The sequence below is a fragment of the Nicotiana tabacum genome, chromosome 11, assembly GCF_000715075.1.
Source record: "Nicotiana tabacum cultivar K326 chromosome 11, ASM71507v2, whole genome shotgun sequence".
Classification (NCBI taxonomy): domain Eukaryota; kingdom Viridiplantae; phylum Streptophyta; class Magnoliopsida; order Solanales; family Solanaceae; genus Nicotiana; species Nicotiana tabacum.
The window spans coordinates 39,191,013-39,263,101 of NC_134090.1; the positions used below are offsets into that span (position 1 = coordinate 39,191,013).

Sequence of the window (72,089 nt, forward strand, 5' to 3'; positions counted from 1 at the left end):
GCTTGATATTGCGCTTGGGCCATAGGGGGCCCCTCCCGGAGTCTATACACCCCCAGTGAGTGTGAGTACCCATTGTGATGTGAGATATAGCCCGAGGGGTTGATATTGTTCTATGTGATTGCCCGAGGGGCTGGTATTGTTCTATGTGATTTGCCCGAGAGGCTGGTACCGTTCTATGTGATTGCCCGAGGGGCTGTTATTATTCTGAGATATTGCCCGAGGGGCGGAGTTGTTGACATTGTGCCCGAGGGGCGAACCTTTATATGTTTACCTTTCATATTTACTTGTCATTTTACTATGGTATTTGTGCCCGAGAGGAGGATTTCTGTGCTTATCTGCACTAACTGTTTTTGGTATTCATTGGCGTAACTGTTGGAAAAGCCATTTTCAAAAGAAGTAAACTGAGCCAAAATATTCGAAAGAGATTTTACAGTTTCACTGCTTTCTTATCGGTTTTGAACTGCTTCTATACATCATCTTGGTATGTTTTACGTGATTTCTTGCCTTCAGTCTTTATTTATTATTATTACCCTCTGAGTTGGAGTACTCACTTTACTCCCTGCACCTTGTGTGCAGATTCAGGTATTTATGCACCCGGTAGCGGGTTTTTGGCTGATCGGAGGCAGAGTCATCGGAGTTTAGCAAGGTAGTTGTGGGCTTTCGCAGCACTACTTCTCTCTCTCTCTCTCTCTCTCTCCATTTCATTGGTCTGTATTTTCACACGCCAGGCTTTTAGTTGTATTTATACACTAGTAGATGCTCGTGACTTGTGACACCCCGGTTAGGGCTGTGTTGGGTTGTATATCCGCTACTCATTATCATTAATTCATGATTAGACTGACTTTATATTTGTTTAACTATTTTAAAAAGTGAATTGGGTTTAATTGTCTAGCCTTGTCTTCATGAGAGGCGCCATCACGATCGAGTTCGGGGTTTGGGGTCGTGACAAGTTGGTATCAGAGCCTAGGTTACATAGGTCTCACGAGTTATGAGCAGGTTTAGTAGAGTCTTGCGGATCGGTACGGAGACGTCTGTATTTATCCTCGAGAAGATGCAGAACCTTTAGGAAAACTTCACATTCTTGAATTCTTATTGTGCGTCCTTGATTCAGCTTGAAAAGTAACTTTTGAAATTCCTTCCACGCGTTCGTATGCGCGCATGAGCGCTCAGTATCAGATATGCATCGATGGCTTGTAATTCCCCGATCAAAGGGAGAGATACGATCTCTGTGTGTTGATGTGGGCCAGTCTAGAGGACTTGAGGCCGTATTTTTTGCCTATAGCTTGAGCACCGAGGTGCTGATTGTGTGAGCAAGTGCTTTTGAATTTATGTGTTCGGTAATTTTTCCCTATTAGTGGAAGTGACAGCTGGATGGCTATGTAATGAGAATGTTAGTGCTGCGAGATGTATTCATATGATTTGGAAGTGACGAGAAAGGTCTGCTGGAGGATAGAAGAACTATTAGGTGCTTGATTTCCGTCTTGATTCGAGTAATAGCCCGAGTTATGGGCGTGTGAAGAATCTTTTCATGTCTCCTAGTTGGGAGTGGAGTATATTTCATGTTGCTGTATGAGTTTAGACTCAGGAAAACTAAGTGACTGCATAATGGTTATTGCGGTGGAAGGTATACATAAAAGTTAGTTTAAGGCGAAGCAGGTGGGTTATCTCCTGCGAAGTGTTCTGGAGTTGTGTGATCTTTATGTTGTCTGTTAGAAGATCCCATTTACAAGTGAAACATATGTGTGAATTTAATTTGGGTCACTTAAGAGAGTGGGTTTAATTGTTATGAGAGTAAATGCAAGATTTGTAGAAGATATGAAGTACTAGATGGTCTGTGTTCCACGAGCTTATGAAGGATTGAGTTAATCTAACTATGATATTATGGCAGCAATAGAGTATATGCATTATGAATTATTGATTGTGCTTTGATCTATGGCTTCGGGCCAAGTGGGGGAGTCTGCTATTGATTAGTTAATTGCACATTTATGTGCTATGTTGGTCCCAATTCAAGGCGTTTAGGCAAATCAATTATGGCCTACGAGGATTGAGACCGAGGATGGCTCGAGTAAAGGGAAAATACTTAACAAGGTATATAGTATGCTTCATAAGTGTGTAAGAATCACGGAATGTCTTGAGTTGTTATTACTAAAGGATGCTCGGTGCATAGAGCAGGAAGTTGCTTGGTTGTAATGGAATGATGTCACACTCTGCAGTGTCGGAGTGCTAATGAGGCACAGGTTGATCGGTTCGTTTGATCAAACTAATTACAGTTTGAGTAGAGTGAATAACTCGTGGGAGTGGTTCTAATGTGTTCAAAATTCTACATGTAACAATAAGGTAAGTTAAAGTTGTATATGTGGTTAGAGACTGAGTTTTCATTGGAAGATGTCAAGACTTGTGGTGTTTTCTATATTAATTGTGGAATTCTATGTATCAGTTTCAGGAGGTAACGGATTTAGATTCGCAGGAAGTTCTTCATAGCAAAGTATTTCGAATGTGGTGCTTTTGGGAATATTTAAGAGAGTATTCAGCGGTTTATGAGTCTTAGACAGTGTGGTTTTATGCTTGGGTCTCGTGTGGTAATTCTGGGTTGAGGAATTTTGGTGCTACAGCAAGAGAGAATATCAAGTTGAAGATGAATCAGAAGGAAATTTAGATAGACGGAGTAGCTTGGTAGTAGACCGAATCGGTATTGTAAGGATATGATTAATTCCTTGTGTGTGTTCGAGGTAATAAGTTCTTTCAGGTATTTTGCGGCGATGCTCTTAGGTTTTGATGGCTTGCTTAGCTTGATCGAGTTAGAAGGATTCAGTCCTGACAGGTCTAATTTGTGCAAAGGGAACTCGGAGAGTTCTTGATGGTTTTTACCGAGGTTTGGAGATGTATATCTTCTATGGACATGCGATGTATAGTGATTTTTCTTCTAGATGGGGCCAATGGAAAGTTTTGACTAGTGGAGTGCGTAGTTGTCTGTGGCTCGGAAGGGAGATGAAGTTATCATGTTATCCTAGGACGGTATGGTATATGCGGTATATTGTGAGGATCGAGATTTGCATGTGTAAAGTTACAGTCAGTTCTGAAAGGAAGTTCATGAAACCCTTAAGCAGCGGGTAGCCTCAGATGATTAAGGAAATGGTACTGCTAATTGGAAGTGATTTGACGAGAGTATATGTTTCAGTAGAAGGGCAATATGATTAAGCTAATGGCACTTCGATAGTATTGCGGCACTTTCTTGTTAGATCGACTGGTGATATTCGGGATTGCTTGGTGGCGCAAGAAAATTTTAGAGTATCTATCGTGGGATGATTGGGTATTAAAGGTGTGGCATGTGTTCGGATGGCAAAATTGGGATCAGATATGGTGATTCATGTGCCGTGTGGATGCGGAGATGGAAGTTCTCGTATTTAGGCTATGATGTGGATGTAGATTGTGTGTATCGGCACTGTTTAGAACCTACCGGGATTTGGAGGCCCGAGTGGATTTTTCTTTGCTTGGTATATTAGATTTTGGATGTGATGTTGGTTTTAGACTAGTTGTCTTCGTGTTGGGTTATTTCAGACTATTGCGCTTTGGGCTATGTCGGAAATGCCACGGGTTGAGTGGCGAGGTGCGTCGGATTATGTTCTAGTAGAGTGGTTTATATTTCAAGGACCCAGCAGACGGCTGGGAAGGATTGCCTTTCTTAATTGGGCCTTCTTTATGAATGTCAGAGTAGAGGTTTCTACCATTGATTCTGTTCCGGTGATGAGGAACGTTTTGGATGTGTTTCTTGTGGTCGGGCATGTCGCCGGGCGAGGTTGCGGATTTTGGTATTGATTTGGTGCCGGGCACTGTATCGTATGGCTTTGGTAGGAGTTATAGTAGTGGAAGGAGCAACTTCAGGCTTCCTTGGTAAGGAGTTCGTTGGCAGGCCAATGTGGATGCGTGTTCTAGCTTGAGTCCGCTTGGTTGGCCCCGAATGGTATAGTTGAGGGATAGGTTGATTCGACCGTTATTGAGTTTATTAGTGATCTGGAGAGATCTATGAGTTGCCTTTCTGTGTTGGGAGACATTATGATTTGTTGGTTATGGGCACACATGGTGCGGTTCTATTGGGATTCATAGTGGAAGTCGAGCGGGAAGAGTAATTGGGTGTTGCTAAGTGAACGGCGTATTGGTTATGTCCTATCGGGGTTTGTGATATGTTACTTGTTTCACCATGGGTGTAATGATCTGCTTTGGTTCCAGACATCAAATTGTGCATGGTTGTCAATTTCGAGCATAGTGACTTGAGATGTCTCATGTGGAGCAGTGTTTGGATAAGATCGCACATTGCAGTGAAGCTATGTGGGATATGACCTTGCGGGTTAGATTCGTGTGTTCTATTCTATGATGTGAGACGCGTTCTCAGCCTTGTGTTATGGTGGCACTGTTGAGCTTGAGTTATGGCTTAGGCCTCTATTGATGTGTCATGTCACCAGAGTGGTGTGTTGGATTAGAGGAGATCGTTGGGATCATTAATGAATACGAACGGATTCGATTTTAGCATGTTGGAAGGTTAATATCAAGGTTCGGCTCGGAAATTTCCTATGGTATTTGTCAGAGGAGAAGTGGCTTCATGAATGGGTGATCTGAGAAAATGGTTATGGTTTATTGCGTATTTCATTTATCGTTGGAAGTATATGACAGTGTTGGAATGAGACTTTGGTTGATAAGAGGTTTTCTACCAGTATTCGGTTGTTGTGGACAGCTGATGTGAATAGAAGTTATCGCTACGAGTGTTTGAGTTATGTGGTATATCATGGGATTGCTCCCGAGGTTGCAGGCATGGGTTATTACAACTAGTTCGGGTCTATTCAGAGTATAGGTGTGAGGTTTTGATCGTATTGATGGTTTTAGAAGTGGAAATGTGGTTCTATGGCTTAGGGGCCAGACTGGATTGTGTAATTTCAGTTGCAATATGTTATCGGACCTATATGAGATAGGGTGATGTGGGATAACCCCTGGTATATGCATGGTAAAGTTATTCAGTTATTGGTTGGCTTCTAGAACAACCCTGGGTACGTTCGAGGACGAACGTGTGTTTAAGTGGGGGAAGATGACCGGTTGTTTTGAGCTTTTGCACTTGATCGCCAGTTCTCGGGCATGACTTACCCCGTGTAATGTATTAAGACTGATGTAGATCGTTGGTTTTGGTTTTCAGGAAAATCGGAATGAATTTGAAAGAGTAGTCTCAGATAAAAGCTTTAAATTTGAAAGGTTTGACCAAGAGTTGACTTATTTGTATATGAGCTCGGAATGGAATTTTTATGATTTGGTTAGCTTTGTTGGGTGCTTTATGACTTCGGAGCGTGATCGTAATTGGTTTTGGAGGTCCGGAGTAGAACTAGGCTTGAATTGGCGAAGTTGAGATTTTGACGATTTCCGGTTGGTAAGTGAGATTTCGATCCGGGAGTCGTAATAGAATTTCGAGACTTGCAGTAGCTTCGTTATGTCATTTGGGATGTGTGTGCAAAATTTCAGGTCATTTGGACGTGGTTTGGTTGGGTGTTTGATCGAAAACGTATTTCGGAAGTTTTTAGCAAACTTAGGCTTGAATTCGATGAGTTTCGGGTAATTTGATGTTGTTTGAGATGTTTTGAGGATTGGAACAAGTTTGAATGATGTTATGGGTTATGTTGGTAGGTTTGGTTGAGGTCCCGAGGGCCTCGGGTGTGTTTCAGGAGGATAAACGGATCAATTTCATGTTTTGAGAACTTCAGCAATTGCAGGTTTCAGTTGCAGGCATGTTGGCCTTCGCGTTCGCGAATGGGATCTCGCGTTCGCGAAGGGCTGGGGTTCGTAAGCATCACATTCGCGAAGGTTTGTGAGAGGACTGCATCGCATTCGCGAGGGTGTATACGCGATCGCGTAGGAGGAATTGAATCTGATGGTCAGTTAGTCATCGCGTTCGCGATAGAGCAAACACGTTCGCGAAGGTCAAGGCTATGGAAGCACTGCGTTCGTGACTGGCATGTCGCGTTCGCGTAGGGTAAAGTTGGTCAACGCAATTTTTGTGCTATGCACTTGCGGGTGGTTGACCGCGTTCGCGAAGAAGGTAAGTCAGGCCTGGGCTGAATGTTTTTAAGTCGTCTTGTCCGCGATTTTGGGTCTATTTTTACCAATGGCTGCTCGTTTTTGGAGATTTTTGAAGGAAATTAAAGAGGGATTCAAGAGGAATCGACTTGAGGTAAGAATCTTGGTCTTAAAACTCGATTATATTGTGAAATCCACCTAGAAGTTCATGGAAAACTAAGCCTAAAATTGAAGAACTAGGGCTTGAGAAATTAGACTTTTGATTTTGGATTTGAAGGACCATTTGGGGTTGGATTTGAGATCCTTTGATATGTATGAACTCGTGAGGAGATAAGGAATCTAATGATGTAAAAATTTCTGAGTTTCGAGAAGTGGGCTCGGGGCTCGGGTTTTGGTAATTTCGAGATTTGTGCCCGATATTGATTGTTTTCGCTTGGGCTTTATTCCCCTAGCATATTGTGAAGCATATTGTGATGTATTCATTCTGATTTTGGATAGATTCGACGTGCGTGGAGGCCGATTTGAGGGGCAAAGGCGTTGCGAGCTAGGGATTTCTTCGGTTCGAGATGAGTAATGATTGTAAATGATGCTCTGAGGGTTTGAAACCCCGGATTGCACATCGTAGTGCTATATTGAGGTGAGACACGCGCTTGATGATGAGCGTGGGGTCGTTTACTATTGGGGATTGTGACTTGGTCCATCCCGATTGATGATTTTACCGCGTATTTGACTGAAACTTGTTTGTTATCATCACGGTTTGGGCTGATTGCCATATTTGGGCTTCGTGCCAACTATTTGAACCCTCCGGGGATTTTTATCACTATTTCCTCACTGTATTGATTTATTACTTGAACTCAGTCCTGTTGTTTTCCACTTTTTTACAACTCAACCACTTTTACTCAGTTTTGAGACTTAAATGATATTTCTAAACAACGTTTTGGGCTGAGCACTACTGTTTTACAAATGCCCGAGGGGCTTGTGATGATTTCTGACTAAGTGCGGCCGAGGGCCTGAGATACATTTATATGCCACGAGGTGGCTTGGCTAATATGAGGTCGAGGGCCTAGATTTTATGCCATAAGGTGGCTTGATATTGCGCTTGGGCCGTAAGGGACCCCTCCCGGAGTCTGTACACCCCTAGTGAGCGTGGGTACCCATTGTGATGTGAGATATAGGGGCTGATATTGTTCTATGTGATAGCCCGATGGGCTGGTATTGTTCTATGTGATTTGCCCAAGGGGCTGGTACCGTTCTATGTGATTGTCCGAGGTGCTGTTATTGTTCTAAGATATTGCCCGAGGAGCAGAGTTGTTGACATTGTGCCCGAGGGGCGAACCTTTATATGTTTACCTTTCATATTTACTTGTCATTTTACTATGGTATTTATGCCCGGGAGGTGGATTTCTGTGCTTATCTGCACTAACAATTTTTGGCATTTATTTGCGTAACTGTTGGAAAAGCCATTTTCAAAAGAAGTAAACTGAGCCAAATTCTTCTAAAGAGATTTTACTGCTTCACTGCTTTCTTATTGGTTTTGAACTGCTTCTATACAGCATCTTAGTATGCTTTACTTGATTTCTTGCCTTCAGTCTTTATTTATTATTATTACTCACTGAGTTGGAGTACTCACTTTACTCCCTGCTTGTGTGCAGATTCAGGTATAAATGCACCCGGTAGCGGGTTTTTGGCTGATCGGAGGCAGAGTCATCGGAGTTTAGCAAGGTAGCTGCTGGCGTTCGCAGCACTGCTTCTCTCTCTCTCTCTCTCCATTTCATTGGTCTCTATTTGGACACTCTAGGCTTTCATTTGTATTTATACCCTAGTAGATGCTCATGACTTGTGACACCCTGGTTAGGGCTGTGTTGGGTTGTATATCCGCTACTCATTATCATTAATTCATGATTAGACTGACTTTATATTTGTTTAACTATTTTAAAAAGTGAATTGGGTTTAATTGTCTAGCCTTGTCTTCATGAGAGGCGCCATCACGACCGGGTTCGGGGTTTGGGGTCGTGACAAGTTGGTATCAGAGCCTAGGTTACATAGGTCTCACGAGTCATGAGCAGATTTAGTAGAGTCTCTCGGATCGGTACGGAGACGTCTGTATTTATCCTCGATAGGCTATATAACCATTAGGAAAACTTCACATTCTTGAATTTTTATCGTGCGTCCTTGATTCAGCTTGAAAAGTAACTTTTGAAATTTCTTCCACGCGTTCGTATGTGCGCATGAGCGCTCAGTATCAGATATGCATCGATGGCTTGTAATTCCTCGATCAAGGGGCGAGATACGATCTCTGTATGTTGATGTTGGGCTAGTCTGGAGGACTTGAGGCCGGATTTTTTGCCTATAGCTTGAGCACCGAGGTGCTGATTGTGTGAGAAAGTGCTTTTGAATTTATATGTTCGGTAATTTTTCCCTTTTAGTGGAAGTAACGGCTGGATGGCTATGTAATGAGAATGTTAGTGTTGCGAGATGTATTCGTACGATTTAGAAGTGACGAGAAAGGTCTGCTGGAGGATAGAAGAACTATTAGGTGCTTGATTTCCGTCTTGATTTGAGTTATAGCCCGAGTTATGGGCCTGTGAAGAATCTTTTCATGTCTCTTAGTTGGGAGTGGAGTAGATTTCATGTTGTGGTATGAGTTCAGACTCAGGAAAATTAAGTGACTGCAAAATGGTTATGACGGTGGAAGGTATACATAAAAGTTAGTTTAAGGCGAAGCAGGTGGGTTATCTCCTGCGAAGTGTTCTGGAGTTGTGTGATCTTTATGTTGTCTATTAGAAGATCCCATTTACAAGTGAAACATATGTGTGAATTTAATTTGGGTCACTTAAGAGAGTGGGTTTAATTGTTACGAGAGTAAATGCAAGATTTGTAGAAGATATGAAGTACCAGATGGTCTGTGTTCCACGAGCTTATGAAGGATTGAGTTAATCTCACTATGGTATTATGGCAGCAATAGAGTATATGCGTTATGAATTATTAATTGTGCTTTGATCTATGGCTTCGGGCGAAGTGGGGGAGTCTGTTATTGATTAGTTGATTGCACATTTATGTGCTATGTTGGTCCCAGTTCGAGGCGTTCAGGCGAATCAATTATGGCCTACGGGGATTGAGACCGAGGATGGCTCGAGTAAAGGAAAAATTCTTAACAAGGTATATAGTATGCTTCATAAGTGTGTAAGAATCACGGAATGTCTTGAGTTGTTATTAATAAAGGATGCTCGGTGCATAGAGCAGGAAGTTGCTTGGTTGTAATCGAATGATGTCACATTCTGCGGTGTCGGAGTGCTAATGAGGTACAGGTTGATTGGTTCGTTTGATCAGACTAATTGCAGTTTGAGTAGAGTGAATAACTCGTGAGAAAGGTTCTAATGTTTTCAAGATTCTACATGTAACAATAGGATAAGTTAAAGTTGTATATGTGGTTAGAGACTGAGTTTTTATTGGAAAATGTCAAGACTTGTGGTGTTTTCTATATTAATTGTGGGATTCTATGTATCAGTATCAGGAGGTAACAGATTTTGATTCGCAAGATGTTTTTCAGAGCAAAGTATTTCAAATGTGGTGCTTTTGGAAATATTTAAGAGAGTATTCAACGGCTTATGAATCTTAGACAGTGTGGTTTTATGCTTGGGTCTCGTATGGTAATCCTGGGTTGAGGAATTTTGGTGCTATAGCAAGAGAGAATATCAAGTTAAAGATGAATCAGAAGGTAATTTAGATAGATGGAGTAGCTTGATAGTAGACCGAATCGATATGGTAAGGATATGATTAATTCTTTGTGTGTGTTCGAGGTAATAAGTTCTTTCAGGTATTTTGCGGCGATGCTCTTAGGTTTTGATGGCTTGCTTAGCTTGAGCGAGTTAGAAGGATTCAGTCCTGACAGGTCTGATTTGTGCAAAGGGAACTCGGAGAGTTCTTGATGGGTTTTACCGAGGTTTGGAGATGTATATCTTCTATGGACATGCGATGTATAGTGATTTTTCTTCTTGACGGGGGCAATGGAAAGTTTTGACTAGAGGAGTGCGTAGTTGTCTGTGGTTCGGAAGGGAGTTGAAGTTATCATGTTATCCTAGGATGGTATGGTATATGCAGTATGTTGTGAGGATCGAGATTTGCATGTGTAAAGTTACGATCAGTTCTGAAAGGAAGTTCATGAAACCCTTAAGAAGCGGGTAGCCTCAGATGATTAAGGAAATGGTACTGCTAATTGGAGTGATTTGACGAGAGTATATGTTTCAGTAGAAGGGCAATGTGATTAAGCTAATGGCATTTCGGTAGTATTGTGGCACTTTCTTGCTAGATCGACTGGTGATATTCGGGATTGCTTGGTGGCACAAGAAAATTTTAGAGTATCTATCGTGGGATGATTGGGTATTAAAGGTGTGGCATGTGTTCGGACGACAAAATTGGGATCGGATATGGTGATCCATGTGCTGTGTGGATGTGGAGACGAAAGTTCTCATATTCAGGCTATGATGTGGTTGTAGATCGCGTGTATCGGCACTGTTTAGCAACTATCGGGATTTGGAGGCCCGAGTAGATCTTTCTTTGCTTGGTATATTAGATTTTGGATGTGATATTGGGGTTTAGACTGGTTGTCTCCGTGTTGGGTTATTCCGGTCTATTGCGTTTTGGGCTATGTCGGAAATGCCACGGGTTGAGTGGCGAGGTGCGTCGGATTATGTTCTAGTAGAGTGGTTTATATTTCAAGGACCCACTGGACGGTTGGGAAGGATTACCTTTCTTAATTGGGCCTTCGTGATGAATGTCAGAGCAGAGGTTTCTACCATTGATTCAGTTTCGGTGTTGAGGAACTTTTCAGATGTGTTACTTGTAGCCGGGCATGTTGCCAGGCGAGGTTGCGGATTTCAGTATTGATTTGGTGCCGGGCACCATATCGTATGGCTTCGGCAGGAGTTATAGTAGTGGAAGGAGCAGCTTCAGGCTTCCTTGGTAAGGAGTTCATTGGCAGGCCAATGTGAATGCGTGTTCTAGCTTGAGTCGGCTTGGTTGGCCCCGAATTGTATTGTTGAGGGATAGGTTGATTCGACCATTATTAAGTTTATTAGTGATCTGGGGAGATCTATGAGTTGTCTTTCTGTGTTGCGAGACATTATGATTTGTTGGTTATGGGCACACATGGTGCGGTTCTATTGGGGTTCATAGTGGAAGTCGAGCGGGAAGAGTAATTGGGTGTTGCTCGGTGAACGACGTATTGGTTATGTCCTATCGGGTTTGCGTGGTATATGTTACTTGTTTCACCGTGGGTGTAATGATCTGCTTTGGTTCTAGACATCAAATTGTACGTGGTTGTCAATTTCGAGCATAGTGACTTGAGGTGTCTCATGTGGAGCAGTGTTTGGATAGGATCACACATTGCAGTGAAGTTATGTGGGATATGACATTGCGGGTTAGATTCATGTGTTCTATTCTATGATGTGAGACGGGTTCTCAGCCTTGTGTGGTGGTGGCACTAGTGAGCTTGAGTTGTGGCTTAGGCCTCTATTGATGTGTCATGTCACCAGAGTGGTGTGTTGGATTAGAGGAGATCGTAAGGATCATTAATGAATACGAATGGATTCGATTTCAGCATGTTGGAAGGTTAATATCGAGGTTCGGCTTGGAAATTTGCTATGGTATTTATCAGAGGAGAAATGGCTTCATGAATGGGTGATCTGAGAAAATGGTTATGGATTATTGCTTATTTCATTTATCGTTGGCAGTATATGATAGTGTTGGAATGAGACTTTGGCTGATAAGAGGTTTTGTACCATTATTCAGTTGTTGTGGACAACTATTGTGAATAGAAGTTATCTCTACGAGTGTTTGAGTTATGTGGTATATCATGGGATTGCTCCCGGGGTTGCATGCATGGGTTATTACAGTTGGTTCGGGTATATTCAGAGTATATGTGTGAGGTTTTGATCGTATTGATGGTTTTAGAAGTGGAAATGTGGTTCTATGGCTTAGGGGCCAGACTGGATTATGTAACTTCTGATGCAATGTGTTATCGGACCTACATGAGATAGGATAACGTGGAATCACCCCCGGGTATATGCATGGTAAAGTTATTCAGTTATTGGTTGGCTTCTAGAACAACTCTGGGTACGTTCGAGGACGAACGTGTGTTTAAATGGGAGAGGATATAACGACCCGACCGGTCGTTTTGAGCTTTTGCACTTGATCGCCAGTTCTTAGGCATGACTTACCCCGTGTAATATATTATGATTGATGTAGATCGTTGGTTTTGGTTTTCAGGAAAATCGGAATGAATTTGAAACAACAGTCTCAGATGAAAGCTTTGAATTTGAAAGGTTTGACCAAGAGTTGACTTATTTTTATATGAGCTCGGAATGGAATTTTTATGAATTGGTTAGCTTTGTTGGGTGATTTATGACTTAAGAGCTTGATCGAAATTGATTTAGGAGGTCCGGAGTAGAATTAGGCTTGAATTGGCGAAGTTGAGATTTTGGCGATTTCCGTTTGGTAGGTAGATTTTGATCCGGGAGTCGGAATGGAAATTCTGAGAGTTGCAATAGCTTTGTTATGTCATTTGGGATGTGTGTGCAAAATTTCAGGTCATTCGGACGTGGTTTGGTTGGGTTTTTGATCGAAAACGTATTTCGGAAGTTTTTAGAAAACTTAGGCTTGAATTCGATGAGTTTCGGGTAATTTGATGTTGTTTGAGGTGTTTTGAGGATTGGAACAAGTTCGAATGATGTTATGGGTTATTTTGGTAGGTTTGGTTGAGGTCCTGAGGGCCTCGGGTGTGTTTCGGGAGGTTAAATGGATCAATTTCATGTTTTGAGAACTTCAGAAATTGCAGGTTTCAGTTGCAGGCATGCTGGCCTTCGCGTTCGCGAAGGGTCGGGGTTCGTAAGCATTGCATTCGCGAGGGTCCATGCCGTATTCGAGAAGGTTTGTGAGAGGACTTCATCGTGTTTGCGAGGGTGTATACGCGATCCCGAAGGTCAAGGCTATGGAAACACTGCGTTCGTGACTGGCATGTCGCGTTCGCGTAGGGTAAAGTTGGTCAAGGCAATTTTTGTGCTACGCGTTTGCGGGTGGTTGACCGCGTTCGCGAAGAAGGTAAGTCAGGCCTGGGCAGAATGTTTTTAAGTCGTCATGTCCGCGATTTTGGGTCTATTTTCACCCATAGATGCTCGTTTTTGGAGATTTTTGAAGGGAATTAAAGAGGGATTCAAGAGGAATCGACTTGAGGTAAGAATCTTGGTCTTTAAACTCGATTATATTGTGAAATCCACCTAGAAATTCATGGAAAACTAAGCCTAAAATTGAAGAACTAGAGCTTGAGAAATTAAACTTTTGATTTGGGATTTGAAGGACCATTTGGGGTCGGATTTGAGAACCTTTGATATGTATGAACTCATGAGGAGATAAGGAATCTAATGATATAAAAATTTCTGAGTTTCGAGAAGTGGCCCGGGGCTCGGGTTTTGGTAATTTCGAGATTTGTGCCCGATATTGATTGTTTTCGCTTGGGCTTTATTCCCCTAGCATATTGTGACGTATTCGTTCTGATTTTGGAAAGATTCGACACGCGTGGAGGTCGATTTGAGGGGAAAAGGCATCGCGAGCTAGGGATTTCACCGGTTCGAGGTGAGTAATGATTGTAAATGATACTCTGAGGGTTTGAAACCTCGAATTGCACATCGTAGTGCTATATTGAGGTGAGACACGCGCTTGATGATGAGTGTGGGGTTGTTTACTATTCGGGATTGTGACTTGGTTTGTCACGATTGATGATTTTAATGCGTATTTGACTGAAACTTGTTTGTTATCATCACGGTTTGGACTGATTGCCATATTTGGGCTTCGTGCCAACTATTTGAACCCTCTGGGGATTTTTATCACTATTTCCTCACTGTATTGATTTATTACTTGAACTCAGTCCTGTTGTTTTCCACTGTTTTACAACTCAGCCACTTTTACTCAGTTTTGAGACTTAAATGATATTTCTAAACGACGTTTTGGGTTGAGCACTACTGGTTTACAAATGTCCGAAGGGCTTGTGATAATTTTCTGACTGAGTGCGGCCGAGATCCATATGTGAGGATACACTGAGTGATATGAGGCCGAGGGCCTGAGATACATTTATACGCCACGAGGTGGCTTGACTGATATGAGGCCGAGAGCCTAGATTTTATGCCACGAGATGACTTGATATTGCGCTTGGGTCATAAAGGGCCCCTCCCAGAGTCTGTACACCCCCAGTGAGCGCGGGTACCCATTGTGATGTGAGATATAGCCCGAGGGGCTGATATTGTTCTATGTGATAGCCCGAGGGGCTGGTATTGTTCTATGTGATTTGCCCGAGGGCTGGTACCGTTCTATGTGATTGCCCGAGGGGCTGTTATTATTCTGAGATATTTCCGTAGGGGCGGAGTTGTTGAATTATGCCCGAGGGGCGAACCTTTATATGTTTAGCTTTCATATTTACTTGTTAAACTATGGTATTTGTGCCCGCGAGGCGGATTTCTGTGCTTATCTGCACTAACTGTTTTTGGAATTCATTTGTGTAACTGTTGAAAAAGCCATTTTCAAAGAAGTAAACTGAGCCAAAATATTCTAAAGATTTTACAGCTTCACTACTTTCTTATTGGTTTTGAACTGCTTCTATACAACATCTTGGTATGCTTTACGTGATTTATTGCCTTCAGTCTTTATTTATTATTATTACTCACTGAGTTGGAGTACTCACTTTACTCCCTGCACCTTGTGTGCAGATTTAGGTATTTATGCACCCAGCAGCGGGTTTTTGGCTGATCGAAGGCAGAGTCATCGGAGTTGAGCAAGGTAGTTGCGGGCTTTCGCAGCACTGCTTCTCTCTCTCTCTCTCTCTCCATTTCATTGATCTATATTTGCACGCTCCAGGCTTTCAGTTATATCTATACCCTAGTAGATGCTCGTGACTTGTGACACCCCGGTTAGGGTTGTGTTGGGTTGTATATCTGCTACTCATTATCATTAATTCATGATTAGACAGGCTTTATATTTGTTTAACTGTTTAAAAAGTGAATTGGATTTAATTAGCTGGCCTTGTCTTCATGATAGGCGTCATCACGATCGGGTTCGGGGTTTGGGGTCGTGACAATTACGGTCACTATGCACTGAGCATGTCTGGAATCCTATTTACTATATTAACGATATATACCGATCTATACTTCCATCTCTTAGGAAGGGACGATAGCCTATTGCGTGATTCTTTAAAATAACCAGCTTGTCCTGACTTATTTTTATACCCGTATGAATGGAGTGTAATTTATGTATGGAGTATAACTTGTGTTTCCTTTATTTTGTGCGCATCGGACGGGATCGAACCGAGACTCGAGCTCGAACAAGCCGGCATTATTAAGAAAATCTCCACGACCTGTGACTAAGCGGTGAGCCAACTCCTTCTTCTTTTAGTTCTCAATCATCTAAAAGAACTGCATAAGTAAGAGCACTTACTACTTGGACCGAGTTCAGGGATTCTCAAGGTTGTCCCACTAGTGATTGTTCACAACTAAATAAACTTGAAGTTTATTTGTCACATGGACTTGAGGAAGTGAATCCCGACGGCTCATTTAATCTTTTGGAATGGTGAAAGGACAAAGAAAAACACTTTCGGATCATTACAAGGATGGCTCGAGACATTTTAACCACTCAAGCTTCAACAGTGGCATCGGAGAGTGCTTTCAGTCAAGCAAGACTTCAACTCGGTGATTATAGAGCGTCTATGAGGAAGAGCTTGGAAAAATCAGTACTTTTCAGAGAATGGATACGTTCGGAACAAAGAAATTTTGGACTTGCTGAATCACAACCAAAGGTAGACGAAGCTTAGGAAGAAATGCTATCTGAACTTGCGGAGGATGCAGTTTCGCTCGGAAGCGATGATGAATAAGCTTCTTTTCCGCCACCACCAACGAAAATTCCTCCGAACCTTGATAGATTTATGAAATTTGTAAGAGATACCATGTAAAATCAATATGTAACTTGTATTTTGGCACATCTTGATTAGTTTCTTTTTCTTCTCAATGGTGGTATTAGCACCTTGGTTGTGCTCATTCCATTTGGGGGGGGGGGGGACTAAGAAAGATTGGGCCATGTTTTGTTAATGTCATAATAATAATAATAATTATAACGCATTCCTTTGAATATCTTTTTACAATATTTTGTATTTTAAATTTGAATTAAAATATTTTAAAGTCACAACTATATAATATAATTTACAAGAAATTGCCTTAGATAAAAAAAAATTAAAAAAAAATAGTCAAAAGCCCACATAGGCCCGTTTAGGACATACAAGAAATTGCCTTAGATAAACAAAATTTTAAAAAATAGGCCAGGCCCACTTAGGCCCGTTTAAGCCCGGGACCATTAGTTTGTGGTCCTGGTCCGGTTAACTCCAAAATTCCACGAAGCCGGGGACCGTTTAAGCCCGGCCCACGAAGCCCGAGCCCACATAGAACCGTCCCACTTAGGATCGGCCCACGAGGTCCATTTAGGCCTTGACCCGGACCGTTTTCCACCCTTACTTCTACCTTATGAAGGTAAAAAAGTTATTTCTGTAAACCCTCAACCAAAAAATGTATAATTAAAGTATTTTTTAATTTCTTTTTGAAGAAATACAGAAGTGTAGCCATAAAAAATGACGCATTAACAACAACAATATAATAAACTAACTGAAGCAAAAGCTACAACAATTAGTAATAAAAATTTACGAATAAAAAAATATGAGAATAATATTAATGTTACTAGTCTCGAAAGAGAGAAATGATGTTTTTATTTTAAAAGATAAAAGCATTAAGAATTTAATGGTTGGATTCTGTTGAAGTTTTGATGGCTATAAATGACGTGGGGATGTCATCCAAGTGGACAAAATGATCAATTTGTTTGAAGGGCAAAGTCATCAATTTTTGCTAGGAGCAAATGAACTTGGAAAGGAAAATTCCAATAAACTTTAATGTTAAAAATAAATTATACTAAAATATTATGAGGTAAATTGTGATGCACATATGTTAAATTTGTAAAAGATCATAAAATAAACATATTCTTTGAGTCAAACCATCAATTAATATTTAATTTAAGTAATAGTCTAATAAAATAATTAAATCAAATTTATGAGTTGGGTCAAACCAATAAAGTGCTGAAACTTTTTTTTTCCTATTATTCTTTACATGATAGTTTCATCATTCTGGAATGAACTCAAAGATGGTACATATGTGAAGAACAATTTCCTATTTGTATAAAATCTTAAGAGGTTACAATAATTGCTATATTGGACTCGATCAATCATTATTCACCACAATATTAATTGATCTTGGGAGGGTTTATTTATTAGTATTATACTATTAATCATCAAAAGACAATATTTCAATGCATGAACTATGAATCATAGAAGCAGGACTGTAACAACCCGATCGGTCATTTTGAGCTCTAGTGCGTCGTTCAGCAGTTTGAGGCCATGAGCAGCTTCACTTCAGGTATTATGACTTGTGCGCACGGTCGGAATTGAATTCCGAAAAGTTCGGAGTTGGTTTGGAAAGAGAATTCTCATTTCGGAAGCTTTAAGTTGAAAGAATTTACTAAGGTTGGATTTTTGACTAAACAACCTCGGAATCGGGATTCGAAGGTTCCAACCGGTTCGTATAATGATTTCGGACCTGGGTGTATGTCCGGATTGGGTTTTGGAAGACCCGGGAATGTTTCGGCGCCTATTGTGGAAGTTAGCATTTTTGGAAGAATCTCATAAGTTTGGATTTAAGTGCATTTCAGGGTTATCAATGTCCATTTGAGATTCCAAGTCTGGGAATAGCTCCGTATGGTGATTCTGGTATTAAGAGCGCGATCGGAAGTGAATTCGGAGGTCCGTGGGTCATTTTGGAGTCATTTGGCTAAAGATAGAAATTTGAAGGTTTTTGAGAAGTTTGACCGGAAGTGGACTTTTTAATATCGCGGCCGGAATCCAATTCCAGAAGTTGGAGTAGGTCCGTAATGTCAAATATGACTTGTGTGCAAAATTTGAGGTCAATCGGACGTGATTTGATAGGTTTCGTCATCGAATGTAGAAGTTTGAAATTCTAAAGTTCCTTAAGCTTGGATTGGGGGTCGATTCATGATTTTAGCGTTGTTTGATATGATTTGAAGCCTTGAGCATGTCCGTAATGTGTTTTGGGACTGGTTGGTATGATTGGTTGGGGTCTCGGGGGCCTCGGGTGATTTCCGGATGGTTAACGAATCAATTTTTGAAATTTGAAGAAGAAGAGATCAGCTGCCTTTTGGTGTAACCGCACCTACGAGGTTTGGGCCGCAGGTGCGGAGCCGCAGAAGCGCCCTTGGGTTGCATAAGCAGAAATGGGCCGGCCATGCTGGGACCACAAATGCTGTCGATTTGTCGCAGACACGTGACTGCACCTGCGGAAGGAGCAGCGCAGATGCGGAAGCTGAGTCTAGGAGGAGGACCGCAGAAGCGGAGGGTAGGCCGCACCTGCCGTAGAAGTGATCTGGCGACCGTAGGTGCGAAAATACTGGAGGCAGTGTGTTCTTTTAAAATCGGGGGTTGGTCATTTTTCTCCCATTTTTCATTTGGTGTGGACGATTTTGGAGAGCTTCAAGTGGGGTTTTTCATCATCAACGACAAGGTAAGCTAACCCCACCTATCTTGAGTTAAATATATTGATTATGTATGGATTTTAGATTGTAAATTGGTAGAAATTTAGGGGTTTGAGGAAAACCGAGAAAATTCGTATTATTGGATTTTGACCACGATTTTGGGTAAGGAATTAAGAGAAAATCATGTATTTGAGTTCGTGAGTTCATGGGTAAACTTTATCTTCGAGAAATTTCGGAATCCGGGCATGTGGGCCCGAGGGCAATTTTGCCAACTTTTCGATTGGGGTTAGGAACTGTTATAAATTGGATTGTAATGAGTAATTGAGCATATATTAATAGATTTGCATAATTATTGGCTAGTTGTGGAGCATTGTGCATCGATTCGAGTCTTCGGAAGGGCGTGGAATGCCGTTTATGGATCTTCGGAGCAAGGTGAGTCTTCTTTCTAACCTTGCAAGATGGAATTGTCCCCATAGGTGAAATAATTGATTATGTGTTCCTATTTGTGGGGGCTACGTACGCATGAGGTGATGAGAGTCCGTGCGTAGCTACTATTATGTGTAAGTTCGGGTAGTTTAGGACCCAAAAGCATGCTATAATTGAAATATTTGTAATCTTATTGACAGTTTGAATTGCTTATATCACGTCTACTTAGTAAATGAATTTCTAAAAAGATTAAACTTCATTTTCTTAAATTGTTAAAAGAGAATTAGCTTTCTTTGGATAATTGATTCATGTTGACTCCTTCGTTGACTGTCTGTGTGTGTTTAATTTCGGAATGGGCCGAATGCCTCGGTAGATTAAATAGATGCATCTATAGTTCGCGTCATTTGACCCTCTGCCAATGCACAGTTTAAATATTATTGGATCGGGTCGTACACCCTCGGCATGATTTGTGCATGCTTGTATTGCTTGCCTTGAGATTTATTGATATTGATATTTGCTCTCCCTGACTTGAGATAATTGAAAATTAATAAATTATGAAACCGGAGACTTTTAATGTAAAAAGGAACTTTTACTTGTTCGTGACTTATTTGAAATTACTGTGGTCCTTAATAAATCCATGATTATTCACATTAATAATATATTATCATTGGACCACTAGTAAGTGTCGAAGTCGACCTCTCTCGTCTTTATTTCTTCGAGATTAGACGGGATACTCGCTGGGTACACGTTGTTTTCTTACTCATACTACACTTGTTGTGCATTTTTGTTGCACAGGTTTATGTGTGGCTAGTGGTTCAGAGGCATAGCGGCATGGTTGGTACGGAGACTTAGATGAGCTGCATTTTCGAGGTGCCCCGCAGTCGGCAGAGTCTCCTTCAGAGTATTGTATGGTATTTTCGTTTCTGTCCATTTGTATTCCGGACAGTCACTGTATTTTATTTCATTCACTAGTAGATGCTCATGCACTTGTGACACCGGATTCTGGGATGGTCACGAGATTTTTCAGTAGTTAAACTTTGTAAAGACATCCTCAATTATTCAGTGGAGTTTATTATTTATTATATAATTATTTAAAGGAAATGATTTCAGAATAAATAAAATGAGAAATTATTAGTAAATTGTTGTTGGCTTGCCTGACAGTGGTGTCTGGCGCCATCACGACCCTTAGTAGATTTTTGGGTCGTAACAAGGACGTGGGCTCCTTTTTCTACTGGTCAAACTTTGACAACCAATTTACTACAATATTTTTAGAATAATAGTATCTCACTCGCAAGAATTAATAAGTCACATCCTGTATTTCGGTTAGCAGGACAATTTTTTTAATAGAAAGATCAAATCACCTAACAACTAGTGTAATCCCACGTAGCTAGATTTGAGGAGATCGAATAGTATGTACGCCGAAATTACTCCTATTTTGTAGAGGTTGGGCGACTCTTTCCAATAGACCCTCGAGCCTCGACTTAAGAAAAGCATATGCACAATAGTACTAAAAAAATACGGTAATGCAGAAGCCGTATGGGTCAAAATCTGACCATACGAGGATCGGCGCAAAAAGGAATGATGAGGGGTCGATTAAGTCGTGGTTGTTTCCATAAGGCACCATAACGACGAGTATCTCGGCCATGGCCAAAGTCGAACTATCAGAAGGCTCGTATGGCAAGTACATGTCGTGGCATTTAGGGGGGACGACCTAAAATACAATCGGCATGTTAGCGTACTCTGACTAAGGACCGTTGGATAAAGGGGAATACTTACTATATATATACTAGGTAAGAGAACAAAGAACGTGAGCTTTTTACTTCTTCTAAAAGAGAGAGTAGAACGTGAGAATGTTTCTCAGTGAAAACAAGAGAAGGTTTAGAACTTGGCTTCTAACCTTTGTAATCATCATTATGGAATGAATAAAGATAGATCCTGTAGCTATTAATGGTATTCCTTCTCTTTCTTCTTTGTTCTTACATTACAGAACAATAACGTCGGAACATTTGATGCCTTTTTTAATCTTAAAGAGTTTGTGAGCTTAATTATATCCTATTTTATTGCTCAATATTCTTTGATCTAGAATTAATTATCTTTGGCTAGGATTATCCTCTATTTTCTTATTTAATTAGTTTACAAAAAGGTTTAGTACTTTTTTGGTAAAACAATTCGGCGCCGCCTATGGGGATTTTCTTGCCAAGATCTTAGTTCCCTCTAGATCTAAAGTCAGTCAGAGTTTCACTTCCCGATTGTCGTAGCCTCACCCGCTCAATGTAAACACCAACTTGAGAAAGTTGTAAGCAAGCTTTTGAAGTAGCCAAACCAACCAGGGTCAGATCTTTGCATGAAATCGAAACCATGTTTGATATTTATACAAAATCCGCGTCTTGCTGTAGCAATGGGTTTGGTACGTTGTACGAGTTCTCAAAGTGGGATTACGGTCACTACGCACTGAGCACGTCCTCAATCCTATTTACTATATTAACGATATATACCGATCTATATTTCCATCACTAAGGAAGGGTTGATAGCCTACTGCATGATTCTTTGAAATAACCAGCTTGTCCTGCCTTATTTTTGTACCCGTATGAATGGAGTGTAATTTATGTATGGAGTATAACTTGTGTTTCCTTTATTTTGTGCGCATTAGATGGGATCGAACCGAGACTCGAGCTCGAACAAGCCGGCATTATTAAGAAAATCTCCACGACCTAGGACTAAGCGGTGAGCCAACTTCTTCTTCTTCTAGTCCTCAATCATCTAAAAGAACTGCATGAGTAAGAGCACTTACTACTTGGACCGAGTTCAGGGGTTCTCAAGGTTGTCCCACTAGTGATTGTTCACAACTAAATGAGCTTGAAGTTTATTTGTCACAGGGACTTGAGGAAATGAATCCCAACGGCTCATTTAATCTTTTGGAATGGTGGAAGGACAAAGAAAAACACTTTCGGATCGTTTCAAGGATGGCTCGAGACATTTTAAGCACTCAAGTTTCAACAGTGGCATCAGAGAGCACTTTCAGTCAATCAAAACTTCAACTTGGTGATTATAGAGCGTCTATGAGGGAGAGCTTGAAAAAATCAGTACTTTTCAGAGAATGGTTCCATTCGGAACGAAGAAATTTTGGACTTGCTGAATCACAACCAGAGGTAGACGAAGCTTAGGAAGAAATGCTAGCTGAACTTGCGGAGGATGCAGCTTCGCCATGGCTGAGGTCGAACCATCAGAAGGCTCGTATTGCGAAGTACATGTCATGGCATTTAGGGGGGACGACCTAAAATACAATCGACAGGTTAGGGTACACTGGCTAAGGACCACTGGATAATAGGGAATACTTACTATATATATACTAGGTAAGAGAACAAAAAACGGGGGCTTTTTGCTTCTTATAAAAGAGAGAGTAGAACGAGAGAATGTTTCTCAGTGAAAACAAGAAAAGGTTTAGAACTTGGCTTCTAACCTTTGTAATCATCATTATGGAATGAATAAAGATAGATCTCGTAGCTGTTAATGGTATTCCATCTCTTTCTTCTTTGTTCTTACATTACGGAATAGTAACGTCGAGAATGTAAGCCTGTCATTTACATTTGATGCCTTTTTTAATCTTAAAGAGTTTGTGAGCTTAATTATATCCTATTTTATTGCTCAATATTCTTTGATCTAGAGTTAATTATCTTTGGCTAGGATTATCCTCTATTTTCTTATTTAATTAGTTTACAAAAAGGTTTAGCACTTTTTTGGTAAAACAATTTAGCGCCGCCTGTGGGGATTTTCTAGCCAAGATCTTAGTTCCCTCTAGATCTAAAATCAACCAGAGTTTCACTTCCCGGTTGTCGTAGCCTCACCATCACCATAGAACGTACAGTCTCTCCGATACAGGCAGAACATGACCTCGAAAATCTTGCACGTATATTCATCATGACAATCCTACGCCAATTTAGCCGACTAAATATTACGAATCACGTCCGAACTTCGTTTGAATTAATTAAGTCCCAGGGTACCCTGAAGCCCAAGCAATAAGTTTATCGCTCATCCTGTCAACGGCCTCTCCAGGTCGAGCAATGAAGGGATTAGACAAACTGGGACTCCACCGACGCTTACACATTATGCAACAATGCATAATATTCTCCAACGAAAGCAAGAGTAAGTAAACTGGGACTCATCCCGACGCATGCATAAACATTACAACAACGAGTAACGTTCTTCAATAAAAGCCATGTCGCATGCGACATTCTTACCACTCTACCAAGCCATCACATCGCTAAGCGAAAGTTAAATTCGATTTAGTTCGAAGTAACAAGTCAAGGTTCGACCTCGTCAAACTCATAACGGGTCATAATTCGACCTTGCTCGAATTCACACCCTTACGGCCCCCGGCCATCGCCAAGCAAAAGTTAAATTCAATTTCGTTTGAATTAACAAGTCAAGGCTTAACCTCATGAACTCATAATGGGTCATAATTGACCTCGCTCGAATTCACACCCTTACGGTCCCCGGCCATCGCCAAGAAAGAGTTAAATTTGATTTCGTTCAAATTAACAATTCAAGGTTCGACCTCGTCGAACTCATAACGGGTCATAATTCGACCTCGCTCGAATTCACACACTTATGGCCCCCGGCTATCGCCAAGCAAAATTTAAATTCAATTTTGTTTGAATTAATAAGACAAGGTTCGACCTCGTCGAACTCCTAACGGGTCATAATTCGACTTCACTCGAATTCACACCCTTACGTCCCCCGGCCATCGCCAAATGGAAATATAATTCGACCTCGCTCGAATTTACAAGTCAAAACTGATTCCACCCAAGTCGGCGAGTTTGATTTAGACCTCGCTCGAATTTATAGGTCAAAACTGATTTCGCCCAAGTTGGCAAGTCTGAATTCGACCTTGCTCGAATTTACAAGTCAAAACTGATTTCGCCTAAGTTGGCAAGTTTGATTTCAACTTTGCTTGAATTTACGAGTCAAAAATGACTTCGCCCAAGCTGGCAAATCAGAAGTCAATCTCGCTCGAATTTACAGATCAAAAGTGACTTCATTCGAACTAACAAAAGGAGATATGATCTCGCTCGAATCAAGCGAACTAAATTAGACCTCATTCGAATTCCCAATTAAAAATCAGGGACTCATCACGGGGAAATCCAAAGATCTTTTTCAAAAAAAAGGAGAAGAGAAAGAAAGTTAAAGGATGTGTAACCAAAGGCAAACTACTATTTTATTCAAAAGATGTACATGCGCAATAGCTGCGCCTTACAAAAGGCCAAAAGCGGGACCCCAAGAAAAAGATGAAAACAAACAACAACACAGGAACAAAAAAAAACTAAGTACAAAAGCTGCAAAAAAATTTCACTCGGCGTCATCTCCACTGTCGTTCTCCCCAGCATCTTCATCATCAGAAGGAAGCCCATCTTCAATCTCAGCACCCTCACCGGCCTCCGATGTCGTAGGGTCATAACCACAGGCAAGACGAGCCTTGCGTGCCTTCGCCCGAGCATCTTCAAAAGCGACCTCAGGAATGCTCCCCGCCTCCCACAAGCCCTTATATATATCTTGTTGGGCCTCGGCATGAACCCATATCTCGTACAAGTGGCAGGGGACAGCAGCATAGGTAGATTCTTGAGGGTGGGCCTGAGCCAACAGTTGCGCCTTCTCAATCTCGAGAGCAGTAACTCGATCTCCCTGGCTCGAAGCATCCCGATCAAGTTCACCGATCCGCTCCTCGAGTCGTGCCTCCCTTAGTGTGGTCGTCGCCCTCTCGGCTTCCCGCTCAGACCTGAGGATGCGGATAGTGTCTTCTAGCACCGCCGCCCTCGCCAAAGCCGCCACTCGAGCCCCTCAGCTCTTTCCAACTCGGTCACCCTCTTTTCTAGCTCGGCCAATTTCTCCGTCCATTCTGCACTTAGATTGGTGACTCTGGTAGCATTTTGCTCAAGCTTAGCTCGCAAAGACAACACCTTCGCCTGAAGATCCTCGCACTCCGCTACGACCCCTTTGCCCACCTCGAGTTCCTCGTCTTTGGCACTGAGTAACTCCTCAAGCTCGCTGCATATGCAGATAGACCACATCCATTCCTTGTCTATTTTCTCCAACTCCTCCCTAACGGATTGAGTATTACCGCCCGCCCTAAGTTGCGCATGCATCTCATGACACCTATTGCGATACCGGCGATACTTCGCGCCCATTTTCAGACAGACTTCAGCCCTTGTCTCAGCCCTACGAGCACTCTCGATCTCCAGCATGTAAGTCTAAAAAAAGAGGGGGAGGAATCAGCGAAAGCAAAATGGCACAAAATAAAGAAACTGGTAAAAGGAAACTCACCCTCAAGGCCATCCCGGCCACACCACGTGACAAAGCAGAATCATTGATATCCCGAAGAGACTCACTTTCGGCGACGGAGCACAAAAGGTCAAATTGAGGTACCAACTCCACCATATTCTCCGATAGGTTAGTCTATGGATTCTCAAGCACATGAGAAGGACCTTCTGCCCTCATATCGACCCTGGTAAAGCCTTCCTCGAATATCCTCATATAGGGGTGGGCATAATACCGAGCGAAAAGAAAAAATCGACCGAACCAAAAATTTCGGTTTATTCGGTTTTGGTTTTTTGGTTTATTCGGTCGGTTTGCAGTTTATAATTTTTAAAAGTTCGGTTCGATGATTGGTTTTAATGGTTCAATTTTCGGTTAAACCGAAAAACCTAAGTTTTTTTACCAACTTTTGGATTCTTAGTCCCTTACCATGTTACTCTTTCTTAGTCTTAAAGCCCAAAACTAATTCTCAACCTAAAGAAGCCCAATCTATTGGGTGTTTCAGACCTATAACCTGTCAGCTTATTCTAATTAATCTTGGCCAAGTTCGGCTATAAGGAAGTTAGCTTCAATGCTTTGATAAAAAAAATTAGAAGATGCCAAATTAGTGCACTCTGTATGCACTTTTTCACCTTATCTTTTATACATTTATGATTTATGTACCCATCGATAAGTTTAAAGGAAAATTTAGGAAGTAAGACGAAGAAAGACAAAATGTTGTTGAGTTGTTGTATTACAGTATGTACCCATATTGTTATTTTTTATCATCAGTGCCCACAGAAGTTAGTAGCTAGACTAACCTAAAAGTCATCAGTGACAGATTAAGAAAACTAGGTCAAAACCAGATATGATATACTTCGTAGAATTCCCAAATACAATGTAAATATTACAGTAGCACCTTTTAGGATTTTAGGAAAATCATACATAGATTTACTGATAGTGTTAACAGTATTGATTATACAACTTCTATATTCAGTAATTAATGATAGGAAGATTTTGACTTTTTATAGTTTAGCTTTATATATATTTCACCAATGCAAGCTTAACGCAAGATACTGCTATTTTCTTTTTTGTTTTTATAATGTAGAATGATTTTTCTTGCATAAAGATTCTTATCTTTTTGGTGTATTTGACGGGATTTCTTATTTCTTTTATTTTTTACTGTCAACAAGAAATCTATTTTCGTTGTTTTGTAACATTTTTGCCATGATTTGAAACCGAAAAAATCGAACCGAACATGAATACACCGAATTGAACTGAAGTTATTATGGTTCGGTTTTGGTTATTAAAATCACAAACCGAATATCGAATAAACCAACCGAACTTCTACAAAACCGAACCGAACCGACCGACGCCCACCCCTATTCTCATGTCCTCAGAATCGATGTCGGAATCAGATTCAAAATCATCCACCACCATGCCTTTCAACCTCTCATTAGCCGAAGATGGGCGTGGCCCTACCAAGACGATGATGGACCACACAGAACAATCACGGCGGCCCCCGAACTCTGTCCCCCTACCAAGGTGGTCTCCTCTACAACCAAAATAGGCGTCGCCTCCGCACCCCAGCCAGTATCACCGCCAGCTTCAAATACCGCCAAAGTAGGGTTGCTCCTCGAGGACGTCTCAACCAAAGATGCCCTCTATGACAACCTCTGCCTCTTTGACGGTGCCTCTTCGCCACTGTAGTGGGAAGGATCATCTGTTGAACGGACTGTGGGAACCGGAATGTCTGATCAAGGAGCAACCTCCAAACGAACGGGTTCAGTCACGGGCGCAGTCTACCGAATAACCAAACTCTGGATGCCCTCATCCATAGTTGCCCTTGGAGCGGGCCGGGCAGAGGAAGTCGGCTGGCGGAAAGCGAGCGCAGGAGCCCTCGCCCTTCTCACTCCTTTCCAACCTGCCAATGAGAAGAGAATCAACCAAATAAAGATAAGATAAAAGAAATTACGGAGCAAAGAACAAAGCCACAAAGACCGCAACGAGCCAACTCACCAGTAGGAGGCTTGCGCCCAAACCTCTCATGGAAAGGTTCCCATTCGTGAATCCCCATCGTATGGGGGAGAATCGCGCTCACCCACTCACGAATATCAGCAACTAGCAGAGGAGGTACTCTCTCGACTGCAAAAACAAAGCAAACGCTCGACGAGGTCATTAAAGGGAGACGACCAACAACCATCTTAAGAAAAAATGTATAAAGTAAAAAGAAAGAAAGACCTACGGGCGAAATTCCACGTCTCAGGAAACCCCACCAGATTCGACACCATGTGCACTATTCGGACGTTAAAGAAGTTCTCCCAAAAGCGATGATTTTCCTTGTCGTCCATCTTCACCACCAAACCCTTGGTTCTCCGGTGACGCGTATGAATCATCGAGCCCCTAAGAAAATTGGGGGGGGGACAAAAAGGTGAAGCATGTGTTGTACAGAAATTCCCCGATTGGCCAGCTCCGCGTACTTGATAAGCATAAGGAAGAGCTTGTATACGTATGGAGAGAGTTGAGCCGAACACACCTCGTAGAAGCAGTAGAAGTCCACCGCCAAGGAGGGAAGGGGAAGCATGTATCCGATGACAAATGGATACGCATAAAACGCGCAGTAGCCCGGACGGTGTATATGCACTATGTCCTGATCTTCCGGAACCTGTTCAATATGATCAGGGATCCCCCATTTGGATTTGAACGCCGTGAGCGTCGTAGCATCCATTGTAGAAAAAATAGGTTCCGGCTCATCCCTAGCAAGGCTGTTAAAGTCAGTCCTTGCTTTCCCTGGGCGAGGAACCACCTCATCCACCGTCGGAAGACCCTCGTCCTCCACCATCTCCACTCCTTCTTCGAGTAGGGTATATCATTTTCTGGCACCATAGCATCAACGGCTCTATCAGGGTTGGAGGATGCACTAGCCATCTCTTTTTTGATTGCGAGAATTAGGAATAGTAAAGGAAAAAAGTAAAGGCTATAAGATTTACAAGAAGGAAATGTGAGAAACTGAAGGAGAAGAAGAAAAACTGCGGAAATCTTTCTTGAGCGATTGGGAAGCACAACATTCAAATGAAAGGTTTTCCCTTATTTATAGGGGTATAAGTACCCTGAGCGGGAAAGCCAACGCCGCCATTTTGAAAATGCAAAGGGCATGGGAAATGACGCGATACATAAAAAAACATGTGCCATAATGACACATGATGAGCTTTAATGACATTCTAAACTTACGTGGCGGTCTGGTGCAACTCCCAAAACGTCACATTGCTACCTCTCCATGAAGTACTCACCCATTGCCCAAGGTGCTCAGATTTCTCACAAGTATTCCTATCGGCGAAGTCTGCCCATCAAATTCGCCCAAAGACAACCTCAATAGGAGAAGGGACTAACTGTATGGGTCGAAATCTAACCATACAAGGATCGGCATAAAAAGGAATGGCGAGGGGAGCTGTGGTTGTATCCATAAGGCACCATAACGATGGGTATCTCGGCCATGGCCGAGGTCGAACCATCAGAAGGCCCGTATGGCGAAGTACATGTCATGGCATTTAGGGGGGCGACCTAAAGTACAATCGGCAGGTTAGGATACTCTGGCTAAGGACCGTTGGATAAAGGGGAATACTTACTATATATACTATGTAAGAGAACAAAGAAAAGAAGCTTTTTGCTTCTTGGAAAAGAGAGAGAAGAACGGGAGAATATTTCTCAGTGAAAACAAGAGAAGGTTTAGAACTTGACTTCTAACCTTTGTAATCATCATTATGGAATGAATAAAGATAGATCTCGTAGCTGTTAATGGCATTCCTTCTCTTTCTTCTTTGTTCTTACATTACGAAACAGTAACATCGAGAATGTAAGCCCGTGTTTACACTTGATGCCTTTTTTAATCTTAAAGAGTTTGTGAGCTTAATTATATCCTATTTTATTGCTCAATTTTCTTTGTCTAGAGTTAATTATCTTTAGGTGGGATTATCCTCTATTTTCTTATTTAATTAGTTTACAAAAAGGTTTAGTATTCTTTTGGTAAAACAGAATCCACGAAAAGAGATAGCAATTAACAACAACAAAATAATAGGATAACAAAGCGATAGAAATAACATTTAGTAAAAACCATCAAATCTACTCTGCTATAAACAAAAATGTCTACGTTCATTTAACTTTTTTTAACGAGGTACTTTAATATTATTTTGATTTGGTTTTAAGTGTTTAATATATGATTTTTTTTATAATATAATAAGATTTTTGAAATCAACTAGGTTTGGATTTGATTTGGTTTACTCTAGTTTTTGGACATTTACTGTAATAAATATATGTGCATTTCATTGGTGTTTGACCAAAAAAATGTTAAACCTTTTAGTTAAACCAATCAATGATGAGTTAAAGGGCGAGTTTTAGTCGAACTTAATAAATTCTAGACCGAATGCAACAGAATACTTGCGAGACGAGTAGTGCTCAAGAGCATTAAATAACAGATTTAATACTCAATGATTGGCAGTGAATATGGTAGCATGAATATGTAATAAATGTAGATAATGACAATAAGTGTAATAAGAAAGGATCTACCACCCAATTATTATATGATTGAAATGTTTCTTTCTTCTGTCGCTACGTGGAAAAGAGAGAAATAAAGATGGATAGGGAATCTTAGGGACTTGTGAACAAAAATGGAATAACGTGTGCTTGAATAATATATTTAGTGAATAAGACAATTTTTGTATATTTCCTTTTGTCAACCTTTACAAAGTGTTCTTATCAGAAAGTGAAGATCCTTTTTTGTTCTCTATCTCTTCATATTTATTAGGAATATTTCCCAAAAACCCTAAAAATTACAGCATAAAGAATATCCAAATAAATATTCTCTATGTTTATCTCTGAACCTATTTTATTGTTATTTCTTCATCTCGGCTACCCGTTTTTGGCACCAGCCTTTTTAAGAGCAACCTTTAGTCGTCACACCATAGTCGACCCCGTCTTTTGTCTTATTTAGCCGTTACTGCCAAGTCGCCAAATTTGGACCCATACAGTTAGTCCCTCCGCTTGTTGAGGTCGTGGTCTTGCACGCCCTCGATAAGCGAACATGATTTGCCTTTGTTTTAGAGGAATTTGGCTGCTGAATAAACCGGGTCGACCAATATCGAGAGAACAACCCAACCCGAGGACTCATGATCGGTGTGGTTGCTAGGGAGTGACGTCATAGCCACGCGCGTCATCATTATACATCTCCCGAGACAGCGTCTGCGTGCCTGTCACTTTGATTTTGGTGCCACTGACAATCCTTTGACTTGATTCTCGTGCCATCCAACCTTTATAAATAGATAAGGGTTTTGTTTTTCAGAAGTTTCTACCATCCCTTTCCTTGTATGGACATTGCTCTCCTTCGATCTTCTTTGCCAGTTTGTTATCGACTTTGCTTTCATGATTCTGTTTCTCTTCTTCTTACCTAGTCGTTACCTCTTTCTTCAGGTTTAGTAGCATACCTTTTATCATTGAGATGTCACAAACCCTGCATATTCACGATGAAATTTCTGACGCCACTCCATTATTGGTGGTTCCTCCTCCCGGCGGTGAGGATCTCGTGGCTGAAGAGGGTGAGAGCTTTCCTACCGTGGAGGAGATAGTTCCCAGAAACCCCTTGTCCTGAAGTAATTTTCATAAGGAACAAGCTCCCGCTCCTGTTCAAGTGATCTCCAAGATCGGGCCATCTCATATAGCTGAGCTCCGATCTACATATTGTATCCCGTCTTACGTCGAGATAGTGCCGGCTGGTGATGACATCATGGAGGTACATCAACCTGGGTACTGTGCCTTTTATGTCTACCCTTTCTTAATTGGTTACACTCTCCCTCTTCTCCCGCTGGCAGAGGAATTTTGCCGATTTTATAACCCGACACAGTTATCCCCATATTTGTATAAAGCTTTCTTGATGCTGACAAAGTATGCGGAATTGGTCGGTTGCGAGGTCAGTATCCGCTACCTATTACACTTATTTTCACCAAGTTTTTACAGAGGCACTATGATACACTTGTGACATCATGGGACCAGAGGGCTGATAGTTGGAATGGACGATAGGACGAATCAGAGGTTTTGGCACAAGTACTTCTTTATCAAAACCGAACACTTGGTATCGGAACCTGTTGGGTTTTCCGAGCAGTGGAACCATAATTGTAGGTGTTATTGGTATACGATTGTTGTCTCTTTTTTGTCTTTTCGTTTTTCATTCATTTGTGGTTTCTCTATTGTTTTTTTAACCGAGAGGCATGCACCCTCCCCTGTCATCGGTATTGGAGACTATGTGGCTTGCGTGTTACCTTACATGGCGGGTATTCAAGATTAGGCGGTTTTCTACAAGCATTTTGGACAGAAGGTCTCGTCTAGTGAGTGTTACTTTTTTCAGCCTTCTGTTGTTTACCATTGTTTGTTGATACGACCTCCTTATGGTGGTAGGTCGACGAGCTTCCAAAAAGAAAGCTCAATGCCAGCATTTTGCCAGGCTATTGCATCAGCGGGGATGCAATTTACTTTGGCTGAGTCCGTTCGCGGAGGTCGTACTCAAGCTCTGTTAGCTAGGGACTCTCCTCCTTAGAATGCTGCTGTACGAGATGAGATCTCTTCCCAACCTATCTACCACCTTGTAGATGAGTCTTCTAATGGAGAGGAGTCACCATCAAGAAAGAGGCGAAGAATGGAACTTGGAAAGACCATCGACGCTAGTGTTGAAACGAGGAAAATCACTGCCCCAGGAGCGGCACCCGTATTTGTGCCAGACTCAGGAGCCATTTTTATGGCAAACACTATTGTGGCGGGGAGATCCTCTAGGGCTGAGGGGGTACATGAAGGCAGGGAGCCTGTGTGGACTGTAGAGGGTGGTGCGTTGTCGGCGACCAGAGGAGATGGAGCGGTGCTCGCTGAGGATGATGGTTCAGGCTCGGACATCGACCTGTGTGGAAGTGAGGACGTAAGGTCCTAACCGACACGTAATCATTCTCGTGGGTTACGACCTTTTAGCTAACTCTGAACATGTGATGTCTTCCTTTGCCCCCTTGTGCGCTGTTTCTGAGAACACGGCGCTATACTTAATGAGTGATACAAAGTTATCGCTAAGTATTTCTGGCATGGCTTTGCGAGTAAGTGTTTTTTACAGTAAGAATTTGTTTTGCATGTGTAATCTGCTTATGCTGACTTTATTTCATTTGCATGTCAGACACTCAACAAAGGGATTGAGCGCGACCGGCGGGATGAGCGGAGGACGGCCGTTTTTAAGAAGGTGACCTCTAAGTACAAAGAGTACCGTACCAAACATCGAACGCTGGCCGATGTCTTTAACTAAGATAGCGAGTTTCAGCTATTTCGTGACGGGCTCAAACAGAAAGATAAGGAGTTGGCAAGGAAAGTTGAGGAGCTGAAGGAGCGTGATGATGAGCTAATGAAGGTCATAGGTCGATTCAGCAAGCTTGAGGCGGCTCTTAAGGCCAAGAGGATGAGCTCGAAGTGAGCAAGGGGGGTGATGGACGAGAACGTCGATCTTCAAGCGTGGGTGGATTCCTTAACTGTTGAGCTTGGGAAGAGGGAAACGGAGGCTACCGATATGAGGGGCGAGTTGAACATTAAGGTCGAGGAATTGACTCGTGCCAAAAAAGGTAAGGTGGCCGCCATATCCGAAGTAGCGATATTATATGATGCCATCCATGTTTGTAGGTCTGAACGGGATAATGAGGTGGAGACGTCAGCGCTCAAGATGGCGAGGTTAGAATAGCAGATCCAGGATATGGAGGCGGAGTTATCCGGATTAAATGACCAAGTTGTTGACATGAAGGCTGAGGAAGTGCGACGGCAGTTGCAGCCGTCTACGTCTCATACTTATGTCGATCCCGTTCGTGTCGCAGGAGTTGTATGAGATGTGAGTTCATGTCGAGGCTCAGCTTGATGTGTACAAGTCCCTGAAGGCCGATAGGAAGGTTTCCGAGGCAGAACTCGAGGGTGTCCGTGTTAAAGCACGTGCGGCCCATGAAGCCTGTGGTTATGATCTTGGTACGCCTGGCGGGGACGATGTTGATGATGATGCGGACAGGCTCGCCTCTGATATTTGGTATAATGATGAGTACGCCGAAGGGGATGACGCGACATAGGGTCGTATTAATTATTTTTGTTGTCCTGCTATTTTTGTGAGGGCATCTTCGGGCCCTTTGTATAAAAAAATTTAATATAAGAATTTTAATGGAATGATTACCTTTTGCTGTGTATTTCTGGGTTTGTCAGTCTTTTTGTTTGCTATGCGGTGAAGTACCTGACTTTTTCGGTCGCTTGTGTGTAGTGTTTTGGCGTATTCGATTATAGATCTTAAAGTAACTCGAGCGAGGTCGAATACAAAGCAATTCGAGTGGGGTCGAATGTAAAGTAATTCGAGCGAGGTCGAATGTAAAGTAATTCGAGCGAGGTCGAATGTAAAGTAATTCGAGCGAGGCCGAATGTAAAGTAATTCGAACGAGGCCGAATGTAAAGTAATTCGAACGAGGTCGAATGTAAAGTATGAAAAGATGGTGGAGAGTAAAAATGCTACTTTATTCATTGGAGAATATTTACATCTGTTTGTTTCATACATATATTGGAGTTCTTCGTGTACGTTGGAGAAGTTTCCATGTATCCAGTTCCTTCATCATTCGGCCTGGAGTAGTCAGTAGATGGGGCGATGAATTATACTTGAACTTAGAGATGTCCCCTTTGTTGATTCATTAAAAACCTCCCCGAGAAAATCCAATTGGGACTAAATCCGGGTAAGGGAAAAAGAGTACGACTCGAGGGGCGTCTATTTTCAGAAGTTGAAGTATTTGATGTGGGCGACGTTCCAATTGTTTGGTAGTAGTTTTCTCTCCATTGTTTCTAGTTGGAATGATCCTGTGTTTGCTGCTGCCGTGATTTTGTATGGCCCGTCCCAATTGGTTCCTAGCTTGCCTTCTCTTGAATCTTTGCTTGCCTGTGTTTTGGCTTTGAGTACATAATCTTCGACTTTGAGTGGTAGTATTTTGGCTTTTTTGTTGTAGTACCGCTCTGCCTGTTGTTTTTGGGCTACCATTCTTATGTACGTCATGTCTCTTCGTTCCTATGCTTCGTCAAGGTCTTGTTTCCTGTTTTAGTTGTTGCTTGGTCCGCTTTCATTAAAGTATCTCAGACTAGGCTCTCGGACCTCGACCGGTATCATGGCATCAGTTCCGTAAACTAATGAATATGGCATTTCTCCGGTGCTTGTTTTGGCATGGCGCGGTATGCCCACAATACTTCTGGCAGCAACTCCGGCCATAATCCTTCGGCGTCCTCAAGATTTTTCTTTAAAATATTCAGTATCATTTTGTTTGAAGATTCGGCTTGGCCGTTTCTAGCAGGATGATATGGCGTGGAGAGTATTCACTTGATATGCCATTTTCGAAGAATTCGGCAGTCTTTTTCCCGGTGAATTGTGGTCTGTAGTCGTAACTGTTTTCTTTGGGGATGTCGAAGCGAAATATGATGTTCCTCCATATGAATGTGATGACTTTCTGCTCGCGTATTTAGGCGAATGCACCTGCTTCCACCCACTTGGAAAAATTGTCGGTTAAAGCTAAAAGGAATCATGTGTTACCTCGCCCTACTGGGAGGGGTCCGACAATGTCCATTCCCCATTTGATAAATAGCCACGGTGATGTAACCGAGTGGAGGTGCTCCTCTGCTTAGTGTTTCATAGGGGTGTATTTCTGACATTTCTCACATTTCTTGACGTAGTCTGCTGCTTCCTTCTTCATTGTGGATCAATAGTAACCTGCCCAAATGAGGCATCTGACGAGGGATTGATTGTCGGTATAGACACCGTAGTGGCCTTCGTGTAATTCTTGGAGGACGCGCCTCATTTGGTTCGGCCCTAGACATTTCGCCAGCCTCCCCCCCCTCTCGAATGTTCTTTTGTACAGGTCGTGATTGATGATGCTATACCTGGCCGCCTGCATTCGAAGCTTTTTGGTTTCCATTTTGTCCGATGGGAGTATTCCCTCCTGCAAGCATGTTATGATGCAGTTGCGCCAATCGCAAATCAAATTTACAGAGTGTACCTCAAGTTGGTCTATTGGCGAGTGGAGGAGGGGGACCACGTTTTCTTTAGTGATGTTTTTGGTGGTTGCTGCTAATTTGGCGGGTCTATCTGCCTCGATATTTTGTGCTCTAGGTATCTGGTCGAGTTGACATTCATCAAATTTTGGCAGTAGTTTATGAATTTCTTCCTGGTACTTTTGTAGCCTCTACTCTTTTATTTGGAAAGTCCTTGTGATTGGTTGACAACGAGTTGTGAGTCGCATATGAGGACGACTCGTCGTGCTCCGTTTCTGAGAGCTAGCTTTAATCCTGCAATTACGGCTTCATACTCGGCCTCATTGTTCGTCATATTAGGGAACCGTATAGATTTGCGGATAACTTCGCCTGTTGGGACCTCGAGTACGAGTCCCAGTCCAGATCCTGATGCGTTGGATGCGCCATTGGTGTATAGGACCCATAGGTCGGGTAGCCTATAAGGGGTACGAGAGGCTTCCTACTCGACCTCAGGCATTATTTTGGCACTAAAGTCGGCGACGAAGTCGGCGAGTACCTGCAATTTTATCGCTGTTCACGGCTGATATGTTATATCATGCTCGCTTAATTCTATGGCCTACTTGGCCAGTCTTCCTGACAATTCGGGTTTATGGAGGATGCTCCGCTAGGGGAAGGTCGTTACCACCGATATGAGATGACACTGAAAATAAGGTCTAAGCTGTCTTGAAGCTATAACCAATGCTAAGGCCAATTTCTCAAGGTGGGGGTACCTCGTTTCGGCATCAACCAGGGTTTTGCTAATATAATAAATTGGAGATTCCGTACCTTTGTTTTCGCTGACCAACACTACGCTTACCACGACCTTTGAGACGGACAAGTATATTAGGAGGCGTTCGCCAGGTTCTGCTTTGGCGAGCAGTGGGGGCGAAGACAAGTATGCCTTTAGTTCCCTCAAGGCATCGATGCATTCTGAATTCTACTAGAGCCCATTGTCTTTTTGCAACACGTTAAAGAATTTGTGGCACCTGTTGGATGACCGTGAGATGAACATCGACAGTGCGGCTATATGGCCAGTCAATTTTTGCACATGTTTCTTGCTGGTTAACACTTCAGGTATCCCTTCAATGGCTTTGATTTAATCTGGATTGACATCGATGCCTCTTTGCGACACCAAGAAGCCGAGAAACTTGCCCGAGGTTACGCCGAAGGCACATTTTTTGGGGTTTAATTTCATGCCGCACTAGCTTAATATACCGAAGGCCTCTTTCAAGTGGTCGATGTGGTCTTCTTTCCTTTTTGATTTGACCAACATGTCATCGATGTAAAATTCTATTGTTTTGCCGAGTTGATCCTTGAACATCTTGGTGACCAACCGTTAGTACGTTGCCCCTACGTTCTTCAACCGGAATGGCATGACTATGTAACAGTACGTTCCCTGATGGTGATGAAAGTAGTTTTTTCCTAGTCCTCCTCCTCTATGAGGATTTGGTTGTAGCCTGAGTAGGCATCCAAGAAGCTTAACAATTTGTGCCCCGCTGTTGCATCGATGAGTTGGTCGATGTGAGGCAATAGAAAGGAGTTTTTTGGGCATGCCTTGTTTAGGTCTGTGAAATCTACGCACATCCGCCATTTCCCATTTTTCTTTTTTACCATGACCACATTGGCGACCCATTGGGGGTATTTTGATTCCCGGATGGAACTGTTGGCGAGTAGCTTATCCACTTCATTACTGACGGCCTCGTTGATTACGGTATTGAATTTTCTTCTTATTTTCCGCATTGGTGGGTAGAGTGGGTCAACGTTCAACTTGTGTGTGGCAACGTCTTTCGCGATACCTGGCATATCTACATGGGAGAAGGCAAAAAATCGGCATTCTCAATTAAAAACTTTTGAAATTTACCTGGTTCTGAGAGTTTCTGTCTGATGTAAGCCTTTGTGTTGTTGTCGTTGCTGTCCAGTTGGACGAGATCAAGGTCTTCTACCGTTGACTCAATGGCTTCCACGATGTCGGGGTCCCTAATGACGTCTGTTTGTATGTCAAGTCCGGTCCCGACTTTGGCAATTGCTATGCTACTAAGTTTGTTCCTTTTAGCTATTGAGTGTATATGCAATATTGGGCGATACGATAGCATTCTTGGGTAGTGCATTGTTCGCCTCGGATGCTGAATATCCCCCATGGAGTAGGGAACTTGATTACTTGATATAGGCTTGACGAGATGGATCTCATGGCGTGTATCCATGGCCGCCCTATGATAGCGTTGTAAGTTGTATCTTGGTTCATGACATGGAATGTTGTCTCTAAGGTGACGCCCCCGGCCAGAACGGGTAGCGTTATCTCCCCACAGGTTCTCTCAACTGTATTTTTAAAACCTATTAGTGTTATGCAACATGGTACTATCTTGTATTCGAGTATCATTTGTGTGAGGACTTGAGGGTGGATAATACACACGCTGCTTCCGTCATCTACCATTATTCTTTTCACATCAGTATCTAAAATACGTAAAGTAATAACAAGAGCATCGAAATGAGGGAAAGTCAAACCGTCGGTATCTGACTTATCGAAGATGATACTGTCTCCGAGGTCATCCTACCATTCGTGGGTGATCGACCGCTTCAATTTGTGTGTAGTGGTGAACTTCACATGGTTGATCGCTGCTTCATCACCTCCGCTGATGATCATTTGGATTGTGCGGGCGAGGGAGGGTGGCTTTGGAGGGCCCTGGTGTTGTTCACGTCCGCGGCAGAAGTTGGCTCGTCTACGGTCGCTCATCAGTTCTCTTAGGTGCCCTTGGTTCAGCATGTTTATTACCTCTTGCCGCAGAGCTATGCAGTCCTTGGTTTTGTGACCTGGACGATCCTTCTGCATGTCGAGGAGACGGTGGGACGGTTGTTCTGACGTAGGGTTGATGCCTTTCTCGGTTGAGACGGGGGCCTGGCTGATCTCTTCGACCGTCGTTACGACAATCTTTTCTCGATTCTACTTGAACCGATGTCAGCCGTTGGATTGGACCGTTAAGGTTGTCTTCGTCGGCTCTCACCTCGGCGCAATAGGCATTGTGGATTTCTTCCCAAGTGGTGGGAGGGTATTTTATGAGCCTACTTAATAACTTTCTGGTTGCTCTTGACCCGTTCCTATTCAACCCATTCTGGAAAGCTGTTACCGTCATCCCTTCTGATATATTTGGTAGGCTCATTCTCACCTGTTAAACCGGGCGAGGAAGTCCCTGAGTCCCTCGCCGGGCAATTGCCTAACGACGAATATATCATTCACCCTGGCCTCCGCCTTTTTAACCCCATCATGGGCGGTGACGAACTTGTCGACCATTTCCTCGAACGTTGTTATCGATCATGCCGGTAGTTATGAATACCAGGTTAAGGCTCCCCCCTTTAGGGTTTCGCCGAACTTTTTCAGTAACACTGATGGTACTTGCTCCTTCGAAAGGTCGTTTCCCTTCACCGTTGTGATGTAATAGATGATGTGATCTTCGGGGTCTGTAGTACCGTCGTATATCTTCAAGTATGGTGGCATTGTGAAGGTCTTGGGAATGGCATGTGGAGCCGTTTCCTCGTTGTACGGTTGTTCGACGAATCAGCCAACGTCTCGTTTTGGTAGCAACTTTGGATCGCCTGGTATCTTATCGACCCTTTCTTGATGCTCCTTAATCTGGTCGTGGAGTGCTTTGTTTTCATTCTCCATTTCTTTCATTTTCTTTAGAATGTCTACAAGTGCATCATTACCTACATCAATAATGGTGTAAGTGTTACCAGTTTAGGGGGAGGGCTGCTCGTCAGTGATCGTTGTGATATCCGCTTGCGCGGTGTTTCTGTTCTCCCTTTGAACGGGTTTGTCGAGTATGTCGTTTAGAGTGCCTGTCAGCCACTCTTCCAGTTATTTTTTCACTATCGGTGGTGCTTCTTTAGTTGTAGACGTGGAGGCTCCCTTTTCGCATGAAGCTGTTACGCTTTCATGAGGGGGAGGTGAATCACTCCGCCTTGGTGTATCGCTTGGCGTCTCATTCTCGTTATCTTCCCTGTCATCTTTGTTGATGGTGTTCAAAATATTGGTAGTGACGCCTTCTATTGCTTTCAGTCTTGCATCTCCTTTTCCTACCATCGTTAGTTTGTGCAAACGAAGAAGAGATGGCTGTTTTTTTTATCTAGAAGGAACTAAAATTTCAACTAACCCTCCCCCCCAGACGGCGCCAAATTGTTTGACCAAAAAAGTGTTAAACCTTTTAGTTCCAAACGCAACATCTACAGTAAAAAAAATTTCTCTGCCTTCTCTCTGGGAAGAAAGAGAAGGAATAGTAATTTCGGCATTATTTTCCGGTCATAAATCCGGAATCCGGTGGTGGAACTAACCAAACTTGGTGTCAAAAGATACATAATTTCCTTACGAATAATACCCAGTTGGTTTCAACTTTAGATCTATAGTCAATTTTTGTAGATCTTAATTTCATTTTCACGAGTTATTGTAGCAAACAGTGTTCTTCATTCAATTTTAGCAATTCAGCTAATTCCAGCGCTACTGTTGAGCACAATAGCTTGTTTTGAAAACGTGAAAGTGTTCTTTTCCCTTCTAAGATTGGTTTGATTTCTAAGCTTCATTTCGGACTGTAAAATTGGATTCACAGCCATACACAGTAAGTAAAATGAAGTTAGTTCAAATTACAGTAGCATCGCTTTCTTGCAAAGCTGTTGCGTCATGTAAGTAAAGTGCTAAAGAATTACAACTGTAATGGACACACAGGCAGATGGCCAGCCACATTTGGAGGCTGCGCTGCCTAAACAACCTCCTCCATACTTTGCACAAACATCAGGGAACACAAATAACAACAAACAACCGATGGATTACTCCAAATTTCTGAAACATTGCACTTTAAATGCTGCAATGCAGGAGCAACAGGAAGTTGAGCCAATTCCTATTCGTCCACCTACAACATTGAATGGAGAACATGTTATTCAGTTCACAGAAGCAGAAGTAGAAAGGATGGATATCATCAAAGGATTACAATATGCAATAGTTGGTAAATGTTCTTATGGAAGCCCAGAAATTCAACAGATGCGTAAGTTAATACCAATTCAATGCGGAATTAAGGGTGAATGTAACATTGGTTTTCTAAGGGATAGACATATTTTAATTAGAATGACATTAAGGCATGACTATCTTCATTTCTCATCAAAAACTCATTACATAAAGGACATGGATGGCTATCAATATCAACTTAGGCCGTTGATTTATGACTCAAAGTTTAGAGCAGATGAAGAAACACCCAAGGCAATGGCTTGGATTTCATTCCCAGGTCTATTGCCAACCTTTTTTGTAAAGGAATGTCTATTTTCTATAGCTTCAGCAATAGGTAAACCTATGCATCTAGACATGGCAACAATTAATAAAACTAGACCTAGGTGTGCTAGGGTGAAGGTTCTAGTTGACTTACTTGCAGATTTGCCTAAAAAGGTGAGGATGGACATAGTCAACGAAGCTAAAGGAACAACAAGAACTGAATGGGTGAGAATTCAATATGACATGCTGCCTAAATATTGCAGACATTGTAAACTTCAAGGGCATGATCAATTTGAATGCTGGAGGATACACCCTGAACTATACATGGAGAAGGAGAATGATAACCAAGCAGATACAGCTAAGAAACAGGACATAGGGAACTCACAGCCTATAATGATGTTATCTAATGGAAAGGTCGTGGGTAATGTGAATGTTACAGCAAAAGAGCAATGGAAGGAAGTGAAGGACAACAGAGCTAGAAATGTAGTAAATCAAAATACTAGTCTCACTAATAATGGAATGGAGATGGCACCAGCTAAGAAGTTTGAAAACAATAAGAACAAGGAGGGTACAAGCACTGTAGAGAGACAAGTAGAAGCACATAGCAACAGTGGTAAGGATTTGGTGGCAGTAGACAATGAAGATAATGATCATGTTCAAGTAGCTAACAAGTTTGCAATATTACAAGGGATGGATGAAGAGGAAGAACCTGTTAATCAATTGGCAATGGTGGCAGCTAATGTAGCAACAAACAGTTCAGCACTTCATAACCAAGCATCTACAAAGCAAAAACCAAAAAATATGGTCAATAATGAGGGAAAGTTAAATCCAGCAGCACAAGCTTTTCATCTTAACTCATCGGGGATTAGTTCGACTAATGGTCTAGTCAATGGAAATGAGGCATCAAAAGCAAAAAACGATACCGCACAATGGGTAGAAATAAGCTTCAAGGATAAAACAGGAGAAGGAATAGTGAAGATCAATAAACCATGCAAGGAAATCCCATCACAAGATACATTAGTGAACAAGGTACTTAATAAAAGTCCAAATTCTCAAGCAAAAGGGTCAAAATCGTCTACATTTAAAGAAAGAGTGCACGAATGTGGAGGCAGGCTATGGGAGGCACAAAGGGAATACGATTCAGAGGAGAACGAAGTACCACTAGGAGCACAAGCTGATGAGGAACCAAATGAGAATGACAAAGAAGAAGATGAGCAAAGTGTAAATGGAGAGATCCATGCCAATGACAACAAGACAATTGGTAATTATTTAATAAAGGAAGGATCAGAAAAGGTTGAGCACATCAATAATTTTCAAACAGCAGAAGTCACAGAAATTAGTAACTATGAAGGAAGAGGACCAGAGGTAAATGATCCTGGAGGAACAGAAGATGATCAACTTCAGAAATCACAAGAAGACCCACAAGGACACAACACAACAGAGAAGGAGAAACAACCAAAACAAAAAACAGAAATAGTAAATATTACTGTTACATTGGAGAAAAACCAGTTGCAGCTGTTAAAAAGAGGAGAAGAGAAAGCCTTGGTCCCTAAAAAGAATGCATTTGGAGCTACATCAGGAGGGAAGGAAGACAATGAAGAAGGAGAAGAACCTAGTAAATCAGGATACGATATGGATCAAGAATCAACTATCCAACACCTTATGAATGCTGCAAGGAAAGGTGACTTATCACCTACGCAAGTGGAAAAGGCAAAATCAGCAGCAAAAGGAAAGAAGAAGCAACAAAAAGATAATTTTGCAGCACCAAAAGCTGGGGTGCACACAAGGAGAACACTAACTAAATCCAACAATCAGTGATGAATGCTCTCATTTGGAATATAAGGTCAGTCAACACACAGCAGGCCTTTGAAAGGTTGACAAAAATGCATAAGCAAAATCACTATGATTTTGTAGGATTAATGGAGCCAAAGCAACAAGCAAAAAAATTGGAAAGGTACAGAAACAAGATAGGACTTGCACAGGCAATTTCAAATGTTTCCAACAAGATCTGGGCTTTTATAGATGAGGTATTTGAGGTAACTGTTATGTACAATATGGTGTAACAATTAACACTAAGATTGTTTCATACTGAATCGCATGTGGAGTTTGTCCTAACATTGATATACGCAAAATGTGATGCAATTGAGATGATAGAATTATGGGATTCATTATATGCAATGGCAAGGGATATGGAAGCACCATGGCTTGTAGGAGGTGATTTCAATGTAATATGGGAGGAAGAAGAGAAGTTTGGTGGGTTACCTGTGTCATTGAATGAAATTGATGTTTTTCGACACTGTATCAACACTAGCAATCTATTCGACCTTGGATTTAAAGGCAGCATATTTACATGGTGGAATGGGAGAGCAGAGGAAGACTGTATATTCAAAAGACTAGATAGATGTTTGGCCAATGTTGAGTTCCAACAAACATTTCCAAGAATAGAGGTGCAGCATTTGTCAAAGACTGGTTCTGATCATAGTCCAATGTATCTGAAGTGTGATATTGAGACTTCACCTATAAAAAAAACCTTTCAAGTTCTTAAATTTTTGGGTGGAACATGCGACGTTTAAAGATGTGGTGAAAGAGAATTGGTCTGCTGATTTCAGTGCAAATCCTTATATTCTTTTTAATCACAAGTTAAAAAAATTAAAGAAAGCCCTTTTATTGTGGAGTAAGGCTATATTTGGAGATATTTTCCAAAAGATAGCAAGTATGGAGGAGGTAGTGATGGTTCATTAAGCATAATTTGAAGCAAATCCTACAGGGATGAACAGGGAAAGACTACAAAAGGTTCAGGCAGAATTGATTAAATGTCTTGCACTAGAGGAGAAATATTGGCAACAAAAGGCAGGCATGACTTGGTTCAAGGAAGGGGATAGGAACACAAAGTTCTTCCACGCACAAGTGAGAGGTAGGAGGAAGAGACTTCAGCTTAAAAGAATTCAAAACAGTGGAGGAACCTAGATTGAAGAAGAACAAGAAATTGCACAAGAGGCTATCAAATTCTACGAGGAACAGTTCACAGAAGCATCTACTCCTTCATCATTTGATATCGTAGAGCATGTTCCTAATCTGATTAACACTGAGCAGAATGCAGAATTGATTAAGCAACCAACAAAAGAGGAGGTTAAAGTGGCAGTACTCGGACTTAATGGTGATAGTGCTGGGGGGCCAGATGGTATGACAGGCAAATTCTATCATTCTTGTTGGGACATAATAGGGGATGACATGTATGACATGGTGAGGGCTCTTTTCAATGGTCATGAGCTACCCAAGTGTGTAACACACACAAACCTAGTTCTGTTACCAAAGAAAAAAGAAGTTACCACCTTTTCTGATTTAAGACCAATAAGCCTCATTAACTTTTCTATAAGGTTTTATCGAGGGTGGTACATGAAAGGCTAGTGAAATTTCTCCTAAGTCTGATATCGGAGGAACAGTCAGGTTTTGTTAAGGACAGGAATATAGTAGAAAATATCCTTCTAACTCAAGAGATAGTGACTGACATTAGGCTTAGAACTAATGTTGGACCTAATGTCATCCTGAAGCTAGATATGACCAAAGCTTATGATAGATTATCTTGGCTATTCCTAACCAAGGTACTAAGAAAAATGGGATTCACAGAAAGGTTGATAGGGATTGTCTTTGGATTAGTTTCAAACAATTGGTATTCTATTCTAATCAATGGTAAAGCTCATGGTTTCTTTAAGTCCTCAAGGGGAGTAAAACAAGGTGATCCGGTATCTCCAACTTTGTTTATCTTGGCAGCAGAAGCATTATCTAGGGGTCTCAATGCACTACATACTAACCTATATTTTTGTGGATTTGGGATGCCAAAGTGGAGTCCAAAGATCAATCATTTGGCGTATGCAGATGACATGATTATTTTCTCATCCTCAGATGAAACATCTTTGATGTTGATTATGCAAGTGCTGAATGCATATGAAGCTGCATCTGGGCAGCTTGTTAACAAGACCAAATCAGCTGTGTACCTGCATCATTTAACAGACATGGAAGTGGTCAGCAAGGTGGAAAGGATCACAGGCATTCATAGGAATGACTTTCCTATCATATATCTAGGTAGTCCTATATTTTATGCAAGGAGAAAGCTGGAATACTATCAGCCCCTAATTACTAAGGTAATGGACAAACTGCAATCATAGAAGGGCAAGTTATTATCAGTAGGGGCAGGGCAGTTCTCATATCCCATGTACTGCAAAGCATGCCTATGCATCTACTATCAGCTGTAAACCCTCCAAATTATGTGATAAATAGGTTGCACAAATTGTTTGCTCAGTTTTTCTGGAGCAGCTCTGTTGGAGGAACTAGTAGGCATTGGGCTTCGTGGAATACCTTATGCATGCCAGTTGAGGAAGGAGGAATAGGTTTTAGGTCACTGCATGATGTAGCAAAAGCATTATTAGGCAAGTTGTGGTAGAATTTTAGAACAAAACCAAGCCTATGGAGCGCTTTCGTATGTCAGAAATACTGTAAGAAAATGAATTCTATAATTGTTCCATGGAAAAGGGGGTCTCACATTTGGAGAAAAATGTTGGAATGCAGAGATCTGATTGAACATCAAATCTTTTGGCAAACAAAAAGGGGATCCTCACTTTTTTGGTTTGAAAACTGGACAGGTCTTGGGACACTATATTTTTTGGTTCCTCAGGACTTTGGCATTGATGAAACTGTACATAATGTACATGATGTTACCTTAGATGGTGAGTGGGATGTGGACAGGCTATTTGAAATTCTTCCTGAAGACTTAGTAGTACACATTCTGGAGAAAATCAAACCACCTTCATCTCAGCAGGTTCTTGACGTGCCTTGTTGGATGCTGGAAACAAGAGGATATTTCAGTGTTAGGTCAGCATGGGATTATACGAGAAGAAGAGATGAACCAAGAACAACTTATAGGATAATTTGGGTAAAGGGACTGCCTTTTAAAATAGCCTTTTTCATGTGGAAAGTGTGGAAAGCAAAGTTACCTTTAGATGATTTCCTGAAAAGGGTAGGCTACTGCATACCATCAAAATGTTGGTGTTGTGTACAGCCTGACGAGGAATCTCTTCAACACTTATTTTTTAGATCAGAAACTGCAAAGACAACTTGGAAGTATTTTCTATCGAGGGCAGGTATAGCTGTGGAGGGACTTACATTGCACCAAGAAATCACAAAATGTTGGACTGCAAATGTGTGCTTAAGACTCAAACCAGTAATACAAGCACTCCCCTCATGTGTAGTCTGGGAACTCTGGAAAAGAAGAAATAGTATGAAGTATGGTGATGCTGTGACAACTAGCAGGGTGATATATCAAGTTTCATCAAATCTCCAGGCATTGGTGAAAGTGAGAAAGCCTGAGATGGACATGGTACCTCACAAATGGCAAGATCTTTTAGCTATGATGGAAAATTTCACTCCTAAACTTAAGGTTACCAAAGTCATGTGGGAATTTCCAAGTGCAGGATGGCTAAAAGTTAATACGGAAGGTGCATCGAGGGGAAATCCAGGCAGGAGATCAATAGGTTTTTGTATAAGAAACGAGAATGGTGACATAGTCAAGTCAGTAGGGAAGGAGATTGAGGAGACAACAAACACAGTAGCTGAAGCAAAGGCCATGGTAGAAGCACTAAGGTTCTGCAGATTTCAGCAATACTCTCGTGTATGGATTCAAATAGACTCAATGCTATTAAAAAAGATAATGGATAGGATCTGGAAACCACCATGGATCATATCAGAGCATATTGAGAAAATGATGCAACTAATGAATGGGGGCAATTACACAATTAGTCATATTCATAGGGAGGGCAACAAGCTGGCAGATCACTTGGCTAATTATGCTTTAGATCATAGAGAAATAGAATGCCAACATTTCTGGCATCTGGATGCACAGGGAAGGAGGTTAGTTAATGAAGATAAACCGCAATGTCCAAGGCTAAGGGTGAAGGTGGACAGGAGATAAGAAGCAAAGAGAAAAGGAAGAGCATTCAATCCACTGGGAGGACATTAAAGCAGGTGCAAAAGGGTTTAAAGAAAAATGGGATGGATCGACACTTCCATGTAATTATGGAGAGCATGCGATTCTCCTCAAAATGGGAGCATGGAAAACATGATGGGAATTTCAATTTCGAGACAGAAATAGATGCCAATTCATTTGGAGTTTGCACCAGCATGCTAGGGAATTTCGAGGATTTGCAGGTTTATAATTGTTTAATGCTGGAAGATGAAGGGATCTCGAGAACTAGTAAAACGAGTGGAACAAACTTCAGAATGCGCTTTGGAAACATAAGAACCAAATGCTCGACAAAAGATGAAAGCTCACGTTCTGAAGAATATTACAAACACATGGGCTCAACAACAAGTGTGGTGGAAAATCGTGTTCGAGGAAAAGCAAAGCAAACATGCGCAGCTTTTTAGTTTGTATAGTGCACACCTGTGGAGCATATGCACGCCTGCATACTTGGGAAGCGACAAAGTAAATAAGTAAAGGATTTCTAGAGGATATCAAAAGGGAATAGAAATGCTGGAACGAGCTTTTCAAGCAAAATTTGCAGGAAACGAGGAGCAGGATTTGTGTTGGGTTTCCACAATGCGTTGGAACATATTGGAACGCATGAAGGTTGATAAAGCTAATGCTGGAGCGCCTTTAAATGCAAGCATTATTTAAATGCACGCCGACAACGAGGAGTAGCTCCTTCAAAGGAACGCATGCTGGGGATTACAACGAATCTTTTAAAAAAATGGGAAATCTTGAGCAAAACAATGGGCAAGAAATTAGCTGGAACATGGAGACATCGATAAACCCATTAATGTGCGCACATGTTTGGAAAGCGTGAATCGTGAAAAAAGAGAGAGAGAAAGGGCACAGCAGCTAACGGAGGAGCAGAAAGCTGTTCAACAAGGCTTTTAGCCTTTGCGACAAGGACGACGATGGCTACAGGATATGATCAGCGTGATGCTGATCAGAATGGAACCATCAACAAGAGCTCTTGAAGCTGATGGCACGTAAGATGAAGGAGGAAGAACTCAAAGAAGAGTTCACGGAACGGACCACACACGCGTGCAGTTGCATATTCAGAAAAGCTTCATAATCCCATGGATGGTGGCAGCTGTGCACGCTGGAAGTTAAAGCATGCTAAACAATATTGGAAAATGCACTACATTTGCACAATTCGAGATAGCATGAGCGACCATCCAGCTCGGTTGTCAACAAAGCCAGTATTTTAAAATGAACAGTGATTAAACAATGGCCAGTGCTCTCATCCTCAGCGCGGCAACAGCAAATCGAACAAAAAGATTAATTGCGTGGGAATACGGTGCTCGGATTAAGCAATAGCGACAAAACAGTAAGAGCACGCGTCCAGTTTCCTAGGAGGATAGAAGCAAATGAGCGTATACTAGCATGAATTGTATGGGCTGGCTTTTTGTTATACAAAGTGTGATATCAACTTTGAGTACACTACTCAACTTTGATAATAGGTATTATGTAGTTTTCAAAATTTATTTCGCGCACATTTTAAGATTTCATGACACTTTATTTCTCGTTATTGATATTAATAAAAACAAACACTAGGCTATGCCTAGTGGATTAAAATAAAAATAAAAAAACAATCAATGATGAGTTAAAGGATGTGTTTTAGTCGAACTTAATAATTCTAGACTGAATGCAACAGAATACTTGCGAGACGAGTAGTGCTCAAGAGCATTAAATAACAGATTTAATACTCAATGTTTGGCAATGAATATGATAACATGAATATGTAATAAATGCAGATAATAGCAATAAGTGTAATAAGAAAGGATCTACCACCCAATTATTGTATGATTGGAATGTTCTTTTCTTCTGTCAGCGACGTGAAAAGGAGAGAAATGAAGATGGATGGGGAATCTTTGGGCCTTGTGAACAAAAATGGAACAACGTGTACTTGAATAATATAATCAGTGAACAAAAGGAATAATATAAATCTTCCTATTTATAAGGGATATTTTCCAAAAACCTTAAAAAGTAAAACATAAAAAATATCCAAAGGAATATTCTCTATGTCTATCTCTGAACCTATCTTACCGTTATTTCTTCCTTTCGGCTACCCGTTTTTGGCACCAGCCTTTTTAAGAGCAACCTTCAATCGTCACACCATGGTCGACCCAGTTCTTTGTCTTATTTATCCGTTACTGTCGAGTTGCCAAATTTGGACCCATACAACTGGTATAATATGATTTGAGTAACTCTAGATCGGATTTGTGTTAATTTTCAATTTTGTAGGTAGGAAGTTGAGACTAAAACCAAAAGAAATTAGGCCGAATTCAATTTTCCTTTTTCTGTATAATTAATCATGTCAATGTGATGATCACTTTCCACTTTGGCATTTGTATACGCCATTTGTTAATTCTTATTAACTCGTAGCTAATAGAATTTTTTAATAATTTATCGTTAATTTGCCACTAAAAAGGATTAGCGACTGATTATGTTGTTGAACTACAAAATACCTGCTTTTTAATAATGGTTGCGGTCGTATAATTATGATTATTTTATTTTTAATTAGAGGGTTCAAGTTTTGAGATTTGAAAATTAAAAAAATATGGAGAAATTCCTCTTTCACTAAGAATACCTAACACGGTGAAAATCAAAAAGAAAAAATCAAGCAATCTTTGTAAGATCAAAAGAAAACCCATCAATTTTTATTTTCATTTTTGTTGTAAGGTGAAAAAAAACACTGATGTTGAAATTTAAAAAGAAAAGGAAAGAAATTCCAAATTTGTTGTTACCATCAATCAAAGGGAATAGACAATGGAGACACGCGTGGAGTTGGTGTGGCAACCATAAATAGTGAGGTTGACTGCGCAGGTGGGAAAGTGACCGGAAGAATTAGGGCAGCAGACAGCTAACGGGCAGTGTATGGAGATGGAAAACGAAATTAAATGAAAACGAAATATTAAGGGTGTGTTTGGTATAACAAAAAATGTTTTCCGTGAAAATATTTTCTTGGAAAATAAGTAGTAATCTTATTCATTTTCCGGTGTTTGGTGTGCAAATTAAGGAAAATGACTTCTCGAGAGTATTCATAAATAATTTAGACATAATAAACATGATGTCATAAACTTTCAAACCAACAACCTTCCGAACCCACAAATTTCATAAACTTTCGAACAGCTAAACTTTCGAAACCGTGGAATTTCGAACTCATAAACTTTATAATTTCTAAATTCGTAAACTTCCAAACACATAAACCTCCGAACTCATAACTTTGGAACTAGTAAAATTTTGAACCTTTAAACCGATAAATAAAAAATTAAAACCGAAAAATATATTTAAAAATACTTTTTTCGGGGGGAGGGGGGCAAGGTGAGGTGGGTGGTGCAGAAAAACGAAAAAACAGAAATTTAAAATTGCAAACAAAAAAATAAGTTAAAAAAATATTTTTTTTGTTGGAGGGGGGTGGGAGTGCGGTGGGGTGGAGGGGTAATAGGGTGGATGGTAAAGAAAAAACTGAAATTTGAAGAAAAAAACCTTTTTCGGAGAAAGGAGGTGGGGTGGGTTGGTGAGGATGGGGAAGGTTGAGAAGGAGTTTTGGAAAATGTTTACCGTTCTCTTGATAAGAAAAATATTTTTCCTCCAATTAAAGAAAAATAAATTCATAAGAAAAATATTTTTCAAAACATTTAAGCCAATCAAACATGAAAAAATTAGAAAATATTTTTCGGAAGATTTTTCCTTCGTACCAAACACACCTTAAATTAATTAAATACTTAGCTAATTGAAGACTTAAAAAAAATAGAGAAGTTTAATTCATCCCACGTGAACTAACACAGTTTGCGGGTCCCTCTCACCAGATAAATGACGGCGAAACGACAAAGAAGCAAAAGCGACAAACCCCCTCTCTGTGAGTATTACTCTCTCCGTTTCAATTTATAAGAACATATTTTTTTTTTATCCGTGTCAAAAAGAATGACCCTTTTTTTTATTTAAAAATAATTTACCTTTATACAATAATTTATAGTCACACAAAATATATGTGCCTCATTTTATACTACAAATTTAAAAATCTTCTCTCTTTTCTTAAACTTCGTGCCCAATTAAATAGATTCACATACATTAAAACAGAGGGAGTAGTATTTATTATTTTGCTAAATTACATGATGTATCGAACCTTCGCAAATAAGATGAAAGTTTATGTAATTAACCAGCTGAACTACTAAAATTTTCCAAAGTGACATTACATTTCGATTTAGCTTCTGAAAATTAATTTTTGCTTTTATTGTATTTTATGTGAAAACATTTACCACAAAGGTATATTCTTATGGATGAGATCCTTTTGCCCTTACTTAAAAATTTCTGAGTTCGAACCATAATATAGAAAGATCTTTCCATATTTAATTAATGAAATTTTTTCATTAATACTTCCTCATCCCATTAAATTACGGTATATGAATTAGGAGAAGGACGTGTTATTTTTTAGAACAAATTTAATCACGCAAGCTTTTGCGAAAAAATAATTTAAGAGTATCTTTCGGCTTTTAATTTGAAAGACATTTTAGTATCTGTTTCTTAATTATGTAGAAGAATTAACCCAAATAGCCATTCACCTAATCTCTTAAATTAAAAATAACTAATAGATATAATATATATATATATATATATATATATAATTGTGTATAATTAATGTATATTTTATGTATACTAGCTAGAAAAAATAAACATTAAATCTAGCTGGCTATTTGTACAACAATCCCAATGGCCAATAGTATACTCTTTTTTTCCTGAATTACAAATGTAAATGGCCGAAACCAAAACTTGGGGAGATATTAAAAAATAGTCAGATTTATAAGTGGTCATTGAAAAATAGCCACAGTTTTAAAAGTAATCGAAATTTAGCCACTTTTCATGTAAAGATAAATCTGAACGAAAAAACTGTTCAAAATCCGGAAAATATTCCAGCATAATATACTGGAATTCTAGTATAATATATCAATCCAGCATAATATACTGGAAGTTCATAGGTGCTCCAATCTCCAGTATATATTATGTTGGAACTTTCTGCATGTTGGAGTTCTAGCATAATATGCTGGAAGTTCACACAGATGCACCAACCTCTAGTATATTATGCTGGAACTTCCCGTGTTGCAATAAAATAATAACTATTTTTAATGACTTTTTAAACACTGGTTATTTTTTAATTATCAGTCCAAAAACTGATTAGGCCGTGCTATTTTACGCAAAACTTGCAGAAAGAAGAGAACCAAGATTTTATCTGTTACCTATTAAGGCCCAAGGTTAATTTTATCTGTTTACTGTAGTTAACAAGATATTTATGCTTCAATAGGGAATGAAAACTCTAGTTGTAATAATAATAATAATAATAATAATAATAATAATAATAATATCTTGCATTGTCCTTTATAGGGGGCCTTTTTTAATAATCACGTAGCAAAAGGGCACCATCTTCATCCTCTACTAAAGTTAAAGAGCCTCTTTATAGGAAACTAGACCAAAGGGACTGGATTAATTAACACAATTAATTAGGATACTAATTGCAGGAGTCCAAAACTCAAAATACCATTATACAGCTAAAAAAAAGTTACATTTCTAACTAAAATACAGTATTATACCACGTTTTAGTTTAACGGAAAGTTAGCCGTTAATGTAAAACGCAGTATAATACTATGTTTTACTAAAACGCGGTATAATACTGTATTTTACTTCAATTTGGGCCCATCAATATAGGATAACTGACAATATTCATTTTTTTAATGTAAAACGCTGTATAATACTACGTTTTACTAAAACGTAGTATTATACTGTGTTTTAAATTAATTTTTGGGCCCACATAATAAGTGTTCTGTGGATAACTGACATAACAATAATTCAAATACATAAAGCGTGGTATTATACTACGTTTTACATAAAAAAAATCTGCACCCCAAGCTAGGACTTGCCTTATTTAAAGGCGTTAGGATTTTAAGAAAATCCATTCAAAACTTTCCTTCAAACTTCTGTTCATACTTCTCTTCTTGTTATCAAGCATTTTTTTATAATGTCTGAAGAGCCAAAAATAAGGGTTTCATTATATTGGGGAGGGGGGAGGAGTGAGGTTGTAATGGAGAATAACTCTGTGAGGTATAATTCACCTCCACAGTGTCATGTTAAATTGTCGCTTACAATAGAGTACGATAAATTGGTATCGTTGTTACATAAAAAAAATGAGTGTGAGGAAACGTTCGGTGAACCTTAAAGTAACCGGTAGATTTTCATATTCTGTGATTCCGCAGGGGTCTGCTTGTTATTCTGTGCTTAACATCGAAGATGATGAAACTCTTAGAGATTTTTTGCGGATTCCGGATAAATACAGGGAATTTATTATAGTAAAATTATTGGAAATATACGTCAAGGTTGAAGACGTTCCCAATAATGAGGGTGTACATAGTAGGGATAACCCCCAGTCATCAGGTGGTTATTCTGGAGTAGTCTTTGCCGGATAGATTCCTGATGAAAGAGTTTGCCTTGATTTAAACTTGTCACTACCGGTGAATGAGCAGCCACAAAATAATTTTTCAACTTTATATAATGCATAAGACGATTGGTAAACTTCAATTTTTCTACGCTTTAGTGATGTTTATTTTATGTTTGAATTGGATTTGTATTAACACTCATATTTTTCATAGGGGTTACCGTCCGGATATGAATTTTACAAGTTATGACCCCGCTCCTAGTTGGAATATGCGTAGTTCTGGCGTGTTGGACCACGGTGGTCCATCCGGGAGTCATCACCAACAAGAAAATGCCCATCATGGAACGTCAACACAGTACAACTTGTAAGTAAATTGATATAGCTATATATAAATTATTTATCTAGTTGAGTAGCTCATCATTTTGTTCTTTTTGTGCAGTAAAAATGAGCAACTTGATGTTCCTGACCTCACACAGTTGCCCATAGATGACGTATTGACTCGTGATTTGGTAGAATGCGCAGAGTCAGGAAGATGATAGTGATTATGACAATAATGTCGATGAGTCTGGAGATGACATATCCTTCCGTGATGAGGATGATGACGAGGAGGAAGTGGATGCCGAACCTGAGCTGACGAGGGAGCATGCTCCTCTACCTCCCGTTAGACCAAGAGTGTACGAGTCTCACGTGCCGTTTCATGAGAGGAATATTCCCTACCTTGATAATTTGCCAAGTATGTCGGACGTGGATGCCCTCACAAGGGATGATGACGAATTTTGGTCAGCAATGTGGGATGAGTCTAGACCAGCGGTGCTGGCAAAGGGCATGTATTTCTCCGATAAAACTCACCTAATCAGGGCTGTAAAAATCTACGGCGTAAGAGAGTGTCGTGAAATAACGGTAAGGGATTCAACTACGGAGGTGTACAAGGCTATATGTCGTAGAGACTTTATGGGTTGTCACTGGATGTTGCGTGCCAGCAAGAAGAAATCAGGGTTGTGAAAAATGGGTAAATATATTAGCACCCACAGATGTGAAATGGACACATTCAATGAGAATCACTTCAACTTGGATGTAGACTTGATTTCTCTTGTCTTGATTCCATATTTGTAAGTGTCCATTAGGTTCAAGATTAAAGAGTGTATTACAGCCGTCCACCAGGAGTATGGTTGTACTATAACCAAAAGAAAGGCATATCTCGAGCGCAAACGTGCCTTTGAACTTATTTATAGTGACTGGGATAAGTCTTTTTCATCTCTACGCAGGTACGTGACCGTACTGTAACACTTTAACCCCGGGACTGTTATTGAATGGAGGCGTGGGCGGAGTCCGGACAGACCCGAACATAATTTCAACTATGTGTTCTAGTCATTTAAACCAGCAATTGATGGTTTTGTGCATTGTCGTCCTGTAATTTTCATAGACGATACTCATGTCTTGGAAAGTATGATATTAAGCTTTTGATTGCAGTTGCAGGTAGATGCCAACGGACAAATATTTCCACTAGCTTTTGCCATTTGTGCCAACGAAAGCGAAGAGACGTGGACGCTTTTTTTGAACCACTTGAAGCAGCTCGTTGTCAAACAGCGTTCAGGTATTTGTCTAATATTTGATCGACATGGTGGTATTTTAAGTTCTGTACGGCATTTGCCTGAATGGCAGGAACGCTATGCATACCACCGTTACTGTGTGAGGCACCTGAAGGCCAATTTCCAGAAGAAATATCACGATAAGGCCTTGCATGATATAATGTGGATAGCTGCAACTGAGCACCAGCAGTGCAAATTCACGAGGCGCATGGAAACGATCCGACAGTTAGATCCACGAGCCTATACTTGGATGGTGGGACATGAGCTTCACATGTGGACATTGCATGTTGTTGTCACCTGTAGAAACGGCATAAAACCACGTATGTCGACCTGGGTGCCCATGCTATCCCGTCACACACTCCTGTACAGGTAGGCGAGTACAACAACACCCCAACTGTACTGGGGTAACTCATTTAGCTGTTGAAGATGATGTAGAAAGCGCATACTCACTAGATTTCCCGAAGTGTTCGGGAACAAGACACCCCCAAAAAGAAGGAACAACGCCAACCTCGTTTACCGATGAATATGAAGATCCTCTGTCTCGTCGGTGATGTCGGGTGCAATACATCTATATGTTGTTTGATAGCTGTTAGAGAAATGTGACTGCCCCCTCTAATTGCAGCCTCGCCCTGTGTCCTGAAACCAGTATACTGCCCTAGCAAATCCAAATACTAGGCATGCGTCATAGCTCTCATATACTGGGGCAGTGCAACGGCCAGTCCATCAACACGCACCCCATATAAAACCTGAACATCCTGAAGCGTGATGGTGGCCTCTCCAGTGGGCAGGTGAAAAGTGTGCGTCTCCGGTTGCCACCGCTCTATCAACGCCGTGATGAGAAACCAGTCGAATTGCAGTTGCCCAATCTCAAAAATCCTAAGGAAGCTCGTAGCACGTAGGCGATGGACTACGCGAGGATCGAAATCTCTCTGCCTTAAAAAATCCCACAAGTCGTCCGATCTCCTGGCACGGAGAGTCTGATCCAATAGATGTCCCTCCCATACGTAGAAGGACCTATGGTCGTCTAGTAACACTAATATCTGATCCGAGGCTGGTCCAGGATGCACAAGCGGCAAGTTTATGACGTCTACTATAATTTAAACAATATTAATTGTGTGTTTGTGTTATAATAAGTAATGTTTATTATTTAATAGGACAGAGTATATAACTATGGGTTCCACGCTCGATATTTGAGGCCCAGTAGCACCAAGCTATCCTGAAATATTATGTGTGTCAATTTTAATATTTTTAGAATTTTATTTGTGTTATAATAATTAAATAATTAATTATTTATTTGGACATAGTAAATATCTATTGGTTCCAAGCTCGATATTTGAGGCCCAATAGCACCAAGCTATCTTTAATTCTTATATGTGTCAATTTCAATATTCTTAAAATTTTGTTAGTTTAATAAATTAAATAATTAATTTTTAATTAGACAGAGTATACAACTATGGGTTCGAGGCTCGATATTTGAGGCCAGTAGCACCAAGTTATCCTTAATTATTATGTGTGTCAATTTTAAAATTTTTAGAATTTTGTTAGTTTAATAAATTAAATAATTAATTATTTAATTGGACAAAATAAATATCTATGAGTTCCAGACTCGATATTTAAGGCCCAGTAGCACCAAGTTATCCTGAATTCTTATGTGTGTCAATTTCAATATTTTTAGAATTTTGTTTGTGTTATAATAATTAATATTTAATTATTTAATTGGACAGAGTAAATATCTATGGGTTCGAGGCTCGATATTTGAGGTCCAGTAGCACAAGTTATCCTGAATTTTTATGTGTGTCAATTTCAATATTTTTAAAATTTTGTTAGTTTTATAAATTAAATAATTAATTTTTAATTGGACAGGGTATATAACTATGAGTTCCACGCTCGATATTTAATTTGACAACATATATTAGTTTGTTAGTTCTGTAAGTTTGTTTTATAAATTAAATAATTAATTTTGTAAAGTGTAATTGTATAGAGTTTGTAGTTAGTAGATACTTAAACTACATAGACTCTACGCTAAAAGGCTCCATATTTTACTACGCTAAAAGGCTCTATATTTTACTACGCTAAAAGGTTCTATATTTTATTACACTATAAGGCTCTATATTTTACTACGCTAAAAGACTTTATATTATACTACGCTAAAAAGCCACTATTCTTTAAGCAAATAAATAATCTAAACTAAATAAAAACAACAAACATATGAACATAACATTCACGAAATTACATATAAAAGAGTAAAAGATATTTATGAACAATTTTATTAACAATAAAAATTATTTCTAAGCTTTTAACTATTTTTTTAAAACACTAATAATTTAATCCGGATAAAAATAGCATACAAATTTAATCGCAAACATAACACAAATCAACGTGGAAACACATTCAAGAAAACAAATATGCATATGCTCTACGAGTTTCGACATAAACTAAATCGGAATACCTCGATTTATGTTTTTTGAAATGTCGGAAATTTGAAATTTTGAGCCCGAAAGAAGAAATCTGCAACAATCGAAGACTTGGGTTGTATGCGGGACCTACACTCTTCACTTTTTGTGTGACGGGTGGAGCCCAAGGAATTTTTTTTTAAATTGGAGGGGGCGACCGCATAAAGGGATTTTTTTTTTAAAGTTTGAACCAGCGGTTCTATCGTGCGGAAGAAGACGAGTTTATATTTTTTTTATAGGAAAATGCAATATAATATTACGTTTTCCTATAAAAAATAAATTATTAATTAAAACGTAGTATTAAAGTGCATTTTATATTACGGCTAATTTTTCGTTAAATTAAAATGCAGTATAATATTATATTTTAGTTAGAAATATAATTTTTTTTAATTGTATAAAAGTATTTTGAATCCAAAATACCATTATTCGGGTTCCGACTCCTGACTGCAGTTCAGTTTTCTCTAATAATAGAAGAAAAGGTAAAAAAAGAAAAGAAAGAGGAGTCTAAACAATTGAAGCAGTAAAACTTAACCTAGAAATTAGGGTTTGAACGTGCGGGTCACGAGGCACCACGTGGCCTGTCGACAATGTGGTCCCCATGTGGGATACATTCAAGGAAACATTGTCATAATCTTTTACTCGCTTGCTCATGTGGGCCCCACATTTTTGTTTTTCTTTTTTAAAATTTTCTTTTGTTGGTTTGAGGCGAAGCTAAAAAAATTTCCTAGGATATTCAAATTTAAAAGAACGTGAAAAAAATCCCGATAAAAAGTATTCAATATGTATTATATATCTCTAACGTACTAATATTTTATTTATATATACAATATAAATTTTCGACGAAAAATGGTTAGTTGATCATCCTTATGATCATGTGGCTTCACCACTGATTTGAGGCCAAACTAATTGGACCTAAAATTCATTTTAGGAAATAAAACGTTCTCTGTCAAAAGGCGATTGCATATTTAAGATTGAGATTTTGCAGAGCATAATATTTGATTAAATGGAGTAGCATATACTAATCCATTATAACGTTTGATGATTGGTTTCTTTCAAATTTTCACTTGCTTCCTAACTTCTAAAAATTACAATTTTATAATAATTAAAAATAATAGTGTAGTTAAAAAGAGGATTATTTTGGAAGTACGTGAATGAAGCCCCGTAATTTGGTCAAAACAAATGGAGATATTAGTAGGGCTCACGTGCTACTGTCTAGATTTTCTTAAATTAAGGTTCTTTATAACAATTTATTAACTTAAGTGTGAGACATTATTTTAATTGATTCCATGCAATAAGATAAGGACGTAGGTTTTGCCTTTAGCTTCGAACTGAATATTTTGATGTTGATGTGATTAATAATCAAGCTAGAACTTATGATTTGTTATAAATATATTATATTATAAATATTTATTTAGTACTCCATTGTAAATAAGCTTTCTCAAGAAACTTATTCATATGGGACTCCGTCGTAAATATATTTACCTATTTAGTACTCTATTGGAAATAAGCCTCCTGAAGAAGCTTATTACTTCGGTATCCAGTTATGAATAAATATTACCATTGATAGAAGATTATCCATATCGGGTATAATAAGCTTATCCTTTCGATACTCTGTTATGGATAAATATTACTCCCGGTAGAAGATTATTCATACCGGGTATAATAAGCTTATCCTTTCAGTACTCTAAGGATAAAAATTACCCTCAGTAGAAGATTATCGATACCTGGTACAATGAACTTATCTTTACCTGGTACAATGAGCTTATCCTTTCAATACTCCGTTATGGATAAACATTACGCTCAGTAGAAGATTATCCATATCTGGTATAGTAGCAGCTTACACAGCAGCTTGTCGTAGCAGCTTACACAGCAGCTTGCAGTAGCAACTTGCAATAGCAACTTACACAACAACTTCCTTTCTTCTATAAATAGAAGATATTTCAGTTCATTATGTACATCAGTTTGAATTCAAATAATATATCAGTTTCTCTCTATACTTGTCTTTACTTTACAGTCTTTATTTTATAACACGTTATCAGCACGAGACTCTGTCATCTCGAGCAAATACTTTGAAAGTATCTAAGGTACGAACTTTCTTTTTCTATATAATGTCAAATCTTTCTAAACTTGAATTTGTAGCCCTATATCGGGCAAAAGCTACATGTGTTGGGTGCTTGTGCTGAAATTCATCTTGATGCGATGGGTCTGGCAGACACCATCAAGGATAAAAATCAGACATCAAACCAAGACCGTGCCAAAACAATGATATTCCTACGCCATCACCTTGATGAGGGTCGGAAAATGGAATCTCACTATTAAAAATTCAATCATACAGTGGAATAATTTGAAAGATATATGATCACCTGAAGATGGTCGTTCTTCCACATGCACGTTATGATTGGACTCATCTAAGGTTACAAGATTTTAAATCTATAAGTAAATATAATTCTATTATGTTCAGAATTATTTCCCAAATGAAATTATGTGGTGATAATATTACTGCTCATGATATGTTGAAGAAAACTTTCACCATTTTTCATGCCTCAAATATGCTCATGCAACAGCAATATCGAGAGATGAGATTTAAAAAGTATTCTGAACTTATCTCACATCTTCTTATAGCCGAGAAACATAATGGACTATTAATGAAAAACCATGAAAGCCGACCTACTGGTTCCTGTCCATTCCCTGAAGTGAATGAGACGAACTTCCACCAAGCTAGACGTGGAAGAGGTCATGGCCCCAGTCGTGGTCGGGGAAGAAATTTTAATCATGGTAATAATAATGCACCAAAGAACCCTCCTCACCACCAACAGTGGAAAAGGAAGGAACAAAAGCATGAAGCGGTGCAAGCACCAAATGCAGAAAATGCATGCTATAGATGTGGAGGAAAAGGGCACTTGTCGCGTACCTGCCGTACGCCAAAACACCTGGTTGAGCTTTATCAAGCCTCCCTAAAGAAGACAGAGAAAAATGCTGAAGCAAATTTTATTTCTGAAGATAATTTAGATTTCATGCATTTGGATGTAGCTGATTACCTTGCACTCCCAGAAGGAGAAACAAGTCATGTAATCGGTGGTGAATATGTAAAAATGTAAATATTTTAATTTTTGTTGTTTGTAATATATAGTATGTTTATGTAATTGTTGTACACAAAGAAAAATTATGATTTGATAATGATGTTTACTATAATATATCTTATTTATGCCATTTTGAAGAATATGGATAATACTATTAGATCAACTTTAACTCTAGCAGAGTTTGCAAGAAATATACAACCACCAGAAGTGGTTATATTTCGTATATCTCATTGTAATTATATTTTGTTAACCACCAGAAGTGGTATATGCCTATGATCACCAGAAGCGATAATTTAGGCTTTCTATAGTTACAATTGAAGATAAGCTACATAAATATTCTCTATATTAAATGCACGCCTCGATTTGCTCCTAAAGTAGTAAATATTTTAAAAGAGGTTGAGGCATCACAATTTGATGTGATTAATGGGTATTCAGATAATTGTGTTCGATTTCTTGAAGGATGAGAATTTTTGATTATATTAATCCATTCCCTGAAGTGAATGTGACAATATTAATAAATCTGGTAAATATGAACGCGCTCTTGATGTGAATATATTACAATTCACCTCCAGAAGAGAATTGAGAGAATATATACTCAATATTTCGTATTTTAAATTTGCTCCTGAAGAAGTAACACAATTGAAATTGCCTTCCGAAGTAGGAAAATATTATGATGAAGAGTTTTCTTGTACTTAAACAATTGTTTTACATTGTTTATGAAGTATATGAGCAATATTTGATAGTACAAAATGTATCAGCAACTCCTGAAGAGCTAACTGTTTGCCTAGAAGACACATGACACCAGTAGTGTCCGATAAATATTAGATCGTGGATAATAAATAAAGGCTCTCGAAGATCTTATATACCAATATGCCATTCATATTATATGATTATGGTCAAAATATTTGGTGTATTAAATCTGAAGTTTACTAATACAAATGACTATCATATTGAGACTACAAATGACTAGAAGATTGAAAATCTTCATGTTCCACAATCATAGGGGGTAAAATAATATGTATGTGAGAAGTTACCCGCTTTATTCTTCAATTTATATTATATCATGTATCACAATAAATCAGAAGTTTACTAATGCAAAAGCAGTCACGGTAAATCAGAAGTTTACTAATGCAAAAGTTTATGTCATAGTAAACCAGAAGTTTACTAAGAGATAGCACATGCCATGATAAACTTGAAGTTTTCATTTGCCATTTTTGAATGAGCTATTTAAGAATTCAGATAAGCATATATTAAAAAACTATAAGATTCTTCAAGAATTCTCCTGTGTTGCTTGTTCTCATAATAAATTGATTATACCAACTAAAGTTGGGACTAAGAACCCTGATTCTGAAATATATTAAAGGTGAATATGGGCTCATTCACCTGTCATGTGAACCACTTATAGATGCATATATAAGATGGTTATATGTATGTTTATTGTCAACCTGCAGTTTGGCATTTGAGATTGCTTTTCTCAATTAAGAGCATAACTTTCAGATTATGAAATCAAGACAGTTCATCTTGATAATGCTGGTTTATATCCAAGCTGGTTTAGCATTGAATACCTCCTACTAATGGCTAAACTATTGATTATGAGAACAAAGTTTCATGTGTTGGTCTAAGATATTCTAAATTGCATATAGCAGCACTTGTATGCATCAGACCAACAATATATGATAAAGTCATTCCCTCACAATTGGGTTAGGATCAAAAATCAAATATTTTCACTATCTTTTGATATGTGGTATATGATTAATTTCTCTACCACAATACACAAAGATATGTTTCCCAAAGAAGATTGGGGATATATGTTAATTTTTCTAACATTTAGGGGATGGAATAAACAGCTGAAAAATATGCTATATGAATCAAATTATCATTAATATGATCCTCACTTAGAAGATAATTCAAGTCAAATGCCAGAAACATTTGATGATTAAAAGACATCAAACGCAAATGATAAGCTTAAATCTTTGATACATTGTTCTGTACTTGTAAGAGTAAAGAAGGAAAGGAAAGAATGTCGTTGATGACTGTAGACAATAAATTTGCGTCGAGAAAATAAAATCAAGACCGAAAAATATCGCAACAATCGTAGTATTTTATTTCGAATATTTGAGTATTACAATCTTTATGAATCCTCTGATTCTTCCTTCCAATAGTAAATAAATTTAAGGGCCTTTGGGCTTGATCTCGAATCTTTATTTGTTTCCACGAACGATGATCTTGTTCTTGAGCTTGAGCTTGACTGCTTGAACTTGATCTTGATTCGTTCTTCGTTCTTGAGTTTGACCTTGATTTCTTGAACTTGAGCTTGATTGCTTGAAGCTTGAAACTTGTAGAGAAATTTGCGGCGTTTGATCCACGAATTCTCTCTTGCTTCTTGTTATAACTTCTGGTGTCTTTTATGAGTTATGAAGACCCCTATTTATAGTTATGGAAGGGAAGAGTTATGATAAGAACAAACTCTTTCCGACGAATCAAATTGAAGTGTGACATGATCGCATTTGATTGGCCAAAACATGTCACTTGCACACGTGGCACGATTTCATTGGCCTTTTAGCGTGACTCAGCATGCATTATCATTTTGACACGTGGCATGATCACATTGCCTCTTCCGTTTGACTTGGCACGCCATGTCATTTGACACGTGACACCAAACTGGGCCTCTAGGAAGATGGCATATTGGGCTTAATGAAGCGGGCTCATTACTTTAGCCCAATTAAATGAGCTAGCCCAATAATATTGGTCTTATATAATTAATCCAATTATATTAGCCCAAAATATTTATTTGGACTAATATATTTAAAATATAATCCAAATTATTTATTAAATTTGAAATCAATAAATTTTATATGCCTACAAATACCCCCTACTTCAAGACTTGTTGAGGTGTAGACTTGTCAAAACCGAAAACGGGTAATGAAGTAATGGCGGTCTATCAAATAGGATCACAACAAATATGATCATCATATGTAACTCTGTATGCTCATATCAACGTATTTTCTGTTCTTATGATATTTCTATAATTCCCATGGTAAAGTGTAGTGTGAGTAGACTTAATACTACACTGTCAATGCTATACTTTTTCTAATAAATCACATTGCAAACTTGTCGTCCCCTGTGTTAGTGTAATATTTGTTGTATATCAATGCCAAGTTGACGTATTGTTCAAATAATGGTCATTTACTTAAATAGGGATAAGACAAAACTTATTGAAAGTTGTTTCAATGTGAAATCATATTGCCGCCTATCACCTAAGACTCCCTTTGGGAAAAGAAGTCTTTCCTCATTGTCATGATTAGACAAAACTTTATATTACTTACAGTTCTTACAACAATTGGAGTCCATCTCGGATTCATTGTCGCCGCCGTAACCAAACGAATCCCATACGAAAAAGAATTGTAGCGGCCGCCTCATACACTCGATCCCATATCGGCAATTAACACGTTTCAGCAGTCCCTTTGAGATCTATATAAACCCCTGCGTCGTATTTGTTTAGCATCAATTTGCAGTATTTGCAAGCCATATTGAGCCTTGTTTTTGTAGACTCGGAAGCATTGACGCGAAGGTAATTTCTTCTTCTTTTCTTGTGCTTTTCTTCTTTTGTCATAATTTTTTTGTAGGTCAAGCGAGAAAGATATGTTCTTGTTCAACAAGATGATCCAATCATGAAGAAGACAATCTTGAGGTGTGAAGGGATGAGTACTCATCCTTACCCGACTATCGGAGGGATTACTTTTATGGCCCGACTACCGGAGAGATTACTCTCAAAATGACCCGATTCTTTGAGAGATTACTTCAATGTGGCCCAATTCTTGGAGAGATTACTCTCAAAATGGCCCAATTCTTGGAGAGATTACTCTCAATGTGGCCTGATTCTTGGAGAGATTTCTCTCAATGTGGCCCAATTCTTGGAGAGATTACTCTCAAAGTGGCCCGACTATCGGAGAGATTACTCTCAAAATGGACCGATTCTTGGAGAGATTACTCTAAATGTGGCCCAATTCTTGGAGAGATTACTCTCAATGTGGACCGACTACCGGAGAGATTACTCTCAATGTGGCTCGACTATCGGCGAGGCCAACTTAAGGTGCAAAGGGACTTATATGTCCACCTTAAGATTGGAAAGTTATAAAGCTTCAACTTGAAGATGACATCGACTTGAACACTTGGAAAACTTTGAAGATTTGGTGGACTTTGAAAACTTCAACTCGAAGATTCGGAGGGCTTGAACAATTCAACTTTAAGACCGACGAATTTGAAGACTAAAACTTGAAGACCGACGAACTTGAAGACTTCAACTTTGGGACTTGGAAGGCCTAAATATTTCAACTTGAAGATCAACGAATTTGAAGATTTCAACTTGAAGACTGACGGACTTGAAGACTTCAATTTTGAGACTTGAAGGGCCTAAATATTTCAACTTGAAGATCAACGGATTTGAAGACTTCAACTTTGTTGATTTCAAGAAAACTAGACTTAAGTCTCACTGAATTTGAAACGTTGTGCCAAGCAATCCTTTCCTTAGACTTGTGTTTCCCTTTGATGTCTCTCTTCTCTTCCCCTTTTTTTAAGGCAGAGGGAGGACTTGGAGACCAACAAACTTGAAGGTTTGGCAAACCTAAAGACATAGAGAATCCCTGGACTTCAATGCAAATACTTGACATCCTCCTAAAATCGGCCCATCGAAGATATCAATTTACCATGGAGGGTCTCCCCCTTTAAATCAAATGAGGTCAAAGTTCAGTAGGAGGATGGCATTTCAGCTTGATCTTACATTCCTTCATACTTCATTCGAACAACAATTGAGGCAATATGTATCTTTTGAACTTATGCGACTGAACTTAGAATGAAACTCTAAGCTACCTACATACCTCGGTGAAGAGGATCAAGTCATACCGTAGTTCAGACTGGGTAGTTTTTTTTTACGTCCTAACTTTTGCCTAGGCCGCCTCTTTCGAGATTTTTAACCTAGCGGACTTTTTTTTGGGCCGTACACAGTTTATACTCTTGCGGGCCAGGAGTGTGGCGACATGCAATTTAGGCTCGTGCGTCAAGGAGCGTCATGACTTTCAGTTTAGGCTCGTACGTCGAGGAGCGTCATGACTTGCAGTTTAGACTCGTACGTCGAGGAGCGTTATGACTTGCAACTTCATGGATAATACTTCTTCAAAAACTTGTCATTGATAGGGCCGATTCTCATACCATCTGCATCAACCAGCTTGTAAGCCCCACTTGAATAAGCTTCTTGTACGACATATGGCCCATCCCATTTTGAAGTGAACTTCCCTACAGGTTTATGGAAAGTAATTATGGGTCTTCGTACGGCAAGGACTTGATCTCCTACTTGAAAGGATCTCGGACGAACTCTTTTATTGAAGGCGCGAGACAATCGAGCTTGATAACATTCAAGACTCTGTTGAGCTTCCAATCTCTTTTCATCAAGAGCTTCCAACTCTGCTAATCGAAGTCGAGCATTTTCTTCATCAGTGATCCCTTCTTGAATAGCCAGTCGTAACAAAAGTATTTGACACTCAAGTGGCAAGATGACTTCGACTCCATAAACGAGTGAATAAAGAATCGCTTGTGTTGGCGTGCGATGAGTCGTTCTATATGCCCATAGAGCTTCTTCCATACGGTCATTCCAATCTCGTTTAGATTTGGAGACAACTTTATTTAACAAGTTGTATAGAGTCTTGTTGAATGTCTCAGCTAGACCATTGGCGGCAGCATTGTACGTCGAAGAGTTATGTTGCTTAAAGCCAAAGAGATCACAAATCCTGTTCATCAACCTATTATCAAATGGCTTTCCATTATCCGTTATTATGTAACGAGGAATGCCAAAGCAATAAATAATGTTTACTCGGATCAAACTTGCAACATTTTCCTTTTTTACTTCCTTAAGAGCAACAACTTCAGCCCATTTTGAGAAGTAGTCAGTTGCAGCCAAGATGTATAGGTGCCCACCAGAGGAATTTGGCAGTGGTCCAACAACATCCAATCCCCAAGCGTCAAATGACCAGGATGTAACAGTCGGGTGCAACACTTCATGAGGTTGATGAATAAAATTCGCATGGAATTGGCAAGCCTTGCATCTTCAGTAGTCCAAGCAATCTTTTACCATCGTTGGCCAATAATATCCCATCCTTTTTATATGGAAGTGGAGCTTTGGTCCGGACTGGTGTGACCCACATACCCCAAAATGTGCCTCTTGCAAAGCTTGGAGAGCTTCTTCTTCTCCTAGGCATCGCAATAGTACTCCCTCGAACGACCTTCTGTATAGAGTATCCTTATAGTAAAGGAAGCGAGGTGCACGACCACGGATTTCAGTCCTTCTCCTAAGATTTTCTGGAAGTATCCCATAGCATAAGTAGTCGATAATGGGTTGTCGCCATTCTTCTTTCTCAACTTCAGAAATAGCAACAAGATGCTTGAGTTCGTTATCTTCACCTTCGACCTTATTTGGCGGCGGTACTACCCATTTTTGGCAGACGGTAACTTGCGCTTGGTCAGGCAAGGCTAATGATGAAGCTAGTGCAGCTAAAGTATCAGCCTTCTTATTTTCTTTCCTTGGTATATACTGAATAGTCACATCGCTGAGCCACCCCATCAACTTTTTTACGTAATCATGATATGGGCGTAGTTCAGGCTTCTTGACCTCGTAACTACCCAAAAGCAGATTGACCACTAACTGGGAGTCACCAAAGACTTGCAATTGCAATTGCTTCATATCAACGTCCATTTCAAGCCCAAATATTAATGTTTGATATTCAGCAACATTGTTGGAACAGAGTTGTGTCAGGGTGAAGGGGTAGGGCAAGACTTCACCTTGAGGAGTGACAAATACTACGCCAGCCCCGGCTCCCCCACGATGTGCAACACCATCAAAGTACATCTTCCATGGAGGTTGAACTTCAACGACCATTGCGTCCTTATCAGGTAGTTCATCAGTTAGCTCCTAGTCATCAGGTATCGGATGATCTGCCAAGAAGTCTGCCAATGCTTGTCCTTTTACAGCCTTTTGAGGGATGTACAAAATCTCGAATTGTTGAAATTGGAGGTACCATCTCGCTAGTCGATCACTAAGAACAGGTTTAGACATCACGAACTTGATGGGATTTGCTTTAGAAACAAGACGGACAACATGAGCTTAAAAGTAGTGCTTCAACTTTTGAATTGAGAAGACTAGCGCCAAAAACAACTTTTCAATTGGCGAATAGTTCAACTCGTTAGGTGTCATCATTCTGCTCAAGTAGTAAAGAGAGTTTTCTTTCCCCTCACTATTTTCTTGGGCCAACAGTGCTCAACAAACCTTTCCTAAGCCGCAATGTATAGTATCAATGGCTTTCCTGGTATAGGAGCTGCTAAAACTGGAGGCTTCATCAAGTAGGTTTTGATACTTTTGAAGGCATTGCTACAAGCTTGATCCCACTTGAAAGGAACACCTTTCTTCATGAGGTGACTAAATGCTTGGCACCTCCCAGCTAGGTTTGATATGAATCTTCTAAGGTATGCTAGCTTTCCTTGCAGACTTTTCAATTCATGGATATCTCGAGCTCAGGCATTTTCAAAATGGCATCCACTTTGGCTTGATCAATTTCGATCCCTCGATGTCGGACAATGAAACCAAGGAACTTTCCAGAAGTAACTCCAAAGGCATATTTCAATGGATTCATCCTAAGTTGGTACCTCCGGAGCAATTCAAATACCATCCTCAAGTATTTCATGTGGTCGCCCTTCTCTCTTGATTTCACCACCAAGTCGTCAACATAGCATTCGACATTTTTGTGGAGAAGATCGTCGAAAATATTCTGCATAGCCCTTTGGTAAGTAGCACCAGCATTCTTCAAGCCAAAAGGCATTACCTTGTAGCAATAAATACCCTTGGGGGTGAGAAACGCAGTAAGCTCTTCATCTTTTGGTGCCGTGAGAATTTGGTTATAGCCCAATGAACCGTCCATGAAAGACATTGCCTCGTAACCAGTAGTAGCATCGATCATCAGCTCTGGAATAAGAAGCGGGAATTCATCTTTGGGACATGCATTATTGAGGTCCCTGAAGTCAACGCATACTCGAATCTGGCCATTCTTCTTCCTTACAGGGACAATACTTGAAACCCATGTCAGGTATTTAACTTCCCTATAAATCCAGCTTCAATGAGTTTGTTAACTTCAGTTTTAATCAGGGGAACCAAGTCCGGCCTAAAACGTCTTTGAGCTTGTTTAACAGGGCGAGCACCATTTTTGACTGCAAGGTGATGAACTGCTACTTTAGGGTCCAAGCCAGGCATCTCTTTGTAACTCCAAGCAAAGACAGCCCTGAATTCTTTGAGTAACACAATATAAGTGCTCTCTTCATCAGCTTCTAGTAAAGCACTTAGGTAGGTGGGTCTTGGTTCCTCATCGGTGCCAAGGTTAACTTCTTTTAAGGCATCAACTATCGTCTTCACTCCATCTTCAAGTTCAGGTGGAGCATCTTTCGTATCTTCATCTTCTTGAGGGTCCCCATCATTGAAGGATATGTGATAACATGGCGAAACATCCTCCAATTCCACATTATCTTCCATCGAAGACGAAACACCATTCTCGCCTTGTACAGTGACATGATACGAAGAACCTACACTTTTTTCATCTTCGTTACGTTCCTTAGTGTAGACCACAGTATATGGCTTTACCTTCAGTACTTCTTCACATGAAACCACCAGATTTGTTTGTCGCCTCATTCTGAAAGGAACCAAACTTTGGAAATCCTTAGAGATCTCCTGAATTTTGGGTAAAGCGGGTGTTCTTGTATTTCGATGATTTCCCTGGAACTTATTCCCTTTCTTTAATGGACCCAATCTCTCAAATATAGAAGTTCTCACAGTTGATTTTCCAAGCCGATCAAAGACAGAAGGCCTGTTAGAAGCGGCAGATTCGTCTTCTACACTGATATAATTGCTACTCACCCTTCTTATTGAGATGCGCACTAGTGACGGTTGCTTGTATCCCAGACCTTCATGTGGTTGATTCGTTTCAGCTTCTGATGGGAGCTTCCCTAACTTTGACGGCTCATTGGGATTGTATCCAGCTTTTGCAAATAGCTTGTAAACGTTAGGATCGAAACCTTCATCTGTTCGCTTTGTAGGGAGTGCCACATTCTGCAAACGATTTAGGGCTACAAACCCTGCAAGCGGCTTTGAGGACAACTTTACTGCCTCAATTCGTTTTACCGGAAGAGTTAACTCCCTTAGCGTCTTGGTTGGTTTGGAGATTATGTGATCCACCCTCGTCTTTCTTCCTTTTAGGGACATATTGGAGCGCGAGACTTACTTTCTTTCCATAAGACGCAATACCCCCTTTATGAGATTTATTCACGTTGGTGGGTACCTCCTCAGTAATAGTTTTGGCTTTACCAATAGTCACATCAGCTCTTTTAGTTATGGGTTCGTCATTCTTGCTTTTCGTACCATCATAAACTTTCAGCTCTTTCACAATGTGGTTCTTCAAGTAGAACTTTGCATCGACAAAGTGTGACTCATCCTCGATGAATGGCTCATCATCAACAACTACCATCTTCTCGACTTTACCCTCGTAGTGTTTTAAACATTGATGGTAAGTATATGGAACTACTTTATTCTCATGTATCCAATGCCTCCCAAGCAAAACATTGTATGAAGTCTTCGCGTCGATCATATGCAGCCATGCACTTGATTGCATATCTTCAATAGTGATTCCCAGCCTGATCGTGCCTATGGCTCTTTGCCCCCCTTGGTTGAATCCTTGGATCATCACACGACTTTCTGAGAGTTCGTTCATGGGAATACCAATTTCTTTCACAGTGTGGATTGGCAAAATATTCACTGAGGATCCTCCATCAACCAAAATCCGAATTACCCTTTCATCGCGTATATATCCAACCATGTACAATGGGCGGTTATGAGGAGTGTCACCTAGTAAAAGATCGTCATTTGTGAACGTGACCTTTTCCTCACAAGCATTAACTTCTTGAGGAGTGGACTCGATGGGCTTTTCCGAAGATGGTGCCAATGGTAGGTCATCACTCTTTTCTTCCCCTTTGTCATCATGGCAACAAGAGGCATCAATGCCCTCATAGGAAATCTTCGTGCGGAACCAACTTGGTAAAAACTCCTCCAAGTCACTGGATTTCGTGGCTTTTGAGAATGGTGCATCTCCACTTTTGCTTTCTTCAAATGCCTAACTGGATTCTTTTTCGTTGGTCTTTTTACCATCATCTTCCTTGTTTGTTGTTCTATTGATTCTTTTTGTGGGCTCCTTTTGTGGTGCATACGACGAGTTACCAATGTACAACCTTCATCGTCATCAGGTTGATTGACTTCAGCTTTGTCGCTCTCCAGTAATTCTTCATCTTTACTTTCTTTAAAACCACATAAGTCATCCAGACTGAATGAGCCAAAGGTGATAGAGACTTGGTTTGCGCTTGCTTTCTCATCTTCAAGCATGATCTTCTTTTCGCGAGTCAAATCCATGACTTTATCCTTGAAGACAAAGCACTTCTCCAGAGGGTGGCTTACAAGTCGGTGATATTTGCAGTAGTTCGGGTCATTTGTTTTCCCAGCTTCATTTGGTCGCTTCATCTCCGGAAGCTCAATGAGATTTAACTCGAGGAGTCCTTCGAAAATGGCTGGCACATCAGAATCCAGGAATGGGTACTCTTTTTCCTGGATTTCTTTTAGAGTCAACTTTCCACTTGGCTTGTCTTGAAAAGAAGTGGATTTCATACTCTGCTTCTTGCTCACCTTCGTCGTGAACTTCATAGGTGACATATTGACATTCATAGCTTCTTTGCTTTCAGACTTAGGTACGAACTTGCCCCACTTCCTGACTTCTTGCTTGTCATTCACTTTGCGAGGTTCATAGATGGGTAGCCTTTCATTTCCAGCGGAGGCCATGCTCAATTCCATGTCATGGGCACGAGTTGCAAGTTCTTCAAATGTGTTAGGCTTGATACCTTGCAAGATGTAGCGCAATCCCCAATGCATGCCTTGGATGCACATCTCTATGCCTGAAGCTTCACTAAGCCTGTCTTTGCAGTTGAGACTTGCATTCCTCCAACGATTGATAAAGTCGATAACTGGTTCCCCCTTTCGTTGACGAGTATTTGTAAGCTCTATCATACTCATCGTGCGTTTTGTGCTATAAAAGCGATTGAGGAACTCTTGCTCTAGTTGATCCCAGCTATCGATAGATCCAGCCTCGAGGTCCGTGTACCAGTCAAAAGCATTTCCTTTTAGTGAGTGGACAAACTGCTTGATGAGGTAATCTCCATAAGTCGATGCATTGTTTCACGTCTCCATGAAGTGTGCAATATGTTGCTTTGGGTTACCTTTACCATCAAACTGTTGAAACTTTGGAGGTTGATAGCCAGCATGCATCTTCAACATATCGACCCTTGCAGTGTACGACTTTGCATATGTAAGGGAGGATTTGGCAGCAACTTCATATTTGTTCTTAATGGTTCCTTCGATGAACTCCTTCAGTTGATCGATTGGAATCATCCTTTCAGATGAGACATGGATAGCCTTAGTGGATGCTGCTTGTCTTGGGGGAGAGTCACTCTCTAGAACTTCTGGGAGCTTACCGGGTGCATGGGTAGATTCTTCTTCCATCAAGATTCCCACCCTGTCTGTTAGTTTGTCAATTCTAGCATCTTGATTTTGCATGCATTTGGTCAAGCCAGCGATTGCTTCCGTCAAGTTTGCCAACTGCTCCTCCATAGATAAAGTGTTTGTCACCATGGCTTGCATGATTGTCGTGGATGACAGA

The 72,089-nt window shown here is 40.1% G+C and overlaps 1 protein-coding gene across 1 annotated transcript; it reads left to right on the forward strand.

Annotated features, from left to right (window-relative positions):
* Positions 1 to 42,906: 42,906 nt before the first annotated feature.
* Positions 42,907 to 46,642, forward strand: LOC142165812 (uncharacterized). Its single transcript, XM_075224188.1, has 7 exons — positions 42,907 to 43,228; positions 43,497 to 43,643; positions 43,791 to 44,011; positions 44,107 to 44,871; positions 45,030 to 45,156; positions 45,370 to 46,506; positions 46,626 to 46,642. Exons 1-7 carry the CDS (start codon positions 42,907 to 42,909, stop codon positions 46,640 to 46,642), a joined length of 2,736 nt encoding a protein of 911 aa, XP_075080289.1.
* Positions 46,643 to 72,089: the final 25,447 nt, after the last annotated feature.

What these genes read in the sequence shown, in the direction of transcription:
- LOC142165812 (XM_075224188.1), top strand. Translation starts at nt 42,907, where the DNA reads ATGGCAAGGGATATGGAAGCACCATGGCTTGTAGGAGGTGATTTCAAT. An exon ending in GTCATGAGCTACCCAAGTGT is followed by an intron (nt 44,012 to 44,106) that starts GTAACACACACA and finishes CTTTTCTATAAG; the next exon opens with GTTTTATCGAGGGTGGTACA. An exon ending in TGTAGCAAAAGCATTATTAG is followed by an intron (nt 45,157 to 45,369) that starts GCAAGTTGTGGT and finishes AAAACTGGACAG; the next exon opens with GTCTTGGGACACTATATTTT.